This window comes from Phyllobates terribilis, unplaced genomic scaffold (genome assembly GCF_046119375.1).
Source record: "Phyllobates terribilis strain yellow unplaced genomic scaffold, ASM4611937v1 Scaffold_9__5_contigs__length_417890890, whole genome shotgun sequence".
Classification (NCBI taxonomy): domain Eukaryota; kingdom Metazoa; phylum Chordata; class Amphibia; order Anura; family Dendrobatidae; genus Phyllobates; species Phyllobates terribilis.
In genome coordinates, this window is record NW_027362769.1 from 189,880,352 (window position 1) to 189,952,440 (window position 72,089).

The 72,089-nt window shown below is 55.2% G+C and overlaps 2 protein-coding genes across 2 annotated transcripts; one reads left to right on the forward strand and one right to left on the reverse strand.

The window, feature by feature from the left end:
- Positions 1 to 22,474: 22,474 nt before the first annotated feature.
- UMPS (uridine monophosphate synthetase) lies at positions 22,475 to 25,291 on the forward strand. Its single transcript, XM_073647541.1, is given in 7 exon segments — positions 22,475 to 22,515; positions 22,517 to 22,700; positions 23,078 to 23,231; positions 23,310 to 23,957; positions 24,033 to 24,208; positions 24,428 to 24,542; positions 24,696 to 25,291. Coding segments are annotated over 7 exon segments (1,479 nt in total). The 5' UTR covers positions 22,475 to 22,489; the 3' UTR covers positions 24,872 to 25,291.
- A 281-nt stretch (positions 25,292 to 25,572) lies between these two features.
- ITGB5 (integrin subunit beta 5) lies at positions 25,573 to 50,650 on the reverse strand. The gene is made up of 15 exons (XM_073647534.1): positions 50,429 to 50,650; positions 50,193 to 50,284; positions 47,644 to 47,851; positions 44,337 to 44,586; positions 44,033 to 44,201; positions 42,007 to 42,168; positions 41,491 to 41,586; positions 40,453 to 40,542; positions 38,939 to 39,073; positions 38,075 to 38,507; positions 32,910 to 33,132; positions 32,740 to 32,840; positions 31,356 to 31,475; positions 27,130 to 27,296; positions 25,573 to 27,025 (listed from the first exon to the last, which is right to left on the reverse strand). The coding sequence occupies exons 1-15, from the start codon at positions 50,487 to 50,489 to the stop codon at positions 26,903 to 26,905; spliced, it is 2,430 nt and encodes an 809-aa protein (XP_073503635.1). The 5' UTR covers positions 50,490 to 50,650; the 3' UTR covers positions 25,573 to 26,902.
- Positions 50,651 to 72,089: the final 21,439 nt, after the last annotated feature.

Here is a 72,089-nt window from a genome sequence, read left to right on the forward strand (position 1 = left end):
ACAATCCACCAAGAAGCGTCAAAGCTCCCGAGCAACAGCGAATGTTATAAAACCAACGCCCAGCATTGCCCTGTCCTATCCTCCAGTCACCTCCAGAGCTGCGGTCACTATTCTGCTGCTACATTGTGTCTTATCCTCCAGAGCTGCAGTCACTATTCTGCTGCTACATTGTGTCTTATCCTCCAGTCACCTCCAGAGCTGCAGTCACTATTCTGCTGTTACATCATGTCTTAAGCTCCAGAGCTAAACTCACTATTCTGCTGTTACATTGTGTCTTATCCTCCAGTCACCTCCAGAGCTGCAGTCACTATTCTGCTGTTACATCATGTCCTATCCTCCAGTCACCTCCAGAGCTGCAGTCACTATTCTGCTGCTACATTGTGTCTTATCCTCCAGTCACCTCCAGAGCTGCAGTCACTATTCTGCTGTTACATCATGTCTTATCCTCCAGTCACCTCCAGAGCTGCAGTCACTATTCTGCTGTTACATTGTGTCTTATCCTCCAGTCACCTCCAGAGCTGCAGTCACTATTCTGTTGTTACATTGTGTTTTATCCTCCAGTCACCTCCAGAGCTACAGTCACTATTCTGCTGTTACATTGTGTCTTATCCTCCAGTCAGCTCCAGATCAGCAGTCACTATTCTGCTGTTACATCATGTCTTATCCTCCAGTCACCTCCAGAGCTGCAGTCACTATTCTGCTGTTACATCATGTCTTATCCTCCAATCACCTCCAGAGCTGCAGTCACTATTCTGCTGTTACATTGTGTCTTATCCTCCAGTCACCTCCAGAGCTGCAGTCACTATTCTGCTGTTACATCATGTCTTATCCTCCAGTCACCTCCAGATCAGCAGTCACTATTCTGCTTTTACATCAGGTCTTATCCTCCAGTCACCTCCAGAGCTGCAGTCACTATTCTGCTGTTACATTGTGCCCTATCCTCCAGTCACCTCCAGATCAGCAGTCACTATTCTGCTCTTACATCAGGTCATATCCTCCGGTCACCTGCAGAGCTGCAGTCACTATTCTGCTGTTACATCGTGCATAGCTCTCAATCGTCCCGTTTTCGGCGGGACTGTCCCACTTTGAGGTCTCAGTCCCACGTCCCGTCACAGCTCACCTGTTCTCCCGGTTGTGGAGCGTGGTGGGCAGGTTGCGACGGTGGAGCAGCGGGCACAGGTAGTAGCCGGCAGCTGCAGCTACCACGTGTGCCCGCTGCTAATGAGAATGAATATTCACTCCTCTCCACGCCCATGGGAGTGGCGAGGAGTGAATAGTCATTCTCCTTAATAGTGCACACTGTCACGTCTCCTGCTGCAGCTCAGTGATCCTCTGTGCCCGCTATTTAGAGAGAATGAATATTCACTCTTTTCCACTCCCATGAGCATGGAGAAGAGTGAATATTCATTCTCTTTGGTAGCAGGCACAGATGATCGCTGAGCCCCAGCAGGAGCAGCTGCCGCTGCTGACAGTGTGTTCTATTAAGGAGAGTGACTATTCACTCCTCTTCACGCCCGTAGTCTCAGCGCGGAGAGGCATGAATATCCCTGCAGCTCACATCAAGGTCTGAGGGCGCATGGCAGTAAAGTCATGCGCTGCTCAGATGCTGAGGTGAGCAGCTGCTTGCAGAACAGGACACAGCGCTGGAGCAGAGGAAAGGATGGTGAGTAGAAGTGTTTATTTTTTTCATGTGGGCAGTAATAGAGGGCCATGCATACCAGGAAGAGAGATGGGGGGGGTCATGCATACCAGGATTGGGGGTAAGGAAGCCACGCATACCAGGATTGGGGGAGAGGAGGCCACGCATACCAGGAGAGGGGGAGAGGAAGCCACGCATACCAGGATTGGGGGATGAGGGGGCCACACATACCAGGATTGGGGGATGAGGGGAGCCACGCATACCAGGATTGGGGGATGAGGAAGCCACGCATACCAGGATTGGGGGAGAGGAGGCCACGCATACCAGGATTGGGGGATGAGGAAGCCACGCATACCAGGATTGGGGGAGAGGAAGCCACGCATGCCAGGATTGGGGGATGAGGGGTGCCACGCATACCAGGATTGGGGGATGAGGGGGCCACACATACCAGGATTGGGGGATGAGGGGAGCCACGCATACCAGGATGGGGGGATGAGGAAGCCACGCATACCAGGATTGGGGGAGAGGAAGCCACGCATACCAGGATTGGGGGAGAGGAAGCCACGCATACCAGGATTGGGGAGAGGAAGCCACGCATACCAGGATTGGGGGATGAGGGGGCCACGCATACCAGGATTGGGGGATGAGGAAGCCACGCATACCAGAATTGGGGGATGAGGAAGCCACGCATACCAGGATTGGGGGAGAGGAGGCCACGCATACCAGGATTGGGGGATGAGGGGGCCACGCATACCAGGATAGGGGGATGAGGGGTGCCACGCATACCAGGATTGGGGGAGAGGAGGCCACGCATACCAGGATTGGGGGATGAGGGGGCCACGCATACCAGGATAGGGGGATGAGGGGTGCCACGCATACCAGGATTGGGGGATGAGGAAGCCACGCATACCAGGATGGGGCGATGAGGAAGCCACGCATACCAGGATGGGGGGGAGAGGAGGCCACGCATACCAGGATTGGGGGAGAGGAAGCCACGCATACCAGGATTGGGGGAGAGGAAGCCACGCATACCAGGATTGGGGAGAGGAAGCCACGCATACCAGGATTGGGGAGAGGAAGCCACGCATACCAGGATTGGGGGATGAGGGGGCCACGCATACCAGAATTGGGGGATGAGGAGGCCACGCATACCAGGATTGGGGGATGAGGGGACCATACATATCAGGATTGGGACATGTGAACACGGCCACAGACACAAAAAAGCAAGATGTCATATAGTGACGCCACATAAAGATGAGAAAGTTCTGACTGAATGAAGAACAAAAAATAATCCACAACTAGAGATGAGCAGGACGCCCAGAGGACGTCGAGCAGCCCTGTGATTACAGATTCACGGCCTCCCTGGATTTCGGTCTGTGCCCTGCAGTCTCATGTGTCTGCTGAATGTCCCTCATTACCAGCGCCCCTCTGACAACTCCTCCTGCCAGGGGAGAAAGAAATGGTAAATGGGCGTGGACTGGGGTGCCATGAAGCGCTACGAGCGTCACATGATCTGTCCCTCTTTCTCTTCTTCAAAAGTTGGGTGGTATGCAGCGTGTCTTATCCTCCAGTCACCTCCAGAGCTGCACCCACTATTCTGCTGTTATACCGTGTCTTATCCTCCAGTCACCTCCAGAGCTGCACTCACTATTCTGCTGTTATACCGTGTCTTATCCTCCAGTCACCTCCAGAGCTGCACTCACTATTCTGCTGTTATACCATGTCTTATCCTCCAGTCACCTTCAGAGCTGCACTCACTATTCTGCTGTTATACCGTGTCTTATCCTCCAGAGCTGCAGTCACTATTCTGCTGTTACATCGTGTCTTATCCTCCAGTCACCTCCAGAGCTGCACCCACTATTCTGCTGTTATACCGTGTCTTATCCTCCAGTCACCTCCAGAGCTGCACTCACTATTCTGCTGTTATACCATGTCTTATCCTCCAGTCACCTTCAGAGCTGCACTCACTATTCTGCTGTTATACCGTGTCTCATCCTCCAGTCACCTCTAGACCTGCACCCACTATTCTGCTGTTATACCGTGTCTCATCCTCCAGTCACCTCCAGAGCTGCACTCACTATTCTGCTGTTATACCGTGTCTTATCCTCCAGTCACCTCCAGAGCTGCACTCACTATTCTGCTGTTATACCGTGTCTTATCCTCCAGTCACCTCCAGAGCTGCACTCACTATTCTGCTGTTATACCGTGTCTCATCCTCCAGTTACCTCCAGAGCTGCACTCACTATTCTGCTGTTATACCGTGTCTCATCCTCCAGTCACCTCCAGAGCTGCACTCACTATTCTGCTGTTATACCGTGTCTTATCCTCCAGTCACCTCCAGAGCTGCACTCACTATTCTGCTGTTATACCGTGTCTTATCCTTCAGTCGCCTCCAGAGCTGCACTCACTATTCTGCTGTTATACCGTGTCTTATCCTCCAGTCACCTCCGGAGCTGCACACACTATTCTGCTGTTATACCGTGTCTTATCCTCCAGTCACCTCCAGAGCTGCACTCACTATTCTGCTGTTATACCGTGTCTTATCCTCCAGTCACCTCCAGAGCTGCACTCACTATTCTGCTGTTATACCGTGTCTTATCCGCCAGTCACCTCCAGAGCTGCACTCACTATTCTGCTGTTATACCGTGTCTTATCCTCCAGTCACCTCCGGAGCTGCACACACTATTCTGCTGTTATACCGTGTCTTATCCTCCAGTCACCTCCAGAGCTGCACTCACTATTCTGCTGTTATACCGTGTCTTATCCTCCAGTCACCTCCAGAGCTGCACTCACTATTCTGCTGTTATACCGTGTCTTATCCTTCAGTCGCCTCCAGAGCTGCACTCACTATTCTGCTGTTATACCGTGTCTTATCCTCCAGTCACCTCCGGAGCTGCACACACTATTCTGCTGTTATACCGTGTCTTATCCTCCAGTCACCTCCAGAGCTGCACTCACTATTCTGCTGTTATACCGTGTCTTATCCTCCAGTCACCTCCAGAGCTGCACTCACTATTCTGCTGTTATACCGTGTCTTATCCTCCAGTCACCTCCAGAGCTGCACTCACTATTCTGCTGTTATACCGTGTCTTATCCTCCAGTCACCTCCAGAGCTGCACTCACTATTCTGCCGTTATACCGTGTCTTATCCTCCAGTCACCTCCAGAGCTGCACTCACTTTTCTGCTGTTATACCGTGTCTTATCCTCCAGTCACCTCCAGAGCTGCGGTCACTATTCTGCTATTACATCATGGCTTATCCTCCAGTCACCTCCAGAGCTGCACTCACAATTCTGCTGTTATACCGTGTCTTATACTCCAGTCACCTCCAGAGCTGCACTCACTATTCTGCTGTTAGGCTGTGTGCACACGATGCGTTTCTGCAGTGTTTTTGCAGCTGCGGAAACGCATTAAAAACGCATGGTAGAAGGGCAGCAATGTTCCCCAATGATAATCGGCATGTGCTGTGCCCATGATGCGGATTATTCCGCAGCGTTTATGCTGCGCTCAAAAATCCGCAGCATGTCCATTAATTTTGCGTAAACGCTGCGTTTTCGCCGCCATTGACTTGCATTAGACCGCATGGATTACGCATCACTGTATATGTAGATGCAGAATCCACGCGTTCTAATGTGCGGATGGTACCGGGGTGTGGAGGACAGGAGACTCATCAAGACCCGGGGACCATAAAAAAGTCTGTAAAAAAAGAATAAAATAAAAAATAAATGTATATTTACCTTCCGTCGGCCCGCGCAGCGCTCCTACTTGGTTCCCGGCACTTTGCAGTGAGTTGTAGGACCTGCGCTGACGTCAGAGTCATGTGACGGGTCACGTGACGCTGACGTCGGCAGGTCTTTCAATTCAAAGTTGCCGGCAGCTGGGAGAACGGAGTGAGCAGGACAGCGCGGGCCATCGGAGGTAAGTATACATTATTTTTTATTTTTACCATTCTTTCGGTCACACTATATATGCCGGTTGCCGGTTGCATGGATTTATATAGTGTGACCAAATTGTCAAGCACTTTCCAAGTGATGCTAAAATCACAACCCGCATGCGGAAATGCAAATGAAGAACGCGTCACATCCGCATGTCCCTGACAGGAAAAACGCATGTACAATCCGCATGTACAATCCGCATGTACAATCCGCATGTACAATCCGCAGGTACAATCCGCAGGTACAATCCGCACGTACAATCCTCATGTACAATCCTCATGTACAATCCGCATGTACAATCCGCATGTACAATCCGCAGGTACAATCCGCACGTACAATCCTCATGTACAATCCTCATGTACAATCCGCATGTACAATCCGCACGCACAATCCTCATGTACAATCCGCATGCACAATCCTCATGTACAATCCGCACGCACAATCCGCACGCACAATCCGCATGCACAATCCTCATGTACAATCCGCATGTACAATCCGCACGTACAATCCTCATGTACAATCCTCATGTACAATCCGCATGTACAATCCTCATGTACAATCCTCATGTACAATCCGCACGCACAATCCTCATGTACAATCCGCATGCACAATCCTCATGTACAATCCGCACGCACAATCCGCACGCACAATCCGCACGCACAATCCTCATGTACAATCCGCACGTACAATCCGCACGTACAATCCTCATGTACAATCCTCATGTACAATCCGCATGTACAATCCGCACGTACAATCCGCACGCACAATCCTCATGTACAATCCGCACGTACAATCCGCACGCACAATCCGCATGCACAATCCTCATGTACAATCCTCATGTACAATCCGCACGTACAATCCGCACGCACAATCCTCATGTACAATCCGCACGTACAATCCGCACGCACAATCCTCATGTACAATCCTCATGTACAATCCGCACGTACAATCCTCATGTACAATCCTCATGTACAATCCTCATGTACAATCCTCATGTACAATCCGCACGCACAATCCTCATGTACAATCCGCACGCACAATCCTCATGTACAATCCGCACGTACAATCCTCATGTACAATCCTCATGTACAATCCGCACGTACAATCCGCACGCACAATCCGCACGCACAATCCTCATGTACAATCCTCATGTACAATCCGCACGTACAATCCGCACGCACAATCCTCATGTACAATCCGCACGTACAATCCGCACGCACAATCCTCATGTACAATCCTCATGTACAATCCGGACGTACAATCCGCACGTACAATCCGCACGCACAATCCTCATGTACAATCCTCATGTACAATCCTCATGTACAATCCGCACGTACAATCCGCACGCACAATCCTCATGTACAATCCTCATGTACAATCCTCATGTACAATCCGCACGTACAATCCGCACGCACAATCCTCATGTACAATCCTCATGTACAATCCTCATGTACAATCCGCACGCACAATCCTCATGTACAATCCTCATGTACAATCCGCATGCACAATCCTCATGTACAATCCTCATGTACAATCCGCATGTACAATCCGCACGCACAATCCGCACGCACAATCCGCACGTACAATCCTCATGTACAATCCTCATGTACAATCCTCATGTACAATCCGCACGTACAATCCGCACGTACAATCCGCACGTACAATCCTCATGTACAATCCGCATGTACAATCCTCACGCACAATCCTCATGTACAATCCGCACGCACAATCCGCACGTACAATCCGCACGTACAATCCGCACGTACAATCCACACGTACAATCCGCACGTACAATCCGCACGTACAATCCTCATGTACAATCCTCATGTACAATCCGCACGCACAATCCTCATGTACAATCCGCACGCACAATCCTCATGTACAATCCGCATGCACAATCCTCATGTACAATCCGCATGTACAATCCGCACGCACAATCCTCATGTACAATCCGCACGCACAATCCGCACGCACAATCCGCATGCACAATCCTCATGTACAATCCGCATGTACAATCCGCACGCACAATCCTCATGTACAATCCTCATGTACAATCCGCACGTACAATCCGCACGCACAATCCTCATGTACAATCCGCACGTACAATCCTCATGTACAATCCTCATGTACAATCCGCACGCACAATCCTCATGTACAATCCGCACGTACAATCCGCACGCACAATCCTCATGTACAATCCTCATGTACAATCTGCACATACAATCCGCACGTACAATCCTCATGTACAATCCTCATGTACAATCCTCATGTACAATCCGCATGTAGAATCCGCACGCACAATCCTCATGTACAATCCGCACGTACAATCCGCACGCACAATCCTCATGTACAATCCTCATGTACAATCCGCACGTACAATCCGCACGCACAATCCTCATGTACAATCCGCACGTACAATCCGCACGCACAATCCTCATGTACAATCCTCATGTACAATCCGCATGTACAATCCGCACGCACAATCCTCATGTACAATCCGCACGCACAATCCGCATGCACAATCCTCACGTACAATCCGCACGTACAATCCGCACGCACAATCCGCATGCACAATCCTCATGTACAATCCGCATGTACAATCCGCACGCACAATCCTCATGTACAATCCGCACGCACAATCCGCATGCACAATCCTCATGTACAATCCGCACGCACAATCCTCATGTACAATCCGCACGTACAATCCGCACGCACAATCCTCATGTACAATCCGCACGTACAATCCGCATGCACAATCCTCATGTACAATCCGCACGTACAATCCGCATGCACAATCCTCATGTACAATCCGCACGTACAATCCGCACGCACAATCCTCATGTACAATCCGCACGTACAATCCGCACGCACAATCCTCATGTACAATCCTCATGTACAATCCGCACGTACAATCCGCATGCACAATCCTCATGTACAATCCGCACGCACAATCCGCACGCACAATCCTCATGTACAATCCGCACAATCCGCACGCACAATCCTCATGTACAATCCGCACGTACAATCCGCATGCACAATCCTCATGTACAATCCGCACGTACAATCCGCACGTACAATCCGCACGCACAATCCTCACGTACAATCCGCATGTACAATCCGCACGCACGATCCGCACGCACAATCCTCATGTACAATCCGCACGTACAATCCGCACGCACAATCCTCATGTACAATCCGCACGTACAATCCGCATGCACAATCCTCATGTACAATCCGCACGCACAATCCGCATGCACAATCCGCATGCACAATCCGCACGCACAATCCTCATGTACAATCCGCAAGTACAATCCGCACGCACAATCCTCATGTACAATCTGCACGTACAATCCGCACGCACAATCCTCATGTACAATCCTCATGTACAATCCGCACGTACAATCCGCATGCACAATCCTCATGTACAATCCGCACGCACAATCCGCACGCACAATCCTCATGTACAATCCGCACGCACAATCCTCATGTACAATCCGCACGTACAATCCGCATGCACAATCCTCATGTACAATCCGCACGTACAATCCGCACGTACAATCCTCATGTACAATCCGCATGCACAATCCTCATGTACAATCCGCACGTACAATCCGCACGCACAATCCTCACGTACAATCCTCATGTACAATCCGCACGTACAATCCGCATGCACAATCCTCATGTACAATCCGCACGTACAATCCGCACGCACAATCCTCATGTACAATCCTCATGTACAATCCGGACGTACAATCCGCACGTACAATCCGCACGCACAATCCTCATGTACAATCCTCATGTACAATCCTCATGTACAATCCGCACGTACAATCCGCACGCACAATCCTCATGTACAATCCTCATGTACAATCCTCATGTACAATCCGCACGTACAATCCGCACGCACAATCCTCATGTACAATCCTCATGTACAATCCTCATGTACAATCCGCACGCACAATCCTCATGTACAATCCTCATGTACAATCCGCATGTACAATCCGCATGCACAATCCTCATGTACAATCCTCATGTACAATCCGCATGTACAATCCGCACGCACAATCCGCACGTACAATCCTCACGCACAATCCGCACGTACAATCCTCATGTACAATCCTCATGTACAATCCTCATGTACAATCCTCATGTACAATCCGCACGTACAATCCGCACGTACAATCCGCACGTACAATCCTCATGTACAATCCGCATGTACAATCCTCACGCACAATCCTCATGTACAATCCGCACGCACAATCCACACGTACAATCCGCACGTACAATCCGCACGTACAATCCGCACGTACAATCCGCACGTACAATCCGCACGTACAATCCGCACGTACAATCCTCATGTACAATCCTCATGTACAATCCGCACGCACAATCCTCATGTACAATCCGCACGCACAATCCTCATGTACAATCCGCATGCACAATCCTCATGTACAATCCGCACGTACAATCCGCACGCACAATCCTCATGTACAATCCGCACGCACAATCCGCACGCACAATCCGCACGCACAATCCGCATGCACAATCCTCATGTACAATCCGCATGTACAATCCGCACGCACAATCCTCATGTACAATCCGCACGTACAATCCGCACGCACAATCCTCATGTACAATCCGCACGTACAATCCTCATGTACAATCCTCATGTACAATCCGCACGCACAATCCTCATGTACAATCCGCACGTACAATCCGCACGCACAATCCTCATGTACAATCCTCATGTACAATCTGCACATACAATCCGCACGTACAATCCTCATGTACAATCCTCATGTACAATCCTCATGTACAATCCGCATGTAGAATCCGCACGCACAATCCTCATGTACAATCCTCATGTACAATCCGCACGTACAATCCGCACGCACAATCCTCATGTACAATCCGCATGTACAATCCGCACGCACAATCCTCATGTACAATCCGCACGCACAATCCGCATGCACAATCCTCACGTACAATCCGCACGTACAATCCGCACGCACAATCCGCATGCACAATCCTCATGTACAATCCGCATGTACAATCCGCACGCACAATCCTCATGTACAATCCTCATGTACAATCTGCACATACAATCCGCACGTACAATCCTCATGTACAATCCTCATGTACAATCCTCATGTACAATCCGCATGTAGAATCCGCACGCACAATCCTCATGTACAATCCTCATGTACAATCCGCACGTACAATCCGCACGCACAATCCTCATGTACAATCCTCATGTACAATCTGCACATACAATCCGCACGTACAATCCTCATGTACAATCCTCATGTACAATCCTCATGTACAATCCGCATGTAGAATCCGCACGCACAATCCTCATGTACAATCCTCATGTACAATCCGCACGTACAATCCGCACGCACAATCCTCATGTACAATCCGCATGTACAATCCGCACGCACAATCCTCATGTACAATCCGCACGCACAATCCGCATGCACAATCCTCACGTACAATCCGCACGTACAATCCGCACGCACAATCCGCATGCACAATCCTCATGTACAATCCGCATGTACAATCCGCACGTACAATCCGCACGCACAATCCGCATGCACAATCCTCATGTACAATCCGCATGTACAATCCGCACGCACAATCCTCACGTACAATCCGCACGTACAATCCGCACGCACAATCCGCATGCACAATCCTCATGTACAATCCGCATGTACAATCCGCACGCACAATCCTCATGTACAATCCGCACGCACAATCCTCATGTACAATCCGCACGTACAATCCGCACGCACAATCCTCATGTACAATCCGCACGTACAATCCGCATGCACAATCCTCATGTACAATCCGCACGTACAATCCGCATGCACAATCCTCATGTACAATCCGCACGTACAATCCGCACGCACAATCCTCATGTACAATCCGCACTTACAATCCGCACGCACAATCCTCATGTACAATCCTCATGTACAATCCGCACGTACAATCCGCATGCACAATCCTCATGTACAATCCGCACGCACAATCCGCACGCACAATCCTCATGTACAATCCGCACAATCCGCACGCACAATCCTCATGTACAATCCGCACGTACAATCCGCACGCACAATCCTCATGTACAATCCGCACGCACAATCCTCATGTACAATCCGCACGCACAATCCGCACGCACAATCCTCATGTACAATCCGCACGCACAATCCTCATGTACAATCCGCACAATCCGCATGCACAATCCTCATGTACAATCCGCACGTACAATCCGCACGTACAATCCGCACGCACAATCCTCACGTACAATCCGCATGTACAATCCGCACGCACGATCCGCACGCACAATCCTCATGTACAATCCGCACGTACAATCCGCACGCACAATCCTCATGTACAATCCGCACGTACAATCCGCATGCACAATCCTCATGTACAATCCGCACGTACAATCCGCATGCACAATCCGCACGCACAATCCTCATGTACAATCCGCAAGTACAATCCGCACGCACAATCCTCATGCACAATCCTCATGTACAATCCGCACGTACAATCCGCACGCACAATCCTCATGTACAATCCTCATGTACAATCCTCATGTACAATCCGCACGTACAATCCGCATGCACAATCCTCATGTACAATCCGCACGCACAATCCGCACGCACAATCCTCATGTACAATCCGCACGCACAATCCTCATGTACAATCCGCACGTACAATCCGCATGCACAATCCTCATGTACAATCCGCACGTACAATCCGCACGTACAATCCGCACGCACAATCCTCACGTACAATCCTCATGTACAATCCGCACGTACAATCCTCATGTACAATCCGCATGCACAATCCTCATGTACAATCCGCACGTACAATCCGCATGCACAATCCTCATGTACAATCCTCATGTACAATCCGCACGTACAATCCGCATGCACAATCCTCATGTACAATCCGCACGTACAATCCGCACGCATAATCCTCACGTACAATCCTCATGTACAATCCGCACGTACAATCCGCATGCACAATCCTCATGTACAATCCGCACGTACAATCCGCATGCACAATCCTCATGTACAATCCGCACGTACAATCCGCACGCACAATCCTCATGTACAATCCTCATGTACAATCCGCACAATCCGCACGCACAATCCTCATGTACAATCCGCACAATCCGCACGCACAATCCTCATGTACAATCCGCACAATCCGCACGTACAATCCTCATGTACAATCCTCATGTACAATCCGCACGCACAATCCTCATGTACAATCCTCATGTACAATCCGCACGTACAATCCTCATGTACAATCCTCATGTACAATCCGCATGCACAATCCTCATGTACAATCCGCATGCACAATCCTCATGTACAATCCGCACGCACAATCCGCACGCACAATCCGCACGCACAATCCGCACGCACAATCCTCATGTACAATCCGCACGTACAATCTGCACGCACAATCCTCATGTACAATCCTCATGTACAATCCGCACGTACAATCCGCACGCACAATCCTCATGCACAATCCTCATGTACAATCCGCACGTACAATCTGCACGCACAATCCTCATGTACAATCCTCATGTACAATCCGCACGTACAATCCGCATGTACAATCCGCACGCACAATCCGCACGCACAATCCTCATGTACAATCCGCACGCACAATCCTCATGTACAATCCGCATGCACAATCCTCATGTACAATCCGCACGCACAATCCTCATGTACAATCCGCACGCACAATCCTCATGTACAATCCGCATGCACAATCCTCATGTACAATCCGCACGCACAATCCTCATGTACAATCCGCATGTACAATCCGCACGCACAATCCGCACGCACAATCCGCACGCACAATCCGCACGCACAATCCTCATGTACAATCCGCACGCACAATCCGCACGTACAATCCGCACGCACAATCCTCATGTACAATCCGCATGTACAATCCGCATGTACAATCCGCACGTACAATCCTCATGTACAATCCGCATGTACAATCCGCACGCACAATCCGCACGCACAATCCTCATGTACAATCCGCATGTACAATCCGCATGTACAATCCGCACGTACAATCCTCATGTACAATCCGCATGTACAATCCGCACGCACAATCCGCACGCACAATCCTCATGTACAATCCGCATGTACAATCCGCATGTACAATCCGCACGTACAATCCTCATGTACAATCCGCATGTACAATCCGCACGCACAATCCGCACGCACAATCCTCATGTACAATCCGCACGCACAATCCTCATGTACAATCCGCATGCACAATCCTCATGTACAATCCGCACGCACAATCCTCATGTACAATCCGCACGCACAATCCTCATGTACAATCCGCATGCACAATCCTCATGTACAATCCGCACGCACAATCCTCATGTACAATCCGCATGTACAATCCGCACGCACAATCCGCACGCACAATCCGCACGCACAATCCGCACGCACAATCCTCATGTACAATCCGCACGCACAATCCGCACGTACAATCCGCACGCACAATCCTCATGTACAATCCGCATGTACAATCCGCATGTACAATCCGCACGTACAATCCTCATGTACAATCCGCATGTACAATCCGCACGCACAATCCGCACGCACAATCCTCATGTACAATCCGCATGTACAATCCGCATGTACAATCCGCACGTACAATCCTCATGTACAATCCGCACGCACAATCCTCATGTACAATCCGCATGTACAATCCGCATGTACAATCCGCACGTACAATCCGCACGCACAATCCGCACGCACAATCCTCATGTACAATCCGCACGCACAATCCGCACGTACAATCCGCACGCACAATCCTCATGTACAATCCGCATGTACAATCCGCATGTACAATCCGCACGTACAATCCTCATGTACAATCCGCATGTACAATCCGCACGCACAATCCGCACGCACAATCCTCATGTACAATCCGCATGTACAATCCGCATGTACAATCCGCACGTACAATCCTCATGTACAATCCGCACGCACAATCCTCATGTACAATCCGCATGTACAATCCGCATGTACAATCCGCACGTACAATCCGCACGCACAATCCGCACGCACAATCCGCATGTACAATCCGCATGCACAATCCGCACGTACAATCCTCATGTACAATCCGCATGTACAATCCGCACGCACAATCCGCACGCACAATCCGCAGGTACAATCCGCACGCACAATCCGCAGGTACAATCCGCACGCACAATCCTCATGTACAATCCGCATGTACAATCCGCACGCACAATCCTCATGTACAATCCGCATGTACAATCCGCACGCACAATCCGCACGCACAATCCGCACGCACAATCCGCACGCACAATCCTCATGTACAATCCGCACGCACAATCCTCATGTACAATCCGCATGTACAATCCGCACGCACAATCCGCACGCACAATCCGCACGCACAATCCGCACGCACAATCCTCATGTACAATCCGCACGTACAATCCGCACGCACAATCCGCACGTACAATCCGCACGCACAATCCTCATGTACAATCCGCATGTACAATCCGCATGTACAATCCTCATGTACAATCCGCATGTACAATCCGCACGCACAATCCGCACGCACAATCCTCATGTACAATCCGCATGTACAATCCGCATGTACAATCCGCACGTACAATCCTCATGTACAATCCGCACGCACAATCCTCATGTACAATCCGCACGCACAATCCTCATGTACAATCCGCACGTACAATCCGCACGCACAATCCGCACGTACAATCCGCACGCACAATCCTCATGTACAATCCGCATGTACAATCCGCATGTACAATCCGCACGTACAATCCTCATGTACAATCCGCACGCACAATCCGCACGTACAATCCGCACGCACAATCCTCATGTACAATCCGCACGCACAATCCGCACGCACAATCCTCATGTACAATCCGCACGCACAATCCTCATGTACAATCCGCATGTACAATCCGCACGCACAATCCTCATGTACAATCCTCATGTACAATCTGCACGTACAATCCGCACGTACAATCCTCATGTACAATCCTCATGTACAATCCTCATGTACAATCCTCATGTACAATCCGCACCTACAATCCGCACGCACAATCCTCATGTACAATCCGCATGTACAATCCTCATGTACAATCCGCATGTACAATCCTCATGTACAATCCTCATGTACAATCCGCACGTACAATCCGCACGCACAATCCGCACGCACAATCCTCATGTACAATCCGCACGCACAATCCTCATGTACAATCCGCATGTACAATCCGCACGCACAATCCTCATGTACAATCCTCATGTACAATCTGCACGTACAATCCGCACGTACAATCCTCATGTACAATCCTCATGTACAATCCTCATGTACAATCCTCATGTACAATCCGCACCTACAATCCGCACGCACAATCCTCATGTACAATCCGCACGCACAATCCTCATGTACAATCCGCATGTACAATCCTCATGTACAATCCTCATGTACAATCCGCACGTACAATCCGCACGCACAATCATCATGTACAATCCGCATGTACAATCCTCATGTACAATCCTCATGTACAATCCGCACGTACAATCCGCACGCACAATCCTCATGTACAATCCGCATGTACAATCCTCATGTACAATCCTCATGTACAATCTGCACGTACAATCCGCACGTACAATCCGCACGCACAATCCTCATGTACAATCCGCACGCACAATCCTCATGTACAATCCTCATGTACAATCCGCACGCACAATCCGCACGTACAATCCTCATGTATAATCCTCATGTACAATCCGCATGTACAATCCTCATGTACAATCCTCATGTACAATCTGCACGTACAATCCGCACGCACAATCCTCATGTACAATCCTCATGTACAATCCTCATGTACAATCCTCATGTACAATCTGCACGTACAATCCGCACGCACAATCCTCATGTACAATCCGCACGCACAATCCTCATGTACAATCCGCACGCACAATCCTCATGTACAATCCGCACGCACAATCCGCACGTACAATCCTCATGTACAATCCTCATGTATAATCCTCATGTACAATCCGCATGTACAATCCTCATGTACAATCCTCATGTACAATCTGCACGTACAATCCGCACGCACAATCCTCATGTACAATCCTCATGTACAATCCTCATGTACAATCTGCACGTACAATCCGCACGTACAATCCGCACGCACAATCCTCATGTACAATCCGCACGCACAATCCTCATGTACAATCCGCACGCACAATCCTCATGTACAATCCGCACGCACAATCCTCATGTACAATCCGCACGCACAATCCTCATGTACAATCCGCACGCACAATCCGCACGCACAATCCTCATGTACAATCCGCACGCACAATCCTCATGTACAATCCTCATGTACAATCCGCACGTACAATCCGCACGCACAATCCTCATGTACAATCCGCATGTACAATCCTCATGTACAATCCGCACGTACAATCCTCATGTACAATCCTCATGTACAATCCGCACGCACAATCCTCACGTACAATCCGCATGTACAATCCTCATGTACAATCCGCATGTACAATCCTCACGTACAATCCGCACGCACAATCCTCATGTACAATCCGCATGTACAATCCTCATGTACAATCCGCACGTACAATCCGCACGCACAATCCTCACGTACAATCCTCACGTACAATCCTCATGTACAATCCTCATGTACAATCCGCACGTACAATCCGCACGTACAATCCGCACGCACAATCCGCACGCACAATCCGCACGTACAATCCGCACGTACAATCCGCACGTACAATCCGCACGCACAATCCTCATGTACAATCCGCACGTACAATCCGCACTTACAATCCGCACGTACAATCCGCACGTACAATCCGCACGTACAATCCGCACGCACAATCCTCATGTACAATCCGCACGTACAATCCGCACGCACAATCCTCATGTACAATCCGCATGTACAATCCGCACGTACAATCCTCATGTACAATCCTCATGTACAATCCTCATGTACAATCCGCATGTACAATCCGCACGCACAATCCGCACGCACAATCCGCACGTACAATCCGCACGTACAATCCGCACGTACAATCCGCACGTACAATCCACACGTACAATCCGCACGCACAATCCTCATGTACAATCCGCACGTACAATCCGCACGCACAATCCGCACGCACAATCCTCATGTACAATCCTCATGTACAATCTGCACGTACAATCCGCACGTACAATCCTCACGCACAATCCTCACGTACAATCCGCATGTACAATCCTCACGTACAATCCGCACGCACAATCCTCATGTACAATCCGCATGTACAATCCTCATGTACAATCCGCACGTACAATCCGCACGCACAATCCTCACGTACAATCCTCACGTACAATCCGCATGTACAATCCTCATGTACAATCCGCACGTACAATCCGCACGTACAATCCGCACGCACAATCCGCACGCACAATCCGCACGTACAATCCGCACGTACAATCCGCACGCACAATCCTCATGTACAATCCGCACGTACAATCCGCACGTACAATCCGCACGTACAATCCGCACGTACAATCCGCACGTACAATCCGCACGCACAATCCTCATGTACAATCCGCACGTACAATCCGCACGCACAATCCTCATGTACAATCCGCATGTACAATCCGCACGTACAATCCTCATGTACAATCCTCACGTACAATCCTCATGTACAATCCGCATGTACAATCCGCACGCACAATCCGCACGTACAATCCTCATGTACAATCCGCATGTACAATCCGCACGCACAATCCGCACGTACAATCCTCATGTACAATCCGCACGTACAATCCGCACGCACAATCCTCATGTACAATCCGCATGTACAATCCGCACGTACAATCCTCATGTACAATCCTCATGTACAATCCTCATGTACAATCCTCATGTACAATCCGCACGTACAATCCGCACGTACAATCCGCACGCACAATCCTCATGTACAATCCGCACGTACAATCCGCACGCACAATCCTCATGTACAATCCGCATGTACAATCCGCACGTACAATCCTCATGTACAATCCTCATGTACAATCCTCATGTACAATCCTCATGTACAATCCGCACGTACAATCCGCACGTACAATCCGCACGTACAATCCACACGTACAATCCGCACGCACAATCCTCATGTACAATCCGCACGTACAATCCGCACGCACAATCCTCATGTACAATCCTCATGTACAATCTGCACGTACAATCCGCACGTACAATCCTCACGTACAATCCTCATGTACAATCCTCATGTACAATCCTCATGTACAATCCGCACGTACAATCCGCACGCACAATCCTCATGTACAATCCTCATGTACAATCTGCACATACAATCCGCACGTACAATCCTCATGTACAATCCTCATGTACAATCCTCATGTACAATCCGCATGTAGAATCCGCACGCACAATCCTCATGTACAATCCTCATGTACAATCCACACGTACAATCCGCACGCACAATCCTCATGTACAATCCGCACGTACAATCCGCACGCACAATCCTCATGTACAATCCGCACGTACAATCCGCACGCACAATCCTCATGTACAATCCTCATGTACAATCCGCACGTACAATCCTCATGTACAATCCGCACGTACAATCCGCACGCACAATCCTCATGTACAATCCTCATGTACAATCCTCATGTACAATCCGCACGCACAATCCTCATGTACAATCCGCACGTACAATCCGCACGCACAATCCTCATGTACAATCCGCACGTACAATCCTCATGTACAATCCTCATGTACAATCCTCATGTACAATCCGCACGTACAATCCGCACGCACAATCCTCATGTACAATCCTCATGTACAATCCGCACGTACAATCCGCACGCACAATCCTCATGTACAATCCTCATGTACAATCCGCACGCACAATCCTCATGTACAATCCGCACGTACAATCCGCACGTACAATCCGCACGCACAATCCTCATGTACAATCCGCACGTACAATCCTCATGTACAATCCTCATGTACAATCCGCACGTACAATCCGCACGCACAATCCGCACGCACAATCCTCATGTACAATCCTCATGTACAATCCGCACGTACAATCCGCACGCACAATCCTCATGTACAATCCGCACGCACAATCCTCATGTACAATCCTCATGTACAATCCTCATGTACAATCCGCACGTACAATCCGCACGCACAATCCTCATGTACAATCCGCACGTACAATCCTCATGTACAATCCTCATGTACAATCCGCATGTACAATCCGCATGTACAATCCGCATGTACAATCCGCATGTACAATCCGCATGCACAATCCTCATGTACAATCCGCATGTACAATCCGCACGTACAATCCGCACGTACAATCCGCACGTACAATCCGCACGTACAATCCGCACGTACAATCCGCACGTACAATCCGCACGTACAATCCGCACGCACAATCCTCATGTACAATCCGCACGTACAATCCGCACGCACAATCCTCATGTACAATCCGCATGTACAATCCGCACGTACAATCCTCATGTACAATCCTCATGTACAATCCTCATGTACAATCCGCATGTACAATCCGCACGCACAATCCGCACGTACAATCCGCACGTACAATCCGCACGTACAATCCGCACGTACAATCCGCACGCACAATCCTCATGTACAATCCGCACGTACAATCCGCACGCACAATCCGCACGCACAATCCTCATGTACAATCTGCACGTACAATCCGCACGTACAATCCTCACGTACAATCCTCATGTACAATCCTCATGTACAATCCGCATGTACAATCCGCACGCACAATCCGCACGCACAATCCTCATGTACAATCCGCACGTACAATCCGCACGCACAATCCTCATGTACAATCCTCATGTACAATCTGCACATACAATCCGCACGTACAATCCTCATGTACAATCCTCATGTACAATCCTCATGTACAATCCGCATGTAGAATCCGCACGCACAATCCTCATGTACAATCCTCATGTACAATCCGCACGTACAATCCGCACGCACAATCCTCATGTACAATCCTCATGTACAATCCGCACGTACAATCCGCACGCACAATCCTCATGTACAATCCGCACGTACAATCCGCACGCACAATCCTCATGTACAATCCTCATGTACAATCCTCATGTACAATCCTCATGTACAATCCGCACGCACAATCCTCATGTACAATCCGCACGTACAATCCGCACGCACAATCCTCATGTACAATCCTCATGTACAATCCTCATGTACAATCCGGACGTACAATCCGCACGTACAATCCGCACGCACAATCCTCATGTACAATCCTCATGTACAATCCTCATGTACAATCCTCATGTACAATCCACACGTACAATCCGCACGCACAATCCTCATGTACAATCCTCATGTACAATCCGCACGTACAATCCGCACGCACAATCCTCATGTACAATCCTCATGTACAATCCTCATGTACAATCCGCACGCACAATCCTCATGTACAATCCTCATGTACAATCCGCATGTACAATCCGCATGCACAATCCTCATGTACAATCCTCATGTACAATCCGCATGTACAATCCGCACGCACAATCCTCATGTACAATCCTCATGTACAATCCGCACGTACAATCCTCATGTACAATCCGCATGTACAATCCGCATGCACAATCCTCATGTACAATCCTCATGTACAATCCGCATGTACAATCCGCACGCACAATCCTCACGCACAATCCGCACGCACAATCCTCATGTACAATCCGCACGTACAATCCTCATGTACAATCCTCATGTACAATCCGCATGTACAATCCGCATGCACAATCCTCATGTACAATCCTCATGTACAATCCGCATGTACAATCCGCACGCACAATCCTCATGTACAATCCTCATGTACAATCCGCATGTACAATCCGCATGTACAATCCGCATGTACAATCCGCATGCACAATCCTCATGTACAATCCGCATGTACAATCCGCACGTACAATCCGCACGTACAATCCGCACGTACAATCCGCACGTACAATCCGCACGTACAATCCGCACGTACAATCTGCACGCACAATCCGCACGCACAATCCTCATGTACAATCCGCACGTACAATCCGCACGCACAATCCGCACGCACAATCCTCATGTACAATCTGCACGTACAATCCGCACGTACAATCCTCACGTACAATCCTCATGTACAATCCGCATGTACAATCCGCACGCACAATCCTCATGTACAATCCGCACGTACAATCCTCACGTACAATCCTCACGTACAATCCTCACGTACAATCCTCATGTACAATCCGCATGTACAATCCGCACGCACAATCCTCATGTACAATCCTCACGTACAATCCTCACGTACAATCCTCACGTACAATCCGCATGTACAATCCGCATGTACAATCCTCATGTACAATCCGCATGTGTTTTTTTCTGCCATGGAGATGCAGAAACTCTCAGGAAAAAATCCTGAGCATTTCTGCATCATGTGCACATAGCCTTATACTGTGTCTTATCCTCCAGTCACCTCCAGAGCTGCACTCACTATACTGCTGTTACATCGTGTCTTATCCTCCAGTCACCTCCAGAGCTGCACTCACTATTCTGCTGTTACATCTTGTCTCATCCTCCAGAGCTGCACTCACTATTCTGCTGTTACATCTTGTCTCATCCTCCAGAGCTGCACTCACTATTCTGCTGTTACATCTTGTCTCATCCTCCAGAGCTGCAGTCACTGTTTCGACCCGTTGGTGGCGCCACTCGGTCTCCGCTTATTGCTGGACATTTCTCTCCATTTTTGCCACCATCTTGTTGGAGTCTGATTTGTCGCCGGATGTTGTTCTCTGTCGCCCTCTGGTGCTGGCGCCGGTGGCCGGAAGTTCCGCACACGTGGGCAGATGGATGGGCAGATGGAGCTGTTGGCGGCGGAGCTGCACCGGGTTCAGGCGCTGAAGTTCGGCCACTTTACCCTGAAGAGCGGGGTCCTGTCTCCCGTGTACTTTGACCTGAGGGTGATCGTGTCCCACCCGGCGCTGCTCAACCAGGTGCGGGGAATGGATGGAGGCGGAAGAGGGGTCTTTATTGTGGGGGGAGGAGCAGGGTCCCCAACACACAAATGTGCCCCCCCCCATTGGTTTGGTGCGTGTATGTGGTTGTGTGTCTCTGCAATGTCCTGGTTATGCCCCCCCCCCTTCCGCCGTGCCGCCCCCCCTTCTAAAGTGCCCCCCCCTCCGTGCCCCCTTCTGATGTGTCGCCCCCTCCGCCATGCCCCCTTCTGATGTGTCGCCCCCTCCGCCGTGCCCCCTTTGCCGTGTCGCCCCCCCCCCCTTACCGTGCCGCCCCCTCCTGACGCGTTGCCCCCACCCTCTGTCGCGTCGGCCCCCCTTAGCCGTGCCGCCTCCTGACATGTCTTCCCCCGCAGGTTGCTGAGCGCCTCTATCAGACGGCGCAGGACGCCGCTGTGCAGTATGACTCCGTCTGTGGCGTGCCGTACACCGCGCTGCCTCTCGCCACCGTGATTTGCACCTCTCACCTGATACCGATGCTGATCCGCAGGAAGGAGGCCAAAGATTACGGTGAGATTTTGCGATCACGTGACCTCTTGCTTCCGGCGGTGTCACATGGTGAGCGGATCTTTCATACTTCTTTTGCAGGGACCAAGCGCCTGGTGGAGGGCGCCATCACCCCCGGGGAGCGCTGTCTGATCATCGAGGATGTGGTGACGAGCGGCTCGAGCGTCCTGGAGACCGCGGAGGTGCTGAGGAGGGAGGGGCTGCAGGTGACGGATGCCATTGTGCTGGTGGACAGAGAGCAGGGCGGGCAGGAGGCGCTGGCGGTGCGCGGCATCACCCTGCACTCCGCCTACACCCTCCCCCAGCTCATGGCCGTCCTGCAGCGGCTGGAGAAGGTGGACGCAGAGACGGTGGAAAACGTCCGGAGATTCATTGCCGACAATAAGGTGGCAGCTCCGGTGCAGGCGCCGAGCGTCGTCCTCAGCTACTCCACCCGCGCCGCGCTCCCTGGCGCCCACCCTGTGGCCACGCGGCTGCTGCACCTCATGGAGAAGAAGCAGAGTAATCTGTGCGTGTCGGCCGACGTGGTGGACTCCTCCGAGCTTCTCCGGCTGGCCGCGGAGCTGGGACCCTCCATCTGTATGCTGAAGACCCACGTGGACATCCTGAGCGACTTCACCCCCGATGTCTCCTCCCGGCTGCGGGCGATCGCTGATCAGCACGACTTCCTGATCTTTGAAGATCGTAAATTTGCTGATATTGGGAACACGGTGAAGCATCAGTATGAAGGTAGCGTCCGCTCTGCTCCCTGCAGCCTCTCGTCTCCGGGGGGCGCTGTGACCTGACTTTTGTTTTTTCCCACAGGTGGCATTTTCAGAATCTCGTCTTGGGCCGATGTGGTGAATGTTCAGGCCGTGCCCGGCCCGGGGGTGGTACAAGGCCTGCAGGAGGTGGGGGAAGCGCTGGGGAGAGGATGCCTGGTGATTGCCGAGATGAGCTGCCAGGGCTCGCTGGCCACCGGAGAATACACCAAGGCGGCTGTGAGTGGGGAAGGAGGAGGAAGGGAGGGTGTCCGCGAGTGGGGAAGCAGGGAGTTCTGACGGGGGTCTGGCGCCTGTGGGGGGGTTTGATGCTGGTGGGGGTCTGGTGCCTGTGGACGGTCTGGTGCTGGTGGGGGGTGTTTTGACGGGGGTCCGGCGCTTGTGTGGGGGTCTCGCTATTACTGTCGGCCATATGACTTTTCTGACTTGCCCCTGCAGGTGAAGATGGCGGAGGAGCGCCCCACGTTTGTGTTCGGCTTTATCTCGGGGGGCAGAGTGAGTGAGCGTCCGCAGTTTCTCCACCTCACTCCGGGGGTCCAGATGCAGCCCGGAGGTAGGTGATATTATGGGCTAGAGGTGACGCTCAGCACGATGGGCCCCTGTTGTCCATGTGCTGCCTGTATTGGGGTCCATCACTGCTGGGGGAGAGGATCGTGCCCCTCATCCCTGCTGGTCGGGGGCTCATGCATGTCTTTGCCCCTCACAGGAGATTCTCTGGGGCAGCAGTACCGGACCCCCCATGATGTCATTGTGAACAGGGGCTCTGATATCATCATCGTGGGCCGCGGGATCCTGGCGTCCAGCCGGCGCGGCGAGGCTGCGGAGACTTACCGACAGGCCGGCTGGGAGGCGTACAAGACCAGGAGCCGCGGACGGGAGTGAAACCTCATCCCTGCAGGAGGCGCTGGACACGGGGCTACACCTCTACGACCTCCATCTTGTCTGTCACCACCGCCGGCCTCAAGATGGCGCCTTCCCTTCTGTTATTCTGGAGTTTTCATTCACTGACAACAAGCCGAGATCTTGGACGCGAGACCAAAAACTGAAAGACGCCGCAGCGCTCCTCCCCGGCTGGAGCTTTGTTACAATGTGTCAGTCTGGATGATCAGCTGTTAGGAATATGGACCCAACACCTTGTAACAAAACCTCAGGGGCAGAAGCAATCGCTCAGGACGGGTTTACAGTTTCTATAAACCAGAATGTTTTTGTTCCCTGAAAGAAAGCAGAATAATCTCTGACAATAAGAAGAGTGCGTCAGCTGCGCTTACATGGGACTGCAGCTAATAAATAAGGCCGACCGTCTCCCGATCTGTGATTGTGTAGGGGGGGGGGGGGGGGGGTGTCTATAACTGCTGGAGAGTCTGGTACAATGTATCAGTTGTATCCAGCAGCCGTGAGCAGGACGAGGTCTGCAGGGAACAAACCGGCACTGCCCCTTTAAATGCGAGGTGGGGGTAGAAGCACAGACCGTGGGTTGGGTGGGAGCGCCGGGTGCAGCGTTGATGTAACGCCCTCGCCCGTCAGTGCCAGCTCCGGACCGGGCACAATCGCAACAAGTTACAGTCGCACAGTTTCCTCCTATGATCGGTGAAGTCATTCTTACCATTTATTTTTCTTGTGAGGGGAGACCACGGCCCCCCGCACCATCGTATCACAGCCGACGTCGAGTCTTTATTAATTTATTATTACAATGATTGCAGCAAAATATCAAAATCTCTGTTACTAAAATCCCAACACATTCAGGAAAGGGTTAAAACTTCACCCCAGGACGGAAATACAAAAATAATCTACAGAAAAGGTAAAAAACTACCGAGGAGTTCAGGACGACGGGCAGCCCCCGAAAACCATCCCAGGGGCAAATCTAGGACCGTCCTGTGACCAGGGGGCCGAATATAAGAATTCATTATACTAGAGAAAGGACGGAGCCCCTAATGCTGCACCCAGGAACGCACGTCACCTCCGAGCCTTGAAACAGCCAAATCACATACTCCAGAGCTGCACTCACTATTCTGCTGGTGCAGTCACTGTGTACATACATTACTGATCCTGAGTTACATCCTGTATTATACTCCAGAGCTGCGCTCACTATTCTGCTGGTGTATAACAGGATGTAACTCGGGCTCAGTACAAGATCAGTAATGTAATGTATGTACATAGTGACTGCACCAGCAGAATAGTGAGTGCAGCTCTGGAGTATAATACAGGAGGTAACTCAGGATCAGTAATGTAATGTATGTACACAGTGACTGCACCAGCAGAATAGTGAGTGCAGCTCTGGAGTATAATACAGGATGTAACTCAGGATCAGTAATGTAATGTATGTACACAGTGACTGCACCAGCAGAATAGTGAGTGCAGCTCTGGAGTATAATACAGGATGTAACTCAGGATCAGTAATATATGTGCACAGTGAGCGCAGCTCTGGGGGGGTCGGAGGTGATGGTAGCAGACCAAGAGTCTAATAGTTTATCAGGGTCCTGATGGGGATGTTCGGTGAGTGGAGCACATCCCCCATCATCCTTCTTGCTGGTGCGGTCACACAGGCTGGGGGCATTTAACCCTTTGCCGTCTCCAGGTCCCTCGTGCACCATGTAGCGCGGTGCGGTCGTAGTGTGGATTTGGCGGCTGCAGCTCTGCCGCAGCAGAATGTGATTGGAGAATCCCGCGCGTCTTCGCCCCGATTAGTCCTGATCTAGGTCCTAGTGTGAGATTCTAGTCGTCTGTGTGGCACATGGGGGGTTAATGTTGCGGCCCGTCGGTCAGGACGCGGATTTGTTCGCGCTCGGACTTCTTCAGTGCAGGATCCAGGTGATGCCGCCATTATCAGCTGCACCCGGCCCGATTTCTACAAATGTGCAAATAAGCCAGGGGCGGCCATGTCCGGTCTCCCGCGCCCGCCGGGCACCGCCGGCCTCAGTCCTTGTCATCCACCGCTCTGAATCCGTTGCTTTTGCCGTTGTAGGACTTCGCCATCATGCTGTACATCTCGTCTATGTTGTGGGTGGAAATCGGCTGACGGTACAGCGGGTTGGATGCCTGGCGGGAGAAGACGCTCGTTACTGTGACATTATATGGCGGCACACTGGTCATAACACGCGCGCACACACACGTGCCGCATCCCACCCCTCCCCCACACTCACCATTTCATATTTGGCTCTGGAGCGCTCACTCTGAAACCGTGCAAACTCGCGGCGATCGTGAATGGTGACCAGAAGTTTCCAGACCGCCAGGAGAACCAACCCGACCAATAATATACAGCCCACCACCGCCAGCAGCACGGTGAGAGCGTCCGGGGGAGTGCCGCACTCTGCGGAGACAGGCGACGTTACTGGGGACTGCACCAAGCAGGGCAGGAGGGCCAGAGAGAGAGAGAGAGCAAAGAGGAGGGCAGGAGGGCCAGAGAGAGAGAGAGAGCAAAGAGGAGGGCCAGAGAGAGAGAGAGAGAGAGCAAAGAGGAGGGCCAGAGAGAGAGAGAGAGAGCAAAGAGGAGGGCAGGAGGGCCAGAGAGAGAGAGCAAAGAGGAGGGCCAGAGAGAGAGCAAAGAGGAGGGCCAGAGAGAGAGCAAAGAGGAGGGCAGGAGGGCCAGAGAGAGAGAGAGAGAGCAAAGAGGAGGGCCAGAGAGAGAGAGCAAAGAGGAGGGCCAGAGAGAGAGAGCAAAGAGGAGGGCAGGAGGGACAGAGAGAGAGAGAGCAAAGAGGAGGGCAGGAGGGCCAGAGAGAGAGAGAGAGAGCAAAGAGGAGGGCAGGAGGGCCAGAGAGAGAGAGAGCAAAGAGGAGGGCCAGAGAGAGAGAGAGCAAAGAGGAGGGCAGGAGGGCCAGAGAGAGAGAGAGCAAAGAGGAGGGCCAGAGAGAGAGAGAGAGAGAGCGCAAAGAGGAGGGCAGGAGGGCCAGAGAGAGAGAGAGCAAAGAGGAGGGCAGGAGGGCCAGAGAGAGAGAGAGAGAGCAAAGAGGAGGGCAGGAGGGCCAGAGAGAGAGAGAGAGCAAAGAGGAGGGCAGGAGGGCCAGAGAGAGAGAGAGAGAGCAAAGAGGAGGGCAGGAGGGCCAGAGAGAGAGAGAGAGCAAAGAGGAGGGCCAGAGAGAGAGAGCGCAAAGAGGAGGGCAGGAGGGCCAGAGAGAGAGAGCGCAAAGAGGAGGGCAGGAGGGCCAGAGAGAGAGAGCAAAGAGGAGGGCCAGAGAGAGAGAGCAAAGAGGAGGGCCAGAGAGAGAGCAAAGAGGAGGGCCAGAGAGAGAGAGCAAAGAGGAGGGCAGGAGGGCCAGAGAGAGAGAGAGCAAAGAGGAGGGCAGGAGGGCCAGAGAGAGAGAGAGCAAAGAGGAGGGCAGGAGGGCCAGAGAGAGAGAGAGCAAAGAGGAGGGCCAGAGAGAGAGAGAGCAAAGAGGAGGGCAGGAGGGCCAGAGAGAGAGAGAGCAAAGAGGAGGGCAGGAGGGCCAGAGAGAGAGAGCAAAGAGGAGGGCCAGAGAGAGAGAGAGCAAAGAGGAGGGCAGGAGGGCCAGAGAGAGAGAGAGAGCAAAGAGGAGGGCAGGAGGGCCAGAGAGAGAGAGAGCAAAGAGGAGGGCCAGAGAGAGAGAGAGCAAAGAGGAGGGCAGGAGGGCCAGAGAGAGAGAGAGCAAAGAGGAGGGCAGGAGGGCCAGAGAGAGAGAGAGCAAAGAGGAGGGCAGGAGGGCCAGAGAGAGAGAGAGCAAAGAGGAGGGCAGGAGGGCCAGAGAGAGAGAGAGCAAAGAGGAGGGCAGGAGGGCCAGAGAGAGAGAGAGCAAAGAGGAGGGCAGGAGGGCCAGAGAGAGAGAGCAAAGAGGAGGGCAGGAGGGCCAGAGAGAGAGAGAGAGAGCGCAAAGAGGAGGGCAGGAGGGCCAGAGAGAGAGAGAGAGAGAGAGCGCAAAGAGGAGGGCAGGAGGGCCAGAGAGAGAGAGAGCAAAGAGGAGGGCAGGAGGGCCAGAGAGAGAGAGAGAGAGAGCAAAGAGGAGGGCAGGAGGGCCAGAGAGAGAGAGAGAGCAAAGAGGAGGGCAGGAGGGCCAGAGAGAGAGAGAGAGAGAGCGCAAAGAGGAGGGCAGGAGGGCCAGAGAGAGAGAGAGCAAAGAGGAGGGCAGGAGGGCCAGAGAGAGAGAGAGAGAGAGAGCAAAGAGGAGGGCAGGAGGGCCAGAGAGAGAGAGAGAGCAAAGAGGAGGGCCAGAGAGAGAGAGAGCAAAGAGGAGGGCCAGAGAGAGAGAGAGAGAGAGAGAGAGCAAAGAGGAGGGCAGGAGGGCCAGAGAGAGAGAGAGCAAAGAGGAGGGCAGGAGGGCCAGAGAGAGCAAAGAGGAGGGCAGGAGGGCCAGAGAGAGAGAGCAAAGAGGAGGGCAGGAGGGCCAGAGAGAGAGAGAGAGAGAGAGAGCAAAGAGGAGGGCAGGAGGGCCAGAGAGAGAGAGAGCAAAGAGGAGGGCAGGAGGGCCAGAGAGAGAGAGAGAGAGAGAGAGAGAGAGAGCAAAGAGGAGGGCAGGAGGGCCAGAGAGAGAGAGAGCAAAGAGGAGGGCAGGAGGGCCAGAGAGAGAGAGCAAAGAGGAGGGCCAGAGAGAGAGAGCAAAGAGGAGGGCAGGAGGGCCAGAGAGAGAGAGAGCAAAGAGGAGGGCAGGAGGGCCAGAGAGAGAGAGAGAGCAAAGAGGAGGGCAGGAGGGCCAGAGAGAGAGAGAGCAAAGAGGAGGGCAGGAGGGCCAGAGAGAGAGAGAGCAAAGAGGAGGGCAGGAGGGCCAGAGAGAGAGAGCAAAGAGGAGGGCCAGAGAGAGAGAGCAAAGAGGAGGGCCAGAGAGAGAGAGAGCAAAGAGGAGGGCAGGAGGGCCAGAGAGAGAGAGAGCAAAGAGGAGGGCAGGAGGGCCAGAGAGAGAGAGAGAGAGCAAAGAGGAGGGCAGGAGGGCCAGAGAGAGAGAGAGCAAAAGAGGAGGGCAGGAGGGCCAGAGAGAGAGAGCAAAGAGGAGGGCCAGAGAGAGAGAGAGCAAAGAGGAGGGCAGGAGGGCCAGAGAGAGAGAGAGCAAAGAGGAGGGCCAGAGAGAGAGAGAGAGCAAAGAGGAGGGCAGGAGGGCCAGAGAGAGAGAGAGCAAAGAGGAGGGCAGGAGGGCCAGAGAGAGAGAGAGCAAAGAGGAGGGCAGGAGGGCCAGAGAGAGAGAGAGCAAAGAGGAGGGCAGGAGGGCCAGAGAGAGAGAGAGCAAAGAGGAGGGCAGGAGGGCCAGAGAGAGAGAGAGCAAAGAGGAGGGCAGGAGGGCCAGAGAGAGAGAGAGCAAAGAGGAGGGCAGGAGGGCCAGAGAGAGAGAGAGCAAAGAGGAGGGCCAGAGAGAGAGAGAGCAAAGAGGAGGGCAGGAGAGCCAGAGAGAGAGAGAGCAAAGAGGAGGGCAGGAGGGCCAGAGAGAGAGAGAGAGCAAAGACGAGGGCAGGAGGGCCAGAGAGAGAGAGAGAGCAAAGAGGAGGGCAGGAGGGCCAGAGAGAGAGAGAGAGCAAAGAGGAGGGCAGGAGGGCCAGAGAGAGAGAGAGCGCAAAGAGGAGGGCAGGAGGGCCAGAGAGAGAGAGCAAAGAGGAGGGCAGGAGGGCCAGAGAGAGAGAGAGCAAAGAGGAGGGCAGGAGGGCCAGAGAGAGAGAGAGAGCAAAGAGGAGGGCAGGAGGGCCAGAGAGAGAGAGAGAGCAAAGAGGAGGGCAGGAGGGCCAGAGAGAGAGAGCAAAGAGGAGGGCAGGAGGGCCAGAGAGAGAGAGCAAAGAGGAGGGCAGGAGGGCCAGAGAGAGAGAGCAAAGAGGAGGGCAGGAGGGCCAGAGAGAGAGAGCAAAGAGGAGGGCCAGAGAGAGAGAGCAAAGAGGAGGGCCAGAGAGAGAGCAAAGAGGAGGGCCAGAGAGAGAGCAAAGAGGAGGGCCGGAGGGCCAGAGAGAGAGCAAAGAGGAGGGCAGGAGGGCCAGAGAGAGAGCAAAGAGGAGGGCAGGAGGGCCAGAGAGAGAGCAAAGAGGAGGGCAGGAGGGCCAGAGAGAGAGCAAAGAGGAGGGCAGGAGGGCCAGAGAGAGAGCAAAGAGGAGGGCAGGAGGGCCAGAGAGAGAGCAAAGAGCAGAGCAGGAGGCCCAGAGAGCAGAGCAGGAGGCCCAGAGAGCAGAGCAGGAGGCCCAGAGAGCAGAGCAGGAGGCCCAGAGAGCAGAGCAGGAGGCCCAGAGAGCAGAGCAGGAGGCCCAGAGAGCAGAGCAGGAGGCCCAGAGAGCAGAGCAGGAGGCCCAGAGAGCAGAGCAGGAGGCCCAGAATGAGCCAGCGTAAAGGCAGAATTGCGGTACACATCCTCGGCCGCAGGAGCAGTGTTGGTGCAGCCGTCTGTGGACTGGGTCAGGATGATTCCCGCTCTGCGTCTGAACCCCCTCCCCCGGCCGGACCACTCACCCGGCTCCTTCAGCACGGTCAGGACGGATTTCCCGCTCGGGTCCTCGGAGTACGTGAACCTCATCACACATTCAGCCTCCGTCTTGTAGACGCACAGAACGGCTTCCGGATTTTCAGTATCTGAAAAACATTGAGCAAATTGTAGATGGAGACCCCCAGACTGGAGCTGCTGTGACCAGATGGAGGACTGTCAGGGGCTGGACGTGGATGGACCTGGAGGACCGGACACCTCGTCCTGAGAACTGATTGACAATAATCCACAAATCCTCCGCATTGCGGCATGCAGCACCACCCGGAGAGGACCGCGCATCCTCACTGGCAGTGGCGGTGTGAGCCACCATCTGGCGCCCGCTGTCCCTCGCTGAGCGATGGCACCCCCCGCTGAGTGATAGCACCCCCCCAGCACCTGCTGTCCCCCACTGAGCGATGGCGCCCGCTGGGCGATGGCACCCCCGACGGTGCTTGCTGTCCCCCGCTGAGCGCCCTCCCCGCTGAGCGATGGCGCCCCCCAGAGAGCCCGCTGTCCCCCGCTGGGCGATGGCACCCCCGACGGTGCTTGCTGTCCCCCGCTGAGCGCCCTCCCCGCTGAGCGATGGCGCTCCCCCCCCCTGGTGCCTGCTGTCCCCCGCTGAGCGATGGCGCCCCCCCGACACCCGCTGAGTGATCGCGCCCGCTGTCCCCTGCTGAGCGATGGCGCCCCCCCGACACCCGCTGAGTGATGGCGCCCGCTGTCCCCCGCTGAGCGATGGCGCCCCCCCGACACCCGCGTTACAGATCTGCTGATCTTTACAGTTTTGCGCCAAACAGAAAACATCCGGCTGAATTCCAGCAGTGACGGCTCCGCAGATCCCGGGCGGGGGAGGAGGCCGGACCCCGGCACATTCCAGCAGATTCATGTCCGGACGACATATGGAGTCCATTATGTCCGAGAGTCAGAAGCTGAAAACAAGACCCCGCCACGAGCGCTGCAGCCCACCACAGTGACTTACACCGCCGAGACCTCCACAGCACAGACACCACCGCTCACACCCCCACCAGAGCAGGGACCTCCATGGGGTGTGAGGGCAAATTCTCCCTCCCACAAAATGCAGAGACCACCTTGGGGTGCGAGCCCCTCACCCAGCAGAGACCACCGGACCAATCCCAGGCCAATCCCCAAGACTGAGCGGCCATCACCGGACCCTCCAAACTCCCAACAGCAAAGGCTGCAACCACTGATGAGGGGTCAGTGCAGGAGCGGCTTGAGGGCACAACACACTGCGACAAACCCTCAGCTGTGAGCGGTACCAGATCTCTTGCGGTGGAGGCCGGCTCCAGTCCTCAGTGAGGGGACTCCGCTGTGACGGGTGGTCTCTGCAGCACACGCCGGGCAGCCGTCACTTACGGAGCGAGTCCACGGTGCGGATGTCGTCCTTGCACAGGTTGTGGCAGGTCTGGTTGTCGGCGAGGCGTCCGCTCTGGTAGAGGCGACACTCGATGCAATCCCTGGAAGAGATGAACCTGTAACAGGACAGCCTCCGCGGCCCGTGCCAGCGGGCGGAGGTCCGGCCTCACCTCTTGGTTCCGCAGGCGTCGGGGCAGGTCGGGCATTTCTCACACGTCTCCCCAAAAGCGCCCGGCTCCACACACTGGCAGCGGCCGCACACGCAGGAGCCCTTCCCGCTGCACATGCGGCCATCGCTGGACACACAGCGCTCCGTCTCCGTGGTGCAGTTACAGTTATCGCCAACGTAACCGGCGTCACAGCGACACTCCCCGCAGTCACACTCACCGTGACCTGCAAGACACAACAACCACCCCCATCATCCACAGGAGTCACACCCAACCGCATCTCAGACACCATCCCTGACCCCAGAGCTCACAATCTAATCTCCTATCACACAGGGTATCACTACTCCCATCATCCCTGACCCCAGAGCTCACAATCTAATCTATCACACAGTGTATCACTACTCCCATCATTCCTGACCCCAGAGCTCACAATCTAATCTCCTATCACACAATGTATCACTACTCCCATCATCCCTGATCCCAGAGCTCACAATCTAATCTCCTATCACACAGTGTATCACTACTCCCATCATCCCTGACCCCAGAGCTCACAATCTAATCCTCTATCACAAAGTGTATCACTACTCCCATCATCCCTGACCCCAGAGCTCACAATCTAATCTCCTATCACACACTGTATCACTACTCCCATCATCCCTGACCTCAGAGCTCACAATCTAATCTCCTATCACACACTGTATCACTACTCCCATCATCCCTGATCCCAGAGCTCACAATCTAATCTCCTATCACACAGTGTATCACTACTCCCATCATCCCTGACCCCAGAGCTCACAATCTAATCTCCTATCACACAATGTATCACTACTCCCATCATCCCTGACCCCAGAGCTCACAATCTAATCTCCTATCACACAATGTATCACTACTCCCATTATCCCTGACCCCAGAGCTCACAATCTAATCTCCTATCACACAGTGTATCACTACTCCCATCATCCCTGACCCCAGAGCTCACAATCTAATCTCCTATCACACAATGTATCACTACTCCCATCATCCCTGACCCCAGAGCTCACAATCTAATCTCCTATCACACAATGTATCACTACTCCCATTATCCCTGACCCCAGAGCTCACAATCTAATCTCCTATCATACAGTGTATCACTACTCCCATCATCCCTGACCCCAGAGCTCATAATCTAATCTCCTATCACACAGTGTATCACTACTCCCATCATCCCTGACCCCAGAGCTCACAATCTAATCTCCTATCACACAGTGTATCACTACTCCCATCATCCCTGACCCCAGGAGCTCACAATCTAATCTTCTATCACACAGTGTATCACTACTCCCATCATCCCTGATCCCAGAGCTCACAATCTAATCTATCACACAGTGTATCACTACTCCCATCATCCCTGACCCCAGGAGCTCACAATCTAATCTCCTATCACACAGTGTATCACTACTCCCATCATCCCTGACCTCAGGAGCTCACAATCTAATCTCCTATCACACAATGTATCACTACTCCCATCATCCCTGACCCAGGAGCTCACAATCTAATCTATCACACAATGTATCACTACTCCCATCATCCCTGACCCCAGAGCTCACAATCTAATCTCCTATCCTACAATGTATCACTACTCCCATCATCCCTGACCCCAGAGCTCACAATCTAATCTATCACACAATGTATCACTACTCCCATCATCCCTGACCCCAGAGCTCACAATCTAATCTATCACACAATGTATCACTACTCCCATCATCCCTGACCCCGGAGCTCACAATCTAATCCTCTATCACACAGTGTATCACTACTCCCATCATCCCTGACCCCAGAGCTCACAAGCTCTCCTATCACACAATGTATCACTACTCCCATCATCCCTGATCCCAGAGCTCACAATCTAATCTCCTATCCCACAATGTATCACTACTCCCATCATCCCTGACCCCGGAGCTCACAATCTAATCTCCTATCCCACAATGTATCACTACTCCCATCATCCCTGACCCCAGAGCTCACAATCTAATCTCCTATCACACAATGTATCACTACTCCCATCATCCCTGACCCAGGAGCTCACAATCTAATCTATCACACAATGTATCACTACTCCCATCATCCCTGACCCCGGAGCTCACAATCTAATCTCCTATCCCACAATGTATCACTACTCCCATCATCCCTGACCCCGGAGCTCACAATCTAATCCTCTATCACACAGTGTATCACTACTCCCATCATCCCTGACCCCAGAGCTCACAAGCTCTCCTATCACACAATGTATCACTACTCCCATCATCCCTGATCCCAGAGCTCACAATCTAATCTCCTATCCCACAATGTATCACTACTCCCATCATCCCTGACCCCAGAGCTCACAATCTAATCTCCTATCACACAATGTATCACTACTCCCATCATCCCTGATCCCAGAGCTCACAATCTAATCTCCTATCACACAGTGTATCACTACTCCCATCATCCCTGACCCCAGAGCTCACAATCTAATCTCCTATCACACAATGTATCACTACTCCCATCATCCCTGACCCCAGAGCTCACAATCTAATCTCCTATCACACAGTGTATCACTACTCCCATCATCCCTGACCCCAGAGCTCACAATCTAATCTCCTATCACACAGTGCATCACTACTCCCATCATCCCTGACCCCGGAGCTCACAATCTAATCTCCTATCACACAATGTATCACTACTCCCATCATCCCTGACCCCAGAGCTCACAATCTAATCTCCTATCCCACAATGTATCACTACTCCCATCATCCCTGATCCAGGAGCTCACAATCTAATCTCCTATCACACAGTGTATCACTACTCCCATCATCCCTGACCCCGGAGCTCACAATCTAATCTCCTATCACACAGTGTATCACTACTCCCATCATCCCAGATTATTGTATGATGTAATGTCTGGAGGTTATATCAGTACTGGAGCATTATAAGAGAGGCTGATATCAGTCACATATGATGTAATGTCTGGAGGTTATATCAGTACTGGAGCGTTATAAGAGGCTGATATCAGTCACATATGATGTAATGTCTGGAGGTTATATCAGTACTGGAGCGTTATAAGAGAGGCTGATATCAGTCACATATGATGTAATGTCTGGAGGTTATATCAGTACTGGAGCGTTATAAGAGGGGCTGATATCAGTCACATATGATGTAATGTCTGGAGGTTATATCAGTACTGGAGCGTTATAAGAAGAGCTGATATCAGTCACATATGGTGTAATGTCTGGAGGTTATATCAGTACTGGAGCGTTATAAGAGGAGCTGATATCAGTCACATATGATGTAATGTCTGGAGGTTATATCAGTACTGGAGCGTTATAAGAAGAGCTGATATCAGTCACATATGGTGTAATGTCTGGAGGTTATATCAGTACTGGAGCGTTATAAGAGGCTGGTATCAGTCACATATGATGTAATGTCTGGAGGTTATATCAGTACTGGAGCGTTATAAGAGAGGCTGATATCAGTCACATATGGTGTAATGTCTGGAGGTTATATCAGTACTGGAGCGTTATAATTATGGTTCGGGTGATAACGGAGAATAATAGAAGTTTCTGGACTTTCCCTTCTGCAATGCTGACGCTTTATGGCCAGTGGTCCTTACATGGTTAATGGTCTGGGCCCCTCAGTCAGCTCTTTGTAGGGGCGCTCGTGGGGTCAGAGCTCGCAGTGTAGACTCCAGATTGCAGTGGGGGCGGGGGGCTGCAGACCCTCATTCTCGCTCCTTACAATGCTTCTCTCAGATTTGCATGTGAATTAATGGTCCCTCTTAATTCCAGCCCCCTCCTCTCTGCGGCCCCCCAATCCCATTCATCCTCTCGCCCCCGGATGAGTTAGATGCCAGCAGCAATTAGCCGTCCCCGGGGAGATGTGACCCGGTGCGGCCCCTCCAGGCCGTGAGCCCTTCAGCCCAGTTATTGTCACCAGTGATGGGGGCGACGGGGGAGCGGCGTCCCCCTAATGAGGGCAGGTGGGGGGGCTCACATACATCCTCCCCCATCACATCAACCTCTGAAGGGCAGCGGATGCACAAAACCCGCTGCCGCCCATCACGGGAGCACTGCTCATCATCTCCGAGACCTCTGCTTATAGTCCGTGAACAGAAGCGTAGATCCGGAGCGCTCGTCAGAGGATTAGACTGACACAGTGTAACAAAGCCGCAGCTCCGAAAACGGGCCGCATCTGCTTGTAAGAAAGATGAAAGCTGTTCCTATTCAAAGACCGGAAACCGAGGAAAGCGCGAGGAATGAGACAGCGGCCGGCGGTGAGACCCCTTCAAGTGATGCCGGCCCCCCTCATGTGACGCCGGCCCCCTTCATTTGATGCTGAGAGTTGTAGTGTCCGGAGAGCCTCTGATCTCTACAGGCCCCTCCCTGAAAGGATCAATTGCAACCCCCTCTATGATGTCTCCAGCAGCCACACGCAGAAGCTCCCCCCCGGTCACAGACCCTGGAATCATAGGCAAGGACCCCCACTGTGGAGGGCGGGCGCCGGATCCTCAAAAATCCAGAGCAGCGATGATGGAGCCGACACCGAACACAGGACGAGGGGGGCGGCAGTACTGAACACGGAGGAAAAGTGGTGGGCCCGAGACGGAGGGGGGCGGCAGTACTGAACACGGAGGAAAAGTGGTGGGCCCGAGACAGCGGTCTACGGCAGCGCAAGGTGGACACGTTGGAGATTTGGCTGCACATCCCATTATTTTAACAGGAGCTGAACACTGCACCGAGGCCACGAGACAAAGACATAAACAAGACAGAGGAAGAGACCGGACCCCTGAGCCACAGACACAGCAGGGGGAGACGCAGCGGCCTCAGACCAGAGCCGGACACAGACAGAAGGGGCCCCGTGCAGGAACAAGATAAGGGACCTCTGCAGTCCATCGCTCATCAGAATGTGGCCCCTGACCCCACGGCTCGCTTGCTCGCGCCCCCTGAGCCCCTGCACATTGCACAGACACGTCCATTCTGCCTCCCGTCTTTCCGCCGGCGCTGCTACTCTGTAGAATAATACAGGAACGTGCGGCGCGGACAGGGGAGCGCGGCGCGGACAGGGGAGCGCGGCGCGGACAGGGGAGCGCGGCGCGGACAGGGGAGCGCGGCGCGGACAGGGGAGCGCGGCGCGGACAGGGGAGCTGGACTCACCTGAGCACAGGACACCCTTGAACCTGGCGCAGGAGAAGTCGTCGCACTGGCAGTAGGAGCCGCTGATGCGCCCAAACTCGCTCTGGTAGCAGGAGCACAGGCCGCAGAGGCAGCGCCCCCGGCCGTTACACACCGTGTGGCCGTCCGTCTCCCGGCAGGTGGTCAGAGACTCGTCGCTGCTGTCGTCCTCCTCCCCGCACTCGCACCGCGCGCCCAGGAAGCCGGCGTCACAGTCGCACATGCCGCAGCTGTAGTTGCCGGAGCCGCTGCATTTCCCGCTGTTACTCTCCACCTGCTGCGAGCAGCGGCAACTACAGTCATACGTCACCGCCACCTCCACAGCCTCCCGAAACCCCACCGGCTTTATGGTGAAGGTGTCTGAAACCCCCAGCGGGGGGCAGGAGCGCGCCTCTGCCGAAACCTCAAAGGACACCTGGAAGAGAACGGAAGATTACTGCTCACAGCCGAGGACGATGGGAGAGTGTGAGCTGCGGGGGATGGGGTGGTCGGGGACGATGGGAGTGATCCTTACTTCACACAAGGCATCACTCCCATCATTCTACAGACAATGTGGCATTAACCCCTCCCCCGCCGTCCTCCTGCACAGGGTTTAGCTGTGCGGTGGGCAGGTATCTGGCCGAGGCTCCGCTGGTCACAGGATTTTGGCAGACCCCCAGAATTTTTATAACCAGTCACGACGGCCGGAGCTCGGGGTCTGACTGCGAGTGTGAACACGGCAGAGGAGAAGAAGATGTGGATACAGGAAAATGGACCCCCCCGCGGCCCCACACAACACCCCACGCTAGGCCCCCTGCGGCCCCCCAAACACCCCACGCTAGGCCCCCTGCGTCACCCGCTGCTCACAGTGTCACCGATCCGTAATTCTCCGCACTTCTTCACCCCGGGGTACGACACTCCGTCCTGACAAGTGGCCGAGAAGCTGAGGCCGAGGTCATCGGGGGTCTCGGACACGGTCAGCTCCACCTTGGAGCGAATGTTCTGAAAGAGGCAAAGTGATGAAGGTGAAAACGGCCAAACAGAAGACCCCCTCCCCCTCCGCTACTGCTCAGACACTCCCTGTTATCAGCCATTACTGGGGGAGGTGACTGTATGATGATCACCATTAACATGTTCTCAGCTGCAGAGTCGTTACACTATCGGTCTCGCTTGTCCAGGTGTTGAGGCCTCGGGCTGAAGTCTCCTGCCTCATTAGTGCTGTCCGAGGGGCCACATTATCTCGTCCATCACTTACCGTCACCCCCAGGAGAAGAACGCTGGGGGCAGAGAAGCAAAACAGCAGGAGAAATGGGACATGGAGAAAATATTCTGTTTGCCCTCATCCTGAAATCCTCTGTGCTGCTAGGAAAGCCAGTCCTTCCACATCACATTCTACATCTTAGGCCTCATTCACACGTCAGAGTCTCCGGTGGTGACAGTTTCCACACGTTCTGGAGACACTTCTAATGAATGGGTCTGTGCACATGTCAGTGCGTTTCCACAGACCGCGTGTCCTTGTGCTCCTCACAACGTCCCGCACATGGACGACATCAGCTTGACCTGTACCGGCGCCTGGGTATCAGCAGTTCAGGTCACGCTGTTCCGCGATGCCTGGAGGAAACTCTCATCATTGTCCCTTGAACTGCGCTGAGCTCAGTGAGCGGTGTCCTGTCACTCAGTGAGCTCAGTGCAGGTCAGGGGCGCGCTCACTGCAGCAAATCATTCTCCTCTGCTCCTCAAGCCACCGCTGATGCAGAAATGTCGGTCAGATGGATTATGGCGTGGGACACTATTTCATCTTCGGACAGGTGAGGGATATTGTGTTTTCTTATTTTGGTTTGGTTTGTTTACAGGGGATAATGGCTTCAGGGGATTAAGTGTGGAGTATAATGTTTGTTGCTTTTTTTTTTTATTTTATTCTTATTTTTACACACTTGCTGGACACAGCAGGGCAGAATACAACTCTAAACATTGTCCCCTGCTGGTGATGATCTCAGCGTAAGCAGGGGACAATGATGAGAGATGCCTTCAACACCCGGCGCCAGGGAACCGCGCGAATGTACTGCAGATTCCTAGCTGCCGGTACGCATGATCCTGGACGACCGCAGAGCAAAAGGCCGCTGCCGACCCACCATGAACAATGGAACAAACAACTGGAAGCAATGGGTTAATCAGAACTGGAGAAAGGATGGGAGACGCAGATCCCATCCTAAGTGATATCGTGTTTTGTCCTGATGAAGTTGTAAGACTTTGAAACGCGTTGTCGATTACACTGGGATCTGCATCTCCCATCCTTCCTTCAGCGCAGATTAGCCCATTGCTTCCATTCTACATCTGTATGTCCTGAAATACTCTGTGCTGCAGTGTAAGAAGCCACTCACATTGTAGGCGTTGACGATGAGCTGCAGAATGTTCTGGGAGTTGGGGTCCAGGATCTCCACCGTGGTCCCAGGGATCAGCGCCGTGAAATTCTTAAATAGGAAAATAACAGCCACATTAGACTAAGCCGTGGCCACGAACCTCCCACCCAGCACCATCATGGATGGACCCCAATATAAAGGGAGGCGGCGGCACAGCGCCAGGACAGGACCCCAATATAGAGGGAGGAGGTGGCACAGCGCCAGGACAGGACCCCAATATAGAGGGAGGCGGTGGCACAGCGCCAGGACAGGACCCCAATATAAAGGGAGGCGGCGGCACAGCGCCAGGACAGGACCCCAATATAGAGGGAGGCGGTGGCACAGCGCCAGGACAGGACCCCAATATAGAGGGAGGCGGTGGCACAGCGCCAGGACAGGACCCCAATATAGAGGGAGGCGGTGGCACAGCGCCAGGACAGGACCCCAATATAGAGGGAGGCGGTGGCACAGCGCCAGGACAGGACCCCAATATAGAGGGAGGCGGTGGCACAGCGCCAGGACAGGACCCCAATATAGAGGGAGGCGGTGGCACAGCGCCAGGACAGGACCCCAATATAGAGGGAGGAGGTGGCACAGCGCCAGGACAGGACCCCAATATAGAGGGAGGCGGTGGCACAGCGCCAGGACAGGACCCCAATATAGAGGGAGGCGGTGGCACAGCGCCAGGACAGGACCCCAATATAGAGGGAGGCGGTGGCACAGCGCCAGGACAGGACCCCAATATAGAGGGAGGCGGTGGCACAGCGCCAGGACAGGACCCCAATATAGAGGGAGGCGGTGGCACAGCGCCAGGACAGGACCCCAATATAGAGGGAGGCGGTGGCACAGCGCCAGGACAGGACCCCAATATAGAGGGAGGAGGTGGCACAGCGCCAGGACAGGACCCCAATATAGAGGGAGGCGGTGGCACAGCGCCAGGACAGGACCCCAATATAGAGGGAGGCGGTGGCACAGCGCCAGCTGCATGCAGGAGGCGGGACCCCTCCCCCACAGCTTTACCTTATATAATAAATAATGCGCTTTCGTCACAGCGAATATCAGATGGATGTTGTTCTCCGACAGCTTCTCCCCGAGCAGCGCCAGCGACGGATAATCCTGAAGAGAGGAGCAGCGCATCAGCCCATGGGCGCCACTACCACAGGGAGCGCCACTACCACAGGGAGCGCCACTACCAAAGGGAGCGCCGCCTCCGCGATCAGACACCACCGCACCCCACATAAAGTGCTACTACAAGTCCAGGATCTCTGCTTGCTGTCAGTGAAGAAGAAGCCAATTCCCCCCATAGTGGTCTAAGCCTTCTCTCAGCTGAAGGTTTGTTACTGTGTATCAGTGCAGACACCATGCATCAGCGGCTCCTTCCTCCCATTTTTAGGTTTCCTACATACAGGGGTCCCGGAGCAGGAGGCACCGCTGCACAGATCGCTGTAGGTGACCTCTGCGGGGGGCGGCCATGCTGATCGTCTCCCCTCTTTCCATACAGCAGTTGTCGGATGGTGGAGCCGGCGCGGTTCTTACCAGCTGGGCGGCGGCGCTGTACTCGTTGGCCGTGTTCAGGTGGCACTGCCCGTCGTGTGGCTGCACCAGGCCGGCCAGCTTACCGTCCAGGGCAACGTGCGGGACGTCGTCTGTGGTGATGACCAGCAGGTGCGAGGCCTCCGTCCTCCAGCCGACCTTCTCCTGCCGGAAAAAGGAGCGAGAACGACATCATCTCACCGGCCCAGAACGGCAGAGCCACAAACCCAGAGCTGTGCGGAGATGAACTACAAGTCCCAGCATCTCCACTAATGATACATGCAGCACATTAACCCACACACCACCAGGACAGCCGCAAGTTGCAGACTGCAGCATTTACAGGAGGAGCAGACCACGGCGCCCCCCCCCCGGACATGGCGCCCACCCCCCCCACAGCAAACAATCAAGTCTTTGTTGTTATTCCTCCAGCGCCAAGGACCCGATAACAGATGGCGGCCGCCGGTCACCCCCTCCTGTCACCCGCACACAGCACGCTCTGAGCAGTCACATCTGTTCTTGGAAAAGCTGGATGACACCTGAGGCGGCAGTAATGGCGGCCATACTGGTTGTCACCCAGATTGCAGACCGGCTCTGCACTGACCTGTAAAGCGGCGCAGGTCCCAGCACGAAGCCGGAGATGAATCGCTGCAGGATGATCATCATCCTCACGGGTAATCCACCGCATCTGCCCCAACCTGCCCAACAAAGCCGAGCTGAGAACAGACGAGCCCCAGGGTGGAGAAGACCCCGCATCACCCCGACCTAACAATGGCGGTAATCCCAGCGACTGATGAATCATCAGTGACCGTCAGGTTTCAGTCTGATCGTCGCCCCCGGGACGCTGCTCCCGACTCACAGCAAAAACACAGAAGTGAGAGCGGAAGCCCAACATTACAAAATGCCCAACGTCAGCAAAAGAGCGAAACCGCGGGAAGGAACCGAAAGCACGATCGTCAGCGACGAGGAGACGGGAAACAGCAGACCCCAAACCAAGGGACAAGGCCGACCCCCCGAGGCACCCACAAAGTCACTCTACACAGACCCCAGCCTCATCTATACAGCATCAGACCTCAGAGCTGCACTCACTGTGTACATACATTACTGATCCTGAGTTACCTCCTGTATTATACTCCAGAGCTGCACTCACTATTCTGCTGGTGCAGTCACTGTGTACATACATTACATTACTGATCCTGAGTTACCTCCTGTATTATACTCCAGAGCTGCACTCACTATTCTGCTGGTGCAGTCACTGTGTACATACATTACATTACTGATCCTGAGTTACATCCTGTATTATACTCCAGAGCTGCACTCACTATTCTGCTGGTGCAGTCACTGTGTACATTACTGATCCTGAGTTACCTCCTGTATTATACTCCAGAGCTGCACTCACTATTCTGCTGGTGCAGTCACTGTGTACATACATTACATTACTGATCCTGAGTTACATCCTGTATTATACTCCAGAGCTGCACTCACTATTCTGCTGGTGGAGTCACTGTGTACATACATTACATTACTGATACTGAGTTACCTCCTGTATTATACTCCAGAGCTGCACTCACTATTCTGCTGGTGGAGTCACTGTGTACATACATTACATTACTGATCCTGAGTTACATCCTGTATTATACTCCAGAGCTGCACTCACTATTCTGCTGGTGCAGTCACTGTGTACATACATTACATTACTGATCCTGAGTTACATCCTGTATTATACTCCAGAGCTGCACTCACTATTCTGCTGGTGGAGTCACTGTGTACATACATTACATTACTGATACTGAGTTACCTCCTGTATTATACTCCAGAGCTGCACTCACTATTCTGCTGGTGGAGTCACTGTGTACATACATTACATTACTGATCCTGAGTTACATCCTGTATTATACTCCAGAGCTGCACTCACTATTCTGTTGGTGCAGTCACTGTGTACATACATTACATTACTGATACTGAGTTACCTCCTGCATTATACTCCAGAGCTGCACTCACCATTCTGTGACTTCTGCTCGGTGTTCCTCACCTTACACACTGCGGCTTGCAGAATGGCGTCGAACGCGCCCTCTGGGGCATCGCGGTTGCGGGACACTTGCTGGTTTTGCACCTCGGTGTTGAAGTTGTTGACTTGGTCGGTGAGGGACAGAACATGGCGGAAGCCGAAGGACGGGATGCAGTTGGGGAACAGCTTATACCTGAGAGGAGACGGAATTCATCAGTTGTTGGAGTAAAGTTGTTGCATTTGCCAGAACTGCACAAAAACAAGAAAAATAACAGATACAGGTCTGAGGGTCTGTTACACTGTGTCAGTGCAGGAGATTCTCACTCACCCAGTGCAGGGGTTGTTCTGATATTTGGGGGCGGTATACGAGAATGGGGAGATGTTCTTATCCACAAAAGTGCCGAACCCCAGGCGGAAGTTGCTGGTGAGTTTCGCCATCTCTGCAGCCAATCGGGTCCCCAGGTTCCGGATGGTATCCAGATCGTCCTTCATCGACAGCGACAAGTCCATCAGGTAGTACAGGTCCACCGGGTAGTCCTCCACCTGCCGCACCTGCACCCTAAAAGAGGCCGCCGCACCTGACGGGGCGACACGAGGGGGGCGTAAACTGCAGAGCAGGCACAAGGGGAACCCAAGGGGGGAAAGCCGTAAACTACAGAGCAGGCGCAAGGGTGCGACACAAGAAGGGGGGCATAATCTACAGAGCAGGCACAAGGGAGCGATACAAGAGGGGAGGCGTAAACTACAGAGCAGGCACAAGGGAGCGACACAAGAGGGGAGGCGTAAACTACAGAGCAGGCGCGACACAAGGTGGGGGTGTAAGCTACAGAGCAGGCGCAAGGGGGACCCAAGGGGGGAAAGCCGTAAACTACAAAGAAGGCGCAAGGGTGCGACACCTAAAGGCGGGCATAATCTACAGAGCAGGTGCAAGGGAACGACACAAGAGGGGAGGCGCAAACTACAGAGCAGGCGCAAGGGTGCGACACAAGGGGGGGGCGTAAACTACAGAGCAGGCGCAAGGGTGCGACACAAGGGGGGGGGGCGTAAACTACAGAGCAGGCGCAAGGGTGCGACACAAGGGGGGGGGCGTAAACTACAGAGCAGGCGCAAGGGTGCGACACAAGGGGGGGGGCGTAAACTACAGAGCAGGCGCAAGGGTGCGACACAAGGGGGGGGGGCGTAAACTACAGAGCAGGCGCAAGGGTGCGACACAAGGGGGGGGGCGTAAACTACAGAGCAGGCGCAAGGGTGCGACACAAGGGGGGGGCGTAAACTACAGAGCAGGCGCAAGGGTGCGACACAAGAGGGGAGGCGTAAACTACAGAGCAGGCGCAAGGGTGCGACACAAGAGGGGAGGCGCAAACTACAGAGCAGGCGCAAGGGTGCAACACAAGGGGGGGGCGTAAACTACAGAGCAGGCGCAAGGGTGCGACACAAGGGGGGGGGCGTAAACTACAGAGCAGGCGCAAGGGTGAGACACAAGGGGGGGGGGCGTAAACTACAGAGCAGGCGCGACACAAGGTGGGGGTGTAAGCTACAGAGCAGGCGCAAGGGTGCGACAAGGGGGGGTGTAAGCTACAGAGCAGGCGCAAGGGTTCGACACAAGGGGGGGGAGTGTAAGCAGGCGCAAGGGTGCGACACAAAGGGGGAGTGTAAGCTACAGAGCAGGCGCAAGGGTGCGACACAAGGTGGGGGTGTAAGCTACAGAGCAGGCGCAAGGGTGCGACACAAGGTGGGGGTGTAAGCTACAGAGCAGGCGCAAGGGTGCGACACAAGGTGGGGGTGTAAGCTACAGAGCAGGCGCAAGGGTGCGACACAAGGTGGGGGTGTAAGCTACAGAGCAGGCGCAAGGGTGCGACACAAGGTGGGGGTGTAAGCTACAGAGCAGGCGCAAGGGTGCGACACAAGGTGGGGGTGTAAGCTACAGAGCAGGCGCAAGGGTGCGACACAAGGGGGGGGGGGGGGAGTGTAAGCAGGCGCAAGGGTGCGACACAAGGGGGGGGGGGGAGTGTAAGCAGGCGCAAGGGTGCGACACAAGGGGGGGGTGTAAGCTACAGAGCAGGCGCAAGGGTGCGACACAAGGGGGGGGGGAGTGTAAGCAGGCGCAAGGGTGCGACACAAGGGGGGGGGGGGGGAGTGTAAGCTAGAGAGCAGGCGCAAGGGTGCGACACAAGGTGGGGGTGTAAGCTACAGAGCAGGCGCAAGGGTGCGACACAAGGGGGGGGGGGAGTGTAAGCAGGCGCAAGGGTGCGACACAAGGGGGGGGGGGGGGGGAGTGTAAGCAGGCGCAAGGGTGCGACACAAAGGGGGAGTGTAAGCTACAGAGCAGGCGCAAGGGTGCGACACAAGGTGGGGGTGTAAGCTACAGAGCAGGCGCAAGGGTGCGACACAAGGTGGGGGTGTAAGCTACAGAGCAGGCGCAAGGGTGCGACACAAGGTGGGGGTGTAAGCTACAGAGCAGGCGCAAGGGTGAGACACAAGGTGGGGGTGTAAGCTACAGAGCAGGCGCAAGGGTGCGACACAAGGTGGGGGTGTAAGCTACAGAGCAGGCGCAAGAGTGCGACACAAGGTGGGGGTGTAAGCTACAGAGCAGGCGCAAGAGTGCGACACAAGGTGGGGGTGTAAGCTACAGAGCAGGCGCAAGGGTGCGACACAAGGTGGGGGTGTAAGCTACAGAGCAGGCGCAAGGGTGCGACACAAAGGGAGGTGTAAGCTACAGAGCAGGCGCAAGAGTGCGACACAAGGGGGGTGGTGTAAGCTACAGACCAGGCGCAAGGGTGCGACACAAGGTGAGGGTGTAAGCTACAGAGCAGGCGCAAGGGTGCGACAAGGTGGGGGTGTAAGCTACAGAGCAGGCGCAAGGGTGCGACACAAGGGGGGGGTGTAAGCTACAGAGCAGGCGCAAGGGTGCGACACAAGGGGGGGGGGGTGTAAGCTACAGAGCAGGCGCGACACAAGGTGGGGGTGTAAGCTACAGAGCAGGCGCAAGGGGGCGACACAAGGGGGGGTGTAAGCTACAGAGCAGGCGCAAGGGTGCGACAAGGGGGGGGGTGTAAGCTACAGAGCAGGCGCGACACAAGGTGGGGGTGTAAGCTACAGAGCAGGCGCAAGGGTGCGACAAGGTGGGGGTGTAAGCTACAGAGCAGGCGCAAGGGGGCGACACAAGGTGGGGGTGTAAGCTACAGAGCAGGCGCAAGGGGGCGACAAGGTGGGGGTGTAAGCTACAGAGCAGGCGCAAGGGTGCGACAAGGGGGGGGTGTAAGCTACAGAGCAGGCGCAAGGGTGCGACACAAGGGGGGGTGTAAGCTACAGAGCAGGCGCAAGGGTGCGACACAAGGGGGGGGGTGTAAGCTACAGAGCAGGCGCAAGGGTGCGACACAAGGGGGGGTGTAAGCTACAGAGCAGGCGCAAGAGTGCGACACAAGGGGGGGGGGTGTAAGCTACAGAGCAGGCGCAAGGGTCCGACACAAGGGGGGGTGTAAACTACAGAGCAGGCGCAAAGGGTGCGACACAAGGAGGGGGGGCGTAAACTACAGCCCACGCTTATAGTAGCCCCTCCCACTTACCCCGCCTCCCCATAGCTGCGTACAGCTGTATACCTGCACACTGTGTATATAGGAGGCGTGACCACTGACCTGGGCGGAGGGACAGCGAGAGGCTCTGCGGGGTCACCTGGATGATGTCCGCCTGTGAGGAGCCGGACCCCTTGTGGCTGAGCGGGAGGCTCTTTGTCACAGCGACGTTGCTCTTGGGGCCCTCGATGGAGTCCGGGGCGCAGCCTCTTTGTATCAGATTGTCTATTAGATCACAGCGTGACGTCACAGTGTGCGGCGCCCCGAAAATCTGCAGGGAGAAAAAAAACGGGTGTCAGACGCCGACAACTCTACAGAGCTCACCCAGAGCTCACCTGACGGGTGAGGGGGGGACGCGAGACCACGATGGCGCCACACCCACCATACCCACAGTACTGGAGACCGGGGAGGGGACCCGCAGAATGTGACAGCACGCTGCTAACGAGGCAGCTCCGTGTCATCACCCCCCACCACCCTGGAGGGGTCGTTAACAGGTTACTGTGACATCCACACCCCCAATATAACATGGCGGCGGGGGGGGGGGGGGGGGGGGCCTACAAAATGTACAGAACTAGAACTGCAGGTAGCCAAGAAGAAAGCCCCCGCTGCCCACCACCCCGCGTCACCCCTGTGACTAGTGCCAGCAGCGTCGGGGGTGGCAGGAGCAGCAGACGGTGGGGGTAGTAGTGTCCTGGCAGGAGCAGCAGACGGTGGGGGTAGTAGTGTCCTGGCAGTAGCGGCAGGAGCAGCAGACGGTGGGGGTAGTAGTGTCCTGGCAGTAGCGGCAGTAGCAGCAGACTGTGGGGGTAGTAGTGTCCTGGCAGTAGCGGCAGTAGCAGCAGACGGTGGGGGTAGTAGTGTCCTGGCAGTAGCGGCAGTAGCAGCAGACGGTGGGGGTAGTAGTGTCTGGCAGTAGCGGCAGTAGCAGCAGACGGTGGGGGTAGTAGTGTCCTGGCAGTAGCGGCAGTAGCAGCAGACGGTGGGGGTAGTAGTGTCCTGGCAGTAGCGGCAGTAGCAGCAGACGGCGGGGTAGAGTGTCCTGCAGTTCCAGAGCAGCAAGGGGGTAGTAGTGTCCTGGCAGTAGCGGCAGTAGCAGCAGACGGTGGGGGTAGTAGTGTCCTGGCAGTAGCGGCAGTAGCAGCAGACGGTGGGGGTAGTAGTGTCCTGGCAGTAGTAGTGTAGCAGATGGTGGGGGTAGTAGTGTAGCAGATGGGTGGGGGTAGTAGTGTCCTGGCAGTAGTAGTGTAGCAGATGGTGGGGGTAGTAGTGTCCTGGCAGTAGTAGTGTACAGACGGTGGGGGTAGTAGTGTCCTGGCAGTAGTAGTGTAGCAGATGGTGGGGGTAGTAGTGTCCTGGCAGTAGTAGTGTAGCAGACGGTGGGAGGTAGTAGTGTCCTGGCAGTAGTAGTGTAGCAGATGGTGGGGTAGTAGTGTAGCAGATGGTGGGGGTAGTAGTGTCCTGGCAGTAGCAGTGTAGCAGACGGTGGGGGTAGTAGTGTCCTGGCAGTAGCAGTGTAGCAGACGGTGGGGGTAGTAGTGTCCTGGCAGTAGCAGTGTAGCAGACGGTGGGGGTAGTAGTGTCCTGGCAGTAGTAGTGTAGCAGACGGTGGGGGTAGTAGTGTCCTGGCAGTAGTAGTGTAGCAGACGGTGGGGGTAGTAGTGTCCTGGCAGTAGTAGTGTAGCAGACGGTGGGGGTAGTAGTGTCCTGGCAGTAGTAGTGTAGCAGACGGTGGGGGTAGTAGTGTCCTGGCAGTAGTAGTGTAGCAGACGGTGGGGGTAGTAGTGTCCTGGCAGTAGTAGTGTAGCAGACGGTGGGGGTAGTAGTGTCCTGGCAGTAGTAGTGTAGCAGATGGTGGGGGTAGTAGTGTCCTGGCAGTAGTAGTGTAGCAGACGGTGGAGGTAGTAGTGTCCTGGCAGTAGTAGTGTAGCAGATGGTGGGGGTAGTAGTGTAGCAGATGGTGGGGGTAGTAGTGTCCTGGCAGTAGCAGTGTAGCAGACGGTGGGGGTAGTAGTGTCCTGGCAGTAGCAGTGTAGCAGACGGGTGGGGGTAGTAGTGTCCTGGCAGTAGCAGTGTAGCAGACGGTGGGGGTAGTAGTGTCCTGGCAGTAGTAGTGTAGCAGACGGTGGGGGTAGTAGTGTCCTGGCAGTAGTAGTGTAGCAGACGGTGGGGGTAGTAGTGTCCTGGCAGTAGCAGTGTAGCAGACGGTGGGGGTAGTAGTGTCCTGGCAGTAGCAGTGTAGCAGACGGTGGGGGTAGTAGTGTCCTGGCAGTAGTAGTGTAGCAGACGGTGGGGGTAGTAGTGTCCTGGCAGTAGTAGTGTAGCAGACGGTGGGGGTAGTAGTGTCCTGGCAGTAGTAGTGTAGCAGACGGTGGGGGTAGTAGTGTCCTGGCAGTAGCAGTGTAGCAGACGGTGGGGGTAGTAGTGTCCTGGCAGTAGCAGTGTAGCAGACGGTGGGGGTAGTAGTGTCCTGGCAGTAGTAGTGTAGCAGACGGTGGGGGTAGTAGTGTCCTGGCAGTAGTAGTGTAGCAGACGGTGGGGGTAGTAGTGTCCTGGCAGTAGTAGTGTAGCAGATGGTGGGGGTAGTAGTGTCCTGGCAGTAGTTGGGCTCTCACCTCCTGGGAGCACCAGGCGCACTGCGGGTGGAGGAGCAGACAGTCCCGGCAGGAGGAGACACTGACGCTGCGGCCGCTGCAGACGATCACCGCTGGGGAGAGAGGAGATGGGAGAGTTACAGCAGGACCCGGGAGCAGGGCAGGGGGGACATCACCGGGCTTCTCCCCCGGGTAACCTGCACACTATCTTGTTGTCACTATTGGCTCCTCCCCCCTCGGGCTCCCCATGCTCTCACCCGCGGGTGTGGGCGGCGCGCAGCAGAGCAGCAGGGCTCCGAGCAGCAGTGTCCGGCTCATGGCGTCTCCTCTCCGCCTCACAGGCCGCGGATCCCCATCACCGGGCGAGAGCGCAACCGGGACAGTCAACGTCCGCCGCCCGGAGTCACCGCCCCCTTATATGAATCACCGCCCACTCCGCTGCAGGACACGCCTTCTTAACCCCTTCGTCTCGGAGTCTTTATTTGCCGGCTGCGATGTTAACCTCCTGATGCCCGGCGGTCATTCTCTGACGAAAACGCAGATAAACACCGAAGAAACCAGAGCTACTGATGGGGGAGCGAGCGACATGGTGGCGCCATCTGGTGGACGGGCGGTGACTGCGCACATCATCTCTCACAGCTGCGGTATCGGCCGTCCACAGTCCACACGGGGGACAGACGACCCCCCGGACTGTGCGGCCATAGAAACCACAGGGGGGCGAAAGACCCCCCCCGTGCGGCCATGGAAATCACCACAGGGGGACAGACGACCACCGGACTGTGCGGCCATAGAAACCACAGGGGGACGAAAGACCCCCCCCCCCCTGTGCGGCCATGGAAATCACCACAGGGGGACAGACGACCACCGGACTGTGCGGCCATAGAAACCACAGGGGGACGAAAGACCCCCCCCCCCGCTGTGCAACCATGGAAATCACCATAGGGGACAGACAACCCCTGGACTGTGCGGCCATAGAAACCACAGGGGGACGAAAGACCACCCCCCCCGTGCGGCCATGGAAATCACCACAGGGGGACAGACGACCCCCGGACAGTGCGGCCATAGAAATAACAGGCGGACGAACGACCCCCCCCGGACTGTGCAGCCATGTAAACCTCAGGGGGACAGACGACCCCCGGGACAGAGCAGCCATAGAAACCCCAGGGGGACGAACGACCCCCCCCCCCCCCCCGGACTGTGCGGCCATGGAAACCACAGGGGGACAGACGACCACCGGACTGTGCGGCCATAGAAACCGCAGGGGGATGAACGACCCCTCCGGACTGTGCCGCCATGGAAACCACCACAGGGGGAAAGACGACTACCGGACTGTGCCGCCGCCATGGCAATCACCACAGGGGGACAGACGACCACCAGAATGTGCGGCCATAGAAACCACAGGGGGATGAACGACCCCCCGGACTGTGCGGCCATGGAAACCACAGGGGGACAGACGACCCCCGGACTGTGCGGCCATAGAAACCACAGGGAGACGAAAGACTTCCCCCCTGTGCGGCCATGGAAATCACCACAGGGGACAGACGACCCCCGGACTGTGCGGCCATAGAAACCACAGGGGGACGAAAGACCCCCCCTGTGCGGCCATGGAAATCACCACAGGGGGACACACAACCCCCGGACTGTGCGGCCATAGAAACCACAGGGGGACGAAAGACCCCCCCCCCCCCCCCGTGCGACCATGGAAATCACCATAGGGGACAGACAACCCCCGGACTGTGCGGCCATAGAAACCACAGGGGGGCGAAAGACCCCCCCCCCCCTGTGCGGCCATGGAAATCACCACAGGGGGACAGACGACCCCCCCGGACTGTGCGGCCATAGAAACCACAGGGGGACGAAAGACTCCCCCTGTGCGGCCATGGAAATCACCACAGGGGGACAGACTACCGGACTGTGCGGCCATAGAAACCACAGGGGGACGAAAGACCCCCCCCCCCTGTGCGGCCATGGAAATCACCACAGGAGGACAGACAACCCCCCCGGACTGTGCGGTCATAGAAACCACAGGGGGACGAAAGACCCTCCCCCTGTGCGGCCATGGAAATCACCACAGAGTACAGACGACCACCGGACTGTGCGGCCATAGAAACCACAGGGGGACGAACGACCCCCCGGACTGTGCGGCCATGGAAACCACAGGGGGACAGACGACCCCCGGACTGTGCGGCCATAGAAACCACAGGGGGACGAAAGACCCCCCCCCCCCCTGTGCGGCCATGGAAATCACCACAGGAGGACAGACAACCCCCCCGGACTGTGCGGTCATAGAAACCACAGGGGGACGAAAGACCCTCCCCTGTGCGGCCATGGAAATCACCACAGAGTACAGACGACCACCGGACTGTGCGGCCATAGAAACCACAGGGGGACGAACGACCCCCCGGACTGTGCGGCCATGGAAATCACCACAGGGGGACGGACGACCGCCGGACTGTGCGGCCATAGAAATAACAGGCGGACCAACGACCCCCCCCCCCCCCCCGGACTGTGCAGCCATGTAAACCTCAGGGGGACAGACGGCCCCCCGACAGAGCAGCCATAGAAACCACAAGGGGACGAACGACCCACCCCAGACTGTGCGGCCATGGAAACCACAGGGAGACTGACGACCCCCCGGACAGAGCAGCCATAGAACCCACAGGGGACGAACGACCCCCCGGACTGTGCGGCCATGGAAACCACAGGGGGACAGACACCCCCCTCCAGACAGTGCGGCCCTGGAAACAACAGGGGGACAGACAACCTCCCCCGGACAGTGCAGCCATGGAAACCACAGGGGGGACGAACGACCCCTGACAGTGCGGCCATAGAAACCACAGTGGGTAGACACCCCCCGGACAGTGCGGCCATAGTAACCACAGGGGGACGAAAGACCCCCCCCTGTGTGGCCATGGCAATCACAGGGGGACAGACGACCCCCGGGACTGTGCGGCCATAGAAACCACAGGGGGACGAAAGACCCCCCCTGTGCTGCCATGGAAATCACCACAGGGTACAGACGACCACCGGACTGTGCGGCCATAGAAACCACAGGGGGATGAACGACCCCCCGGACTGTGCGGCCATGGAATCACCACAGGGGGACAGATTACCGGACTGTGCGGCCGTAGAAACCACAGGGGGACGAACGATCTCCCCGGACTGTGCAGCCAAGGAAACCACCACAGGGGGAAAGACGACCACCGGACTGTGCGGCGATAGAAACCACAGGGGGACCAAAACCCCCCCACACACACACACACACCCACCCCGGACTGTGCGGCCATGGAAATCACCACAGGGGGACAGACGACCCCCGGACTGTGCGGCCATAGAAATAACAGGCGGACGAATGACCCCCCCCCCCCCCCCGGACTGTGCAGCCATGAAAACCTCAGGGGGACAGACGACCCCCCGGACAGAGCAGCCATAGAAACCACAGAGGGACGAACGACCCCCCCCCCGGACTGTGCGGCCATGGAAACCACAGGGGACAGAGGACCCCCCGGACAGAGCAGCCATAGAAACCACAGGGGACGAACGACCCCCCGGACTGTGCGGCCATGAAAACCACAGACAACCCCCCAGACAGTGCGGCCATGGAAACAACAAGGGACAGACAACCCCCCCCCGGACAGTGCGGCCATGGAAACCACAGGGGGACGAACGACCCCCAGACTGTGCGGCCATGGAAACCACAGACAACCCCCCCAGACAGTGCGGCCATGGAAACAACAAGGGGACAGACAACCCCCCCCCCGGACAGTGCGGCCATGGAAACCACAGGGGGACGAACGACCCCCAGACTGTGCGGCCATGGAAACCACAGACAACTCCCCCAGACAGTGCGGCCATGGAAACAACAAGGGGACAGACAACGCCCCCCCGGACAGTGCGGCCATGGAAACCACAGGGGGACGAACGACCCCCAGACTGTGCGGCAATAGAAATAACAGGCGGACGAACGACCTCCCCGGACTGTGCAGCCATGGAAACCACCACAGGGGGAAAGACGACCACCGAACTGTGCGGCCATAGAAACCACAGGGGGACCAAACCCCCCCCCCCCCCCACCCCGGACTGTGCGGCCATGGAAATCACCACAGGGGGACAGACTACCCCCGGACTGTGCGGCCATAGAAATAACAGGCGGACGAACAACCCCCCCCCCCCCCCCCCCCGGACTGTGCAGCCATGTAAACCTCAGGGGGACAGACGACCCCCCGGACAGAGCAGCCATAGAAACCACAGGGGGACGAACGACCCCCCCCGGACTGTGCTTCCATGGAAACCACAGGGGGACAGACAACCCCCCCAGACAGTGCGGCCATGGAAACAACAGGGGGACAGACAACCCCCCTGGACAGTGCAGCCATGGAAACCACAGGGGGACGAATGACATCCAGACTGTGCGGCCATGGGAACCACAGGGGGACGGACGACCCCCAGACTGTGCAGCCATGGAAACCACAGGGGGACAGACAACCCCCCTGGACAGTGCAGCCATGGAAACCACAGGGGGACAGACGACCCCCCCCCTTGGACAATGCGGCCATGGCAACCACAGTGGAACAGACAAACCCCCCCGGACAGTGGAGCCATGGAAACCACAGCGGGCCGGACGACCCCTGGACAGTGCGGCCATAGAAACCACAGTGGGTAGACACGCCCCGGACAGTGCGGCCATAGTAACCACGGGGGGACAGACAACCCCCCACCCGGACAGTGCGGCCATGGAAACCACATGGGGACGAACGACCCCCCCAGAGAGTGCGGCCATGGAAACTACAGGGGGACGAACGACCCCCCCCCGGAACAGTGCGGCCATGGAGACGATAGGGGGACAGACGACCCCCCCAGACAGTGCGGCCATGGAAACCACAGGGGACAGATGACCCCCAGCTGTACAGTGCAGCCATGCAGACCACAGGGGGCCGGACAACCCCTGGACAGTGCGGCCATAGTAACCACAGGGGGACAGACAACCTCCCCACCCCCCCGGATAATGCGGCCATGGTAACCACAGGGGGATAGACAACCCCCCCGGACAGTGCAGCCATGGTAACCACAGGGGAACGGATGACCCCCCCCGGACACTGCGGCCATGGAAACCACCGGGGGACGGATGACCCCTCCGGACATTGCGGCCATGGAAACCACAGGGGACGGACGACCTCTCCGGACAGTGCGGCCATGGAATCCACAGGGGGATGGACAACCCCCCCCCCTGACACCCAGACAGTGCGGCCATGGAAACACGGGGACAGACGAACACCCCCCCCCCGGACTGTGTGGCCATGGAAACCACATGGAAACGGATGACCCCCCCCTCCCCTCCCCAAGACTGTGCGGCCATGGAAACCACAGGGGGACAGACGACCCCCCCCCCCTCCGGGCAGTACGGCCATGGAAACCACAGGGGGACAGACGACGCCCCCCGGACAGTGCGGCCATGGAAACCACAGGGGGACAGACGACCCCCCCCCCCGACAGTGTGGCCATGGAAACCACAGAGGGACAGACAACCCCCCCCCGGACAGTGCGGCCATGGAAACCACAAGGGGACGGACACGCACCCCACCCCCACCCCCGGACAGTGCAGCCATGGAAACCACAGGGGGACAGACAACCCCCTCCCAGGACAGTTCGACCATGGAAACCACAGGGGGACAGACGACCCCCCCCCTGGACACTGCGGCCATAGAAATCCCAGGGGGACAGACGAACCCCCCCAGGACAGTGCGGCCATGCAAACCACGGGGGACAGACAACCCCCCCACCAGGACAGTTTGGCCATGGAAACCACAGGGGGACAGACGACCCCCCCCCCCCAGGACAGTGCGGCCATGGAAACCACAGGGGCACAGACAACCCCCCACCCGGACAGTGCGGCCATGGAAACCACAGGGGGACGAACGACCCCCCCAGAGAGTGCGGCCATGGAAACTACAGGGGGACAGACGACCCCTCCCAGGACAGTGCGGCCATGGAAACTACAGGGGGACAGACAACCCCCCCCAGATAGTGCTGCTATGGCAACCACAGGGGGACAGACAACCCCCCCAGACAGTGCGGCCATGGAAACCACAGGGGGACAGACAACCCCCCCGGACAGTGCAGCTGTGGAAACCACAGGGGGATGAACGACCCCCAGACAGTGCGGCCATGGAAACCACAGGGGGACAGACGACCCCCCCCCGGACAGTGCGGCCATGGATGTTAGAACTCTCCTGTTAGGTTTTTTTTAGTTTGCTGGTCACATGACCATTTTTGCCTATTTAATCCGGCTCCGCCCTCCTGGTCTTGCTGGACTTCATTGTATTTACTACTCTTGAGCTAGCTTGGTGCTCTGTTGCCGTTCTCTGTTAGTTTTGCTAGGTCTTCTGACCTCTATGCTTTTTGTTGTGTGTTTGTCTTTGACTGCTACTATTTCTGCTAGGAGGTGTCCAACTTATCCCAGTCCCTAGTTCTTGTAGGGATCCCTCCCTCACATCTATAGGTCTTCGTTCAGACTAGCCGAGGACTTTAGCGGGTCTGATCGCAGGATCAGGTTCCCCGTTACATCGTAGGTATCTAGTTTAGTTCTATTGTAGGGACAGTTCTCCTGTCTTTGCTTAGTCCCTGTAGCAGATCATAACAGTAAGTCCAGCCCTAAAAGAAAAAAAAAAAAAAGAAAAAATTTTCTCTAAGGAAAGACCTCCAGTTTTCCATCATGGTCTCGGTTCAAGATTTGGCTCAACACTTGCAGGGACTCTCTCTGGAGGTGGCCAAGCTCCAACAACACGTGAGTAGCTGTTCTGGAGCACATTTTGTGGAACCTAAGGTACGTCTGCCTGATTTATTTTTTGGCGAACAACAAGATTTTTTTTCTTTTAAAAATGCTTGTTTATTGTATTTTCGTTTGAGACCCAGATCCTCTGGTGATGAATCACAGCGCATAGGGATCATAATGTCACTTTTGCGCAAAGATCCTCAGGGATGGGCCTTCTCTCTCCAACCTAGTGATCCGTGCTTTAGATCAGTGGATAGTTTTTTTTCTGCTTTGGGTTTGTTGTATGATGATCCTGATCGTGTCTCATCTGCTGAGTCTGAATTGAGACGTTTGAGGCAGGGATTAGGTAATGTGGAAAAATATTGTTCTCACTTCCGTCGGTGGTCTGCCCAGGTGGGGTGGAACGATTCAGCTTTGAAAAGCTTGTTTCTTGCAGGGCTAGGTGAAAGGGTTAAGGATTTACTGATTGCTTATCCCACACCTGGAAACTTGCAGGAGGCAATGCAATTAGCTATACGGGTGGACAGGAGACTGCGTGCAAGGGTTAATGAGAGCAAATCCTCTGCTATGTCAGCTCCGAGTCTTGAGAGGGTCTGTGCTGACAATGGAGAGCCTATGGAGATTGGGGCGATGGCACCCCGCTCTCAGGAAAAAGATCGCAGGCTTTCTGAAGGTTTGTGCTTCTATTGCGGAAATTCTGGTCATTTTATTAAGAACTGTGTGCTTCGTATGAAGAAAGAAAAAAAAATGGTCAGTTATGCCCTTATTGCCTGTTTAAATTCTAAGGGAGTATTCCTATCTGCCACTACTGCTGCTCAGGATGAATTAATTGAATTTCGGGTATTTGTGGATTGTGGTTCTACTCTGAATGTGATTGATGGGGGATTCTTGGAAAAACTTAGATTAGAACCTAAAACTTTGTCATCCCCTATTGCTGTTGTTTCTGTCGATGGCTCTCCCTTGAAGAGTGTTACTCATAAGGTCAGTGAATTTCCCCTCACTATTAATGGTATTCACCAAGAAAATTTGGATTTGGTGGTATTGGATAATTTGCCTTCTCCAGTAATATTGGGGTTACCCTGGTTAAAATTGCACAATCCTGTACTGGATTGGTCTACCAATGAAATTAAGTCCTGGAGCCCTAAGTGTTATGACAAGTGTTGTAACGGACGTATTGCTGCTGTGGATAGAGGGGAATTGCCTGTACCTATTCAGGATTTTTGGAGAGTTTTTTCTGAGGAGGAGTCGCAGGTTTTGCCTCCCCATAGAGACTATGATTGTACCATTGAATTTGTCCCTGGAGCGACTCTTCCTAAAAGTTGTTTATTTAATCTTACTATTCCTGAGAGGAAGGCTTTGGAGGAATACATACAGACAAGCTTGGCCGCCGGTCACATTAGGCCCTCTAAGTCTCCTGTGGCTGTTGGATTTTTTTTTGTAAAAAAAAAAAAGATGGCGGTTTACGTCCTTGTCTGGACTTTCGTGAGATTAATAAAATTACTGTACGCAATCCTTACCCACTGCCATTGATTCCTGATTTATTTAACCAGTTAGTGGGGGCCAAGTGGTTCTCTAAACTTGATCTCCGGGGGGCATACAATCTGTTGCGCATGAAGGAGGGTGATGAATGGAAGACTGCTTTTAACACTCCTGTGGGTCATTTTGAGAATCTGGTTATGCCTTTTGGTCTTACTAATGCTCCTGCATTTTTTCAGAATCTTATTAATGACATCCTTAGACCTTTAATCGGCAAAAATGTGGTTGTGTATTTGGATGACATTTTGATTTATTCGCCGGATCTGGAGTCTCATTGGCGGAGCGTACGTGAGGTATTACAGTTATTCATGGACAATTAACTTTTTGCTAAGCTGGAGAAATGTGAGTTCGCTGTACAGAGAATTAGTTTTTTGGGTTACATTATCTCCAGCGAGGGTTTTGAGATGGATCCGGTTAAGGTTCAGGCTGTGCAGGAATGGCCTAGGCCTGTTGGTTTGAAATCGATACAGAGGTTTTTGGGTTTCGCCAATTATTACAGAAAATTCATAAAAAAAAATTCTATTATTGTCAAACCGCTGACCGATCTCACCAGGAAAGGTGCTGATGCGGTTCAGTGGACTTCTGAGGCCATTGAAGCTTTTGTGTTTCTAAAGGAGAGGTTCACCTCTGCTCCCATCCTTATGCAGCCTGATGTGACTAAGCCGTTTTTGGTTGAGGTTGATGCTTCCTCTGTGGGGGTTGGCGCAGTATTGTCTCAGGATAACGGGGATGGAGTACATCCCTGTGCCTTTTTTTCAAAAAAATTTTCTGAGACTGAACTTAATTACGATATTGGTAATCGGGAATTGCTGGCGATTAAACTCGCATTTGAACACTGGCGTCACTTCTTGGAAGGTGCTGATTTTCCCATTCAGGTTTTCACTGATCATAAAAATCTGATCTATCTTGATGCTGCCAAGCGCTTGAATGCCCGTCAGGCTAGGTGGGCACTTTTTATCTCGCGGTTTAATTTTTCCATTACTTACATCCCGGTTACCAAGAATGTTAAAGCGGATGCTTTGTCTCGCAGCTTTTCTCCCATGGTCGGTGTTGAGGAGGAAGAGGAGAGCATTTTACAAGAAGGTGTTGTGATTGCTGCTTTGGACTCCGTTTTGGAGGATGAGATTCTTAAAGCTCAGGAGAATGCCCCATCTAACACTCCCCATGGGAGGTTGTTTGTGCCTAGGACCTTTAGGAGAGATTTGTGTGTTGAGTGTCATGAGTCTCGGTTGGCAGGTCATCCAGGAATTTCTGAGACCAAGAGACATGTGGGTCGCAGTTTTTGGTGGCCTGGATGGCAGAAGGAAGTCATTAAGTGGGTGCGCCAATGTACTGTGTGTGCTAGATCCAAGTCTTCGCATGCTCCTGCTGTGGGGTTGCTTTGCCCTCTGGAGGTTCCTAGTGCACCTTGGACACATCTGGCTATGGACTTTATTACTGACCTTCCCCCCTCTGAAGGTTTCACGGTCATCTGGGTGGTCGTGGACCGTTTTAGCAAGATGTGTCACTTGGTTCCCTTCATCAAACTGCCTTGCGCTAAGACACTCGCTAAGGCCTTTGTCAAGGAAATTGTCAGACTACATGGTGTTCCTACTGACATTGTTTCTGATAGGGGACCTCAGTTCGTGACTCGTTTTTGGCGTGCCTTTTGTGACAGGTTGGGAGTTCATTTGTCGTTTTCATCTGGATATCATCCTGAGTCTAATGGCCAGACAGAAAGGAAGAACCAGGATGTTGAGCAGTTCTTGCGTTGTTTTGTGGCAGACAATCAAGAGGGGTGGTCTGAGTTTCTGCCACTTGCTGAATTTGCTCTTAACAACCATACATCCTCTTCTGCTGGGTGTTCGCCTTTTTTTTGTTGTTCTGGGAGACATCCGTCTTTTGGGTCATTCTCCAAATTGGTTTCGGCTGTGCCTGAGGAGGAGAGTTTTTCCGGTGATTTGGAGAGAGTTTGGACGGATGTGCGTGGTAATCTTCAGGAGGCTAACAAAAAATCTAAGAGGTACTTTGATAGGAAACGGCAAGAGGTTTTGTTTGCTGTTGTTGACATGGTTTGGTTGTCCTCTAAGAATCTGCGATTGAGGATTCCTTCTAAAAACTTGGGTCCCAAGTTCGTAGGGCCCTTTAAGGTGCTTCAGATAGTTAACCAATCTGCTGTTAGGTTGGAGGTTCCTACGTCCTGGAAGATTAACCCGGTGTTTCATGTTTCTCTGTTGAAAAAAGCTGTTGTGTCTGATTGTGACGCCTCTGCCACTGTTCCTCCGGTGGTGGAGGACGGGGAATATGAAATTTCCCGCATCCTAAATTCTAGACAGTATAGAGGGAGTTTGCAGTATCTCGTCGCTTGGAAGGGTTTCGGACCTGAGGATAACTCATGGGTGAGGGCGGATGATGTTTCTGCTTCCAGACTTGTCAGAGCGTTTCACAGGAGGTTTCCTGGTAAGCCTGGGCCTAGGGGATCCGGAGGATCCTCTTAGAAGAGGGGGTACTGTTAGAACTCTCCTGTTAGGTTTTTTTTAGTTTGCTGGTCACATGACCATTTTTGCCTATTTAATCCGGCTACGCCCTCCTGGTCTTGCTGGACTTCATTGTATTTACTACTCTTGAGCAAGCTTGGTGCTCTGTTGCCGTTCTCTGTTAGTTTTGCTAGGTCTTCTGACCTCTATGCTTTTTGTTGTGTGTTTGTCTTTGACTGCTACTATTTCTGCTAGGAGGTGTCCAATTTATCCCAGTCCCTAGTTCTTGTAGGGATCCCTCCCTCACATCTATAGGTCTTCGTTCAGACTAGCCGAGGACTTTAGCGGGTCTGATCGCAGGATCAGGTTCCCCGTTACATCGTAGGGTCTAGTTTAGTTCTATTGTAGGGACAGTTCTCCTGTCTTTCCTTAGTCCCTGTAGCTGATCATAACAATGGAAACCACAGGGGGACGAATGACCCCCAGACTGTGCGGCCATGGAAACCACAGGGGGACAGACAACATCCTTGGACAGTGCTGCCATGGAAACCACAGGGGGACAGATGACCCCCCGGACAGTGCGGGCATGGAAACCACAGGGGGACAGACTAACCCCAGGACAGTGCTGCCATAGAAACCACAGGGGGACGAACGACCCCCGGACAGTGCAGCCATGGAAACCACAGGGGGACAGACGACCCCCCCCCCTGGACTGTGGGCCATAGTAACCACAGGGGGACAGACAATCCTCCTGGACAGTGCGGCCATGGAAACCACAGGGGGACGAACAACACCCCCCTGGACAGTGCGGCCATGGAAACCACAGGGGGACGAGCAACACCCCCCTGGACAGTACGGCCATGGAAACCACAGGGGGACGAACAACCCCCTCCTGGACAGTTCGGCCATAGTAACCGCACGGGGACGAACAACCCCCCCGGACAGTGCGGCCATGGAAACCACAAGGGGCGGACGACTCCCCCGGACAGTGCGGCCATGGAAACCACAGGGGGACGGACGACACGCCCCCCCCCCGGACAGTGCAGCCATGGAAACCACAGGGGGACAGATGACCCCCTCCCGGGCAGTGCGGCCATGGAAACCACAGGGGGACGGGGACGGATAGCTCCAGGACAGTGCGGCCATAGTAACCACAGAGGGACAGACGACCCCCCCCTTGGACAATGGGCCATTGTAACCACAGGGGGACAGACAATCCTCCCGGACAGTGCGGTCATGGAAACCACAGAGGGACGAACAACACCCCCCTGGACAGTGCGGCCATGGAAACCACAGGGGGACGAACTATCCCCCCCTGGACAGTTCGGCCATAGTAACCACAGGGGGACGGACGACTCCCCCGGACAGTGCGGCCATGGAAACCACAAGGGGACGGACTACTCTCCCGGACAGTGCAGCCATGGAAACCACAGGGGGACGGACGACATTTCCCGCCCACCCCCCCGGACAGTGCGGCCATGGAAACCACAGGGGGACAGACTTCTGCCCCCGGACAGTGTGGCCATGGAAACCACAGGGGGACGGATAACCCCCGGACAGTGCGGCCATAGTAACCACAGGGGCACAGACGACCCCCCCCCTTGAACAATGCGGCCATGGTAGCCACAGGGGTACGGAAGACCCCCTCCGGACAGTGCGGCCCTGGAAACCACAGGGGGACAGTCGATCCCCCCCCCCCCGGACAGTGTGGCCATGGAAACCACAGGGGGACAGACGACCCCGGAAAGTGTGGCCATGGAAACCACAGGGGGATGAACAATACCCCCCTGGACATTTCGGCCATAGTAACCGCAGGGGGACGAACAACCCCACCGGACAGTGCAGCCATGGAAACGACAGAGGGACGGACGACCCCCCACACCGGACAGTGCGGCCATGGAAACCACAGGGGGACGAACAACCCCTCCCTGGACAGTGCGGCCATGGAAACCACAGGGGGAAGAACGACCCCCAGACTGTGCGGCCATGGAAACCACAGGGGGACAGACCCCCCCCCCCGCCCGCACAGTGCAGCCATGGAAACCAGAGGACAGACGACCCCTCCCCAGGACAGTGCGGCCATAGAAACCACAGGGGGACAGGCGATACCCCCCCAGGACAGTGCCGCCTTGGAAACCACAGGGGGACAGACGACCCCCCCCCAGGACAGTGCGGCCATGGAAACCACAAGGGGACAGACAACCCCCTCCCAAGACAGTTCGGCCATGGAAACCACAGGGGGACAGACAAATCCCCCCCCCCCCCAGGACAGTGCGGCCATAGAAACCACAGGGGGACAGACGACCCCCCTGACAGTGCGGCCATGGAAACCACAGAAGGACAGACGATATCCCCCCAGGACAGTGCGGCCATAGAAACCACAGGGGGACAGACGACCCCCCCCCCCAGGACAGTGCGGCCATGGAAACTACAAGGGGACAGACAACCCCCTCCAAAGACAGTTCGGCCATGGAAACCACAGGGGGACAGACAAATCCCCCCCCCCCCGGACAGTGCGGACATAGAAACCACAGGGGGACAGACGACCCCCCCGGACTGTGCGGCCATGGAAACCACAGGGGGACAGACGACCCCCCCCCCCCGGACAGTGCGGCCATGGAAACCACAGGGGGACAGACAACTTCCCCCCCCCCCTGGACAGTGTGGCCATGGAAAACACAGGGGGACGGACACCCCCCCCGGACAGTGTGGCCATGGAAACCACAGGGGGACAGACGACCCCCCAGGACAGTGCGACCATGGAAACCACAGGGGGACAGAAAACCCCCCCAGGACAGTGCGGCCATGGAAACCACAGGGGGACAGACGACCCCTCCCCAGGACAGTGCCGCCATAGAAACCACAGGGGGACAGTTGACCCCCCCCCCCCGGATAATGCGGCCATAGAAACCACAGGGGGACAGACGCCCTCCCCCCTCCCAGGGCAGTGCTGCCATGGAAACCACAGGGGGACAGAAAACCCCCCACCAGGACAGTTCGGCCATGGAAACCACAGGGGGACAGACGACCCCACCCCAGGACAATGCGGCCATGGAAACCACAGGGGGACAGACGACTCCCCGGACTGTGCGGCCATGGAAACCACAGGGGGACAGACATCCCCCCCCTGACAGTGCAACCATGGAAACCATAGGGGGACAGACGATCCCCCCTGATAGTGCGGCCATGGAAACCACAGGGGGACAGGCAACCTCCCCGGACAGTGCGGCCATGGAAACCACAGGGGGACAGACAACCTCCCCGGACAGTGCGGCCATGGAAACCACAGGGGGACAGCCAACCCCCCACCAGGATAGTTCGGCCATGGAAACCACAGGGGGACAGACGACCCTACCCCAGGACAGTGCAGCCATGGAAACCACAGGACAGACGACCCCTCCCCAGGACAGTGCGGCCATAGAAACCACAGGGGGACAGGCGATCGCCCCCCAGGACAGTGCGGCCTTGGAAACCACAGGGGGACAGACGACCCCCCCCTCCCCCCAGGACAGTGCGGCCATGGAAACCACAAGGGGACAGACAACCCCCTCCCAAGACAGTTCGGCCATGGAAACCACAGGGGGACAGACAAATTCCCCCCCCCCCAGGACAGTGCGGCCATAGAAACCAAATGGGGACAGACGACCCCCCTGACAGTGCAGCCATGGAAACCACAGAAGGACAGACGATCCCCCCCCCAGGACAGTGCGGCCATGGAAACCACAGGGGGACAGACGACCCCCCCCCAGGACAGTGCGGCCATGGAAACCACAAGGGGACAGACAAGCCCCTCCCAAGACAGTGCGGCCATGGAAACCACAGGGGGACAGACGACCCCCCTGACAGTGCGGCCATGGGAACCACAGGGGGACAGACGACCCCCCTGACAGTGCGGCCATGGAAACCACAGGGGGACAGACGACCCCCTCGGACAGTGCGGCCATGGAAACCACAGGGGGACAGACGACCCCCCCCCGGACAGTGCGGCCAAGGAAACCACAGGGGGACAGACAACTTCCCCCCCTGGACAGTGTGGCCATGGAAAACACAGGGGGACGGACACCCCCCCGCCCTGACAGTGCGGCCATGGGAACCGCAGAGGGACAGACAACCTCCCCGGATAGTGCGGCCATGGAAACCACAGGGGGACAGACGACCCCCCCCGGACAGTGCGGCCATGGAAGCCACAGGGGGACAGACGACCTCCCCCCGGACAGTTCGGCCATGGAAACCACAGGGGGACAGATGACCCCCCCGGACTGTGCGGCCATGGAAACCACAGGGGGACAGACAACCCCCCCCCGGACAGTGCAGCCATGGAAACCAGAGGGGAACAGACGACCCCCTCAGACAGTGCGGCCATGGAAACCACAGGGGGACAGACGACCCCTCCGGACAGTGCGGCCATGGAAAACACAGGGGGACGGACACCCCCCCGCCCTGACAGTGCGGCCATGGTAACCAAAGAGGGACAGACAACCTCCCCGGATAGAGCGGCCATGGAAACCACAGGGGGACAGATGACCCCCCCCGGACAGTGCGGCCATGGAAACCACAGGGGGACAGACGACCCCCCCCCCCCCGGACAGTGCGGCCATGGAAACCACAGTGGGACAGACAACTTCCCCCCCACTGGACAGTGTGGCCATGGAAAACACAGGGGGACGGACACCCCCCCGTCCTGATGGTGCGGCCATGGAAACCACAGGGGGACAGACAACCTCCCCGGACAGTGCGGCCATGGAAACCACAGGGGGACAGAAGGCCCCCTCCCGGACAGTGCGGCCATGGAAACCACAGGGGGACAGACGACCCCCCAGGACAGTGCGGCCATGGAAACCACAGGGGGACAGACAACCCCCCCAGGACAGTGCGGCCATGGAAACCACAGGGGGACAGACGACCCCTCCCCAGGACAGTGCCGCCATAGAAACCACAGGGGGACAGTTGACCCCCCCCCAGGACAGTGCGGCCATGGAAACCACAAGGGGACAGACAACCCCCTCCCAAGACAGTTCGGCCATGGAAACCACAGGGGGACAGACGAATTCACCCCCCCCAGGACAGTGCGGCCATAGAAACCACAGGGGGACAGACGACCCCCCTGACAGTGCGGCCATGGAAACCACAGGGGGACAGACGACCCCCTAGGACAGTGCGGCCATGGAAACCACAGGGGGACAGACGACCCCCCCCCCGGACAGTGCGGCCATGGAAACCACAGGGCGACAGACAACTTCCCCCCCTGGACAGTGTGGCCATGGAAAACACAGGGGGACGGACACCCCACCCCCGCCCTGACAGTGCGGCCATGGAAACCACAGGGGGACAGACAACCTCCCCGGATAATGCGGCCATGGAAACCACAGGGGGACAGACGACCCCCCCCGGACAGTGCGGCCATGGAAACCACAGGGGGACAGACTACCTCCCCCCGGACAGTTCGGCCATGGAAACCACAGGGGGACAGATGACCCCCCGGACTGTGTGGCCATGGAAACCACAGGGGGACAGACAACCCCCCCCCCCCCGGACAGTGCAGCCATGGAAACCAGAGGGGAACAGACGACCCCCTCAGACAGTGCGGCCATGGAAACCACAAGGGGACAGACGCCCCCTCCAGACAGTGCGGCCATGGAAACCACAGGGGGACAGACTACCCCTCCAGACTGTGCAGCCATGGAAACCACAGGGGGACGGACGACCCCCCCACCCCCCGGACAGTGCGGCCATGGAAACCACAGGGGGACAGATGACCCCCCTGGACGGTGCGGCCATGAAAACCACAGGGGGACAGACGACCCCCCCCCCCTGGACAGTGTGGCCATGGAAAACACAGGGGGAAGGACACCCCCCCGCCCTGACGGTGCGGCCATGGAAACCACAGGGGGACAGACAACCTCCCCAGACAGTGTGGCCATGGAAACCACAGGGGGACAGACGACCCCCCCCGGACAGTGCGGCCATGGAAACCACAGGGGGACAGATGACCCCCCAGGACAGTGCGGCCATGGAAACCACAGGGGGACAGACAACCCCCCCAGGACAGTGCGGCCATGGAAACCACAGGGGGACAGACGACCCCTCCCCAGGACAGTGCCGCCATAGAAACCACAGGGGGACAGTTGACCCCCCCCCCCCGGATAATGCGGCCATAGAAACCACAGGGGGACAGACGCCCTCCCCCCTCCCAGGACAGTGCTGCCATGGAAACCACAGGGGGACAGACAACCCCCCACCAGGACAGTTCGGCCATGGAAACCACAGGGGGACAGACGACCCCACCCCAGGACAATGCAGCCATGGAAACCACAGGGGGACAGACGACCCCCCAGACTGTGCGGCCATGGAAACCACAGGGGGACAGACGTCCCCCCCTGACAGTGCAACCATGGAAACCACAGGGGGACAGACGATCCCCCCTGACAGTGCGGCCATGGAAACCACAGGGGGACAGACAACCTCCCCGGACAGTGCGGCCATGGAAACCACAGGGGGACAGACAACCTCCCCGGACAGTGTGGCCATGGAAACCACAGGGGGACAGACAACCCCCCACCAGGACAGTTCGGCCATGGAAACCACAGGGGGACAGACGACCCCACCCCAGGACAGTGCAGCCATGGAAACCACAGGACAGACGACCCCTCCCCAGGACAGTGCGGCCATAGAAACCACAGGGGGACAGGCGATCCTTCCCCAGGACTGTGCGGCCTTGGAAACCACAGGGGGACAGACGACCCCCCCCCCAGGACAGTGCGGCCATGGAAACCACAAGGGGACAGACAACCCCCTCCCAAGACAGTTCGGCCATGGAAACCACAGGGGGACAGACAACCCCCCCCCCCCCCCAGGACAGTGCGGCCATAGAAACCACAGGGGGACAGACAACCCCCCCTGACAGTGCGGCCATGGAAACCACAGAAGGACAGACGATCCCCCCCCCCTGGACAGTGCGGCCATGGAAACCACAGGGGGACAGACGACTCCCCCCCCCCCCCCCCAGGACAGTGCGGCTATGGAAACCACAAGGGGACAGACAACCCCCTCCCAAGACAGTTCGGCCATGGAAACCACAGGGGGACAGACGACTTCCCCCCCTGGACAGTGTGGCCATGGAAAACACAGGGGGACGGACACCCCCCCGCCCTGACAGTGCGGCCATGGAAACCACAGGGGGACAGACAACCTCCCCGGATAGTGCGGCCATGGAAACCACAGGGGGACAGACGACCCCCCCCGGACAGTGCGGCCATGGAAACCACAGGGGGACAGACTACCTCCCCCCGACAGTTCGGCCATGGAAACCACAGGGGGACAGATGACCCCCCGGACTGTGCGGCCATGGAAACCACAGGGGGACAGACAACCCCCCCCCGGACAGTGCAGCCATGGAAACCAGAGGGGAACAGACGACCCCCTCAGACAGTGCGGCCATGGAAACCACAGGGGGACAGACGACCCCTCCGGACAGTGCGGCCATGGAAACCACAGGGGGACAGACTACCCCTCCAGACTGTGCAGCCATGGAAACCACAGGTGGACGGACGACCCCCCCCCCGCCCCCCCGGACAGTGCGGCCATGGAAACCACAGGGGGACAGACGACCCCCCTGGACGGTGCGGCCATGAAAACCACAGGGGGACAGACGACCCCCCCCCCCCAGGACAGTTCGGCCATGGAAACCACAGGGGGACAGACGACCCCCCGGACTGTGCGGCCATGGAAACCACGGGGACAGATGACCCCCCCCGGACTGTGTGGCCATGGAAACCACAGGGGAACGGACGAACCCGGACTGTGAGGCCATGGACCCACAGGGGGACAGACGACCCCTCCCAGACTGTGCGGCCATGGAAACCACAGGGGGACAGATAACCCACCCCCCCGAACACTGCGGCCATGGAAACCTCAGGGGGACAGACGACCCCCCGGACTGTGCGGCCATGGAAACCACAGGGGGACAAACGAGCCCCCCCTGACAGTGCGGCCATGGAAACCATAGGGGGACAGAATACCCCCCTGGACAGTGCGGCCATGGAAACCACAGGGGGACAGATGACCCCCTTCCCCCCCAGGACAGTGCGGCCATGGAAACCACAGGGGGACAGACGACCCCGAGGACTGTGCGGACATTGAAACCACAGGACAGACGGCCCCTCCCCAGGACAGTGCGGCCATAGAAACCACACGGGGACAGACGACCCCCTCCCAGGACAGTGCTGCCATGGAAACCACAGGGGGACAGACAACCCCCCACCAGGACAGTTCAGCCATGGAAACCACAGGGGGACAGACGACCCCCCCCCCAAGGACAGTGCGGCCATGAAAACCACAGGAGTACAGACGACCCCCCGGACTGTGCGGCCATGGAAACCACAGGGGGACAGACAACCCCCCGGACAGTGCGGCCATGGAAACCACAGGGAGACGGATGCCCACCCCGGAGAGTGCGGCCATGGTAAGTACAGGGGGATGAACGACCTACCCCCCCGGACAATGCGGCCATGGTAACAACAGGGGGACGGACACTCCCCCCCTGGACAGTGCGACCATGGTCACCACGGGGGGACGGACGGCCCCCCCCGAACAGTGCGGCCATGGTAACCACAGGGGGACGACCCCCCCTTACCCTGGACAGTGCTGCCATGGTAATCACAGGCGGACGGGCGACCCCAGACAGTGCGGACATGGTAACCACAGGTGGATGGGCGACCCCGCAGCGGATAGACGGCAGTTGTGGACAGCTTTTGTGCCGTCTGTTGTCAGTGATTTCTTGGATTCATAGACTGGGTGACTTTGGTCCGTGTTGCAGGTCAGTGTCGGCTCCGCAGACTATATAATGGCTGCGTGTTGTGTCCGTGTGAATGAGGCCTTATACCGAGACCGTCCGATCCGGAGCTCAGCGAGCGGCGACCGATGATGGAACAAGTCACCTCATGTCCTCAGCCCATGGAGACAGCGATCACATTACAGACTGCGGAGTGTGAGCCGCGCCCTCCGGCCTCATTCACACATCAGTGATTTTTCATCAGTGTGTTTTTCCCAAAGCCAGGAAAGTCTCCAAAACACAAAACTTTAATTTATAGTTTTTCTGTATGTTCTACTCCTGGTTTTGGCAAAGGAACACTGATGTAAATTCACTGAGGTGTGAATGAGGCCTTTACAGTGCCTACATTCCAGGGGATCGCTCGTTTAGTTTAGTGGCGCTCGTGTCTAACGATGGCGTCCCACCTGCGAATCAGTACAGGAGACCGGCGCTCATCAGTATAATTCCATAATCTTCATCAGTGTATACAGCAGTAAAAACCGGGACGTGTTTCGGATCAGCACAAGCCGTGAAAATTATACAGATCGGGACGCCAGAGCGCGGTGCGTCCGGGATCGGGACGCCAGAGCGCGGTGCGTCCGGGATCGGGACGCCAGAGCTGTCACGGGTGTGTCAGGTGTAATAGACAGTCGCTCTGGATCTGGCTGTAGGAGGTCACTGCGCTTGGCATTAGACGGCTTTTTAATCCTTCTTTCTTTAGGACCCAGCAGCGACCTCCCTCCTGCTGCTGATTGGCACACCTCTGCCTGGGAGTTAAAAACACTCAGTTTGCTCCTGGGAATCACAGGTGATACTTCTATGTACCTTTTGTGCAGGCTTGGAACACTAGCAGTCAGCTGGCTTCTTCTCTGGTGCCCTTGGAGGACAGTTGGGGTTCTCTTTCTGGTGTCTGCTCAAGCTAAGTGTATCCCCTTTGTCTACCTTGTTGTCATTAGTTTGTAGTGGGGCCTGACCAGTGTTCACCCCTCCCTATGTAGGGCCAAGCTCTAGGGACATTCAGGGCTTAGGGTCCTGCTCGGCGATAGGTGTGGAACCTATATAGGGACGGTAGGGTAGGCAGGGTGATATTAGATCTGCCTAGGGGTCGGCAATCCCCCTTTCCTTAGTGTTTGGGCTTCCTCTCCCTCTTCCCTTTGTGTTGCGTTTAGTCTTTTCCTCACCTTGCGTGACATTATCACCGGCCGTGCATAAATGGGGGGGGGGGGGACTGACACTTGTTTTTTGTGTGTGTGTGTGTGTGTGTGTGTGTTTTTTCCTTTCACCCTTGGTTCATGGATCCCATTGCAATGCTGGCAGAGCGGCTGCGCCGTCAGTCTCTGGAGGTGACTGACCTCCGCTATGAGGTTCAGCAGCAGCAACAGTGGCTGCAGGTCCCTAATGTTGGGGTCTCTGCGGGTAGGCCAGTCCAGCTTGAACTCAAGGCTGCCCTCCTGGACAGGTTTTCAGGAGGTAGGGACAGGTATTTTGTGTTCAAGGAGTCCTGCAAATTGTATTTTAAACATCATCCTTATTCCTCTGGAGATGAGGAGCAGCGAGTGGGAATTGTGATGTCTCTCCTGCAGGGCGATCCTCAATCCTGGGCGTTTTTGTTACCGCAGGACTCGGTTTGTCTCCAGTCTGTGGAGGGGTTTTTTCGGGGCTCTGGCCCTCATCTATGATGACCCTGACCGAGTCGCCTTGGCTGAGTCTCGGCTACGTCGCCTTCAGCAGGAGAAACGGTCAGTGGAGACGGACAGTTCTGAATTCCGTAGATGAACGACTGATCCCAAATGGAAGGACTCAGCCATTACAAGTCAATTTTGTGAGGGGCTTACTGAAAGGTTAAAGATGCCTTGGCCGTATATGAAACCCCTCAGTCCTTGGAGGCTGCCATGTCTTTGGCTATACGTCTTGATAGACGCCTTCGGGACAGATGGGTGAGACCACCTTCTCCGGGGCCTTCTGGCCGGGGTTATGTACCTCTGCCGGGGAATCGGCCTGGGGTTGAGCCAGTACTGGGAGAGGTGGAGGAACTCATGCAGTTAGGGGGTGTCTCTACATCGTACGTTTCCCTGAGATCCGCCAAAAAGAGGGCGTGTGTTGTTTTTTTGTGGAAAAAAAGGTACATTTTATTGGGGTCTGTCCCTTGATTCTTAAGAAAAAGGAAATCTATTAACTCTTGGTAGTCTGGAGTTGGACAATGAAGGGGTGCGTTTATCATCAACCTGCAGTTCCCGCTTTGTCCTGACAACAGAGTTGGTGCTAGAGAGCAGGACTGAGAAAATTTCTGTGTTTGTTGACAGTGGAGCCGGAGTCAGCATGGTTGATGCTGAGTTTGTGAAAAT

Bases quoted from the DNA above. Each gene is read 5' to 3' on its own strand.
- ITGB5 (XM_073647534.1), bottom strand. From the start codon at position 50,489: ATGAGCCGGACACTGCTGCTCGGAGCCCTGCTGCTCTGCTGCGCGCCG. The intron at 41,587-42,006 runs GTAAGAACCGCG...TCCTCTCTTCAG, and splicing joins ACAGCGCCGCCGCCCAGCTG to GATTATCCGTCGCTGGCGCT. The intron at 39,074-40,452 runs GTGAGTGGCTTC...TGCCTCTTTCAG, and splicing joins TCATCGTCAACGCCTACAAT to AACATTCGCTCCAAGGTGGA.